Source organism: Melospiza melodia, chromosome 28 (assembly GCF_035770615.1).
Source record: "Melospiza melodia melodia isolate bMelMel2 chromosome 28, bMelMel2.pri, whole genome shotgun sequence".
In the NCBI taxonomy this organism is placed as follows: Eukaryota; Metazoa; Chordata; class Aves; order Passeriformes; family Passerellidae; genus Melospiza; species Melospiza melodia.
This window is the reverse complement of record NC_086221.1, coordinates 6,448,934-6,517,869: the sequence shown is the minus strand read 5'-3', so window position 1 is coordinate 6,517,869 and position 68,936 is coordinate 6,448,934. Positions and strand designations below refer to the sequence as shown.

Here is a 68,936-nt window from a genome sequence, read left to right as displayed (position 1 = left end):
TAGAGGTCGGGGGCGCATCCGTGGGCTCGCAGCACCTGGAAGTTCCTCAGCTCCGTCTCCCTGTCCACCAGCAGCTCGGTTTTCCTGCCGTACACCCGCACCAGCAGCGCGTCCCCCATGCCCTCGTCCGTGTAGCAGGCCACCAGCTTGTTGGTGATGCCGTCGGTGAAGAGCTGCGTGGGGACAGACACAGCCAGGGGGTGACACCTGGGTGAGGCTGGGAATAGGGCAACCCCCATGTCTGCTTCCCTCCCACGAGGTGGGAAAACCTCGTGGAAACGGCAAAAAATGAGGAAAAGGAGCGAGGCAGAACAGCCAAGAAAGCTCCTGGGGGAGCGAGGTGAGTTTGGGAGGGCTGAGGCTCAGGGTTCTGCTGGTAGAAGGTGAAAATTATCTTATTTTTTCGCCTGGAATGGCTCGGGAACACCTCTGCATGCAGAAGGGGTGGTTTGGGTAAAAATTCTGTCATTTTTCACCTAGAACAGCTCAGGGATATCTCAGGAACAGCTCTGCATGCAGAAGGGGTGGTTTGGGTGGAAATCCTGTTATTTTTCACCTGGGAGCTCAGGAATACCTCTGCATGCAGAAGGGGTGGTTTAGGTGGAAATCCTGTTATTTTTCACCTGGAACAGCTCAGGAACAGCCCAGGAAGAGCTCTGCAGGCAGAGGTGACAGTTTGGGTAAAAATCCTGTTATTTTTCACCTGGAACAGCTCAGGAACACCTCTGCAGGCAGAACGGGTGGTTTGGGTGGAAATCCTGCTAATTTGGGTGGAAATCCTGCTAATCCACCTAGAACAGCTCAAGGATATCTCAGGAACAGCTCTGCAGGCAGAAGGGGTGGTTTGGATGAAAATCTTACTAATTTCACCTAGAACAGCTCAGGAACAGGTCTGCATGGAGAGGTGGTGGTTGGGGTGAAAATCCTGCTAATTTCACTTAGAACAGCTCAGGAACAGGTCTGCAGGCAGAGGTGGTGGTTTGGGTGAAAATCCTGTTATTTTTCACCTGGAACAGCTCAGGGATATCTCAGGAACAGCTCAGGCCAGATGTGCCACCAGCACGCTTGGCACGGGAGCAGCCCCGGGGGGGGAGGAGAAAAATCAGCGTCAATTGGCACGAAATTAAAAAAAAAAAAAAAAACACCTAATAAATAAATAAACCACCCAACGTGGCTGAAAACAAGGCCGGGGCAAACACCACCCCCCGTGCCCTCCTCCGACCCTCCCCGCGGGCCGGGGCGCTGATAGGCGGGGATGTCGCTGCTGGGGACATCTCGTGTCACCGCGCTGATGGCTCCTCGCAGATGGAAAGGGAGTTTTGTTCTCCCCGAGCTGCGCCTTGGCCGCCTGCCCGCGCACATGCCGGGGCTGCTGCCGCTCCGAGCCGGGCTCCGAGCCCCATCCCGCCGGGATTTTGGGCACCTCCGGGGCACCCGAGGGGGATTTAGGGACCTGTCACCCTACAGAAAACCCCTGCTCCGTTTTCTCCATGCCGGTTTTGGGGCGCTGCGGCTCCCCCTGGGCAGGATTCCTTCATCCCGCTGGGATTTTGGGCATCTCTGAGGCACTGAGGGGATTTTAGGACCTGTCACTCCATGGGAAATCACCCCCATTGTTCCCCATGCCAGCTCCATGCTGGGCACTCCAGGGTGCTGCAGCTCCCCCTGGGAATGATTCCCTCGTCCCACTGGGATTTTGGGCACTCCCAGGGCACTGAGGGGGTTTGGGGCTGTGTCACCCCACAAGAAACCCCTGTTTTATTGTCCTTGTGCCAGTTTTGGGGTGCTGCGGCTCTGCCTGGGCAGAATTCCTTCATCCTGCCAAGATTTTGGGAACCTTTGGGGCACCGAGGGGACTTAGGGACGTGTCACCCCATAGGAAATCACCCCCATGTCAGCTCCAAGCTGGGAACTCCGGGGTGCTCCAGGTCCCCATGGGAACGATTCCCTGATCCCGCTGGGATTTTGGGCACTTCCAGGGCACTGAGGGGGTTTGGGGATGTTTCACCCCACAGGAATTCCCTGTCCCATTGTCCCTGTGCCAGCTCCAGAGATTCCCCTGGGAATGATTCCCTCGTCCCACTGGGATTTTGGGCACTTCCAGGGCACTGAGGGGATTTAGGGCTCTGTCACCCCACACGAAATCCCTGTCCCATTGTCCCTGTGCCAGCTCCCCCTGGGAATGATTCCCTCATCCTGCTGGGACTTTGGGCACTTACAGGGCACTGAGGGGCTTTAGGGCTTTGTCACCCCACAGGAATTCCCTGCCCCACTGCCCCCCACACCGTGGGATGTTCAGCTCCAAGCTGAGCACTCTGTGCCTCCCCTAGAAATGATTCCCTCATCCCACTGGGATTTCAGCACCTCTGGGGCACTGAGAGGATTATTTGGGCTCTGTCACCCCACAAGAAACCCCTGTCCCATTGCCCCCCAAAGTCCCAGCTCCAAACTGGGCACTCTGGGGTGCTGTGGCTCCCCATGGGAACGATTCCCTCACTCCTGTGGGATGGAGGAGCTGGAGCAGGAGGGGGTTTAGGGCTCCTGCTCCGGCAGCCGTGCAGCTCAGGGATGGGACGGATAATTTTAGACATCCCACTCAGCAACCCACGCTCCCCTATAGGGTTCCTATATATAGGGCTCCCCAGCAGCCTCCCAGGGGAGACTCCAGGCACTGGAATGAGAACCCTCCAAGCCAGACAGGGCTGACACCCCCATTCCACAGCTGGATTTGGGGTGAGCAGGGCGAGGTCGCTGCCCCATCCTCAGGGTTGCTGCCCCTCAGCTGCAGCAGAGCCTTCTCAAGCTGCTTTTCCCCGAGCTGATAATCTGGGTTCACCCTGGGGCTCAGCTCTTTCCTCCTCTTGTCCTGCCAGGCCCCAGAGGTTGGCAATTCAGGCAGCAGAGGTGTCACATCCTGTCCGTGCGGGTGTCACCACGGGCCACGTGTGGGTCAGCCGCAGGTGAGCGGCTCCACACGGAGTGAAATCCTCGGCGCTGCTTTGTTTTGCTGCCCCACAGCCCGGGCAGCCCTTTCCAGCAGGTTTAATGGGATTATTGAGCCTTATCCCCCCTGCATTCCAGGCCACAGACTCTGGAGATGCCACGTGGCTCTGGGCGACCTGCAGGGACTCGCTGGGTTTGGGGGTGGCTCCCAAGGGTGGCAGTGGCTGTCTGGGTGCTGTTCCCTGTGGATCCAGGCTGCAGCCACCCCAAATCCTTCCCTCCTGCAGCCGGGTGGCAGCAGGGACAGAGGGGAGGAGCGACACTCCGTGAACTTTGCAGGGATTAAATGCAAAGCGAGTGCCGTGCCAAAGCGCTGGGGTGAGGCAGCAAAATCCGACTGCTGGTGCTGCACCTGCCGGGAGAATCCCTCAGCATTCCCAAAACATCCCCGTGCTGCTCCCTCAGCTCCCCCAGCCCGGGCTGGCCACCAGCAGGGCAGCTTGTGGCCAAATCTGGGCTAAAAACATCCAACCCTGCAGGGCAACCTCGCACAGCTTTGGCTCCGCGGTGCTGCCGCTGTTATCTCTGGTTAAGGGATGGATGGATGGATGGATGGATGGATGGATGGATGGATGGATGGATGGATGGATGGATGGATGGATGGATGGATGGATGGGGGACGGACGGAGGGAGGGATGGAGGGATGGATGGATGGATGGATGGATGGAATTCATGGATGGATGGATGGATGGATGGACGGATGGATGAGGGACGGACGGAGGGATGGATGGATGGATGGATGGATGGATGGATGGGGGATGGACGGAGGGAGGGATGGAGGGATGGATGGATGGATGGATGGATGGATGGATGGATGGATGGATGGATGGATGGATGAGGGACGGACGGAGGGATGGATGGATGGATGGATGGATGGATGGACGGATGGATGAGGGACGGACGGAGGGATGGATGGATGGATGGATGGATGGATGGAATCCATGGAAGGAGAGATGGATGGATTGTGGATAGATGGATGATGGATAGAATCCATGGATGGATGGATGGAATCCATAAATGGATGAAGGGATGGATGGATGGATGGATGGATGGATGGATGGATGGATGGATGGATGGATGGATGGATGGATGGATGGATGGAATCCATGGATGGAGAGATGGATGGATTGTGGATAGATGGATGATGGATAGAATCCATGGATGGATGGACGGACAGAGGAGTTTGTGCTTCCCTGGCAGCGTGGGGCCTGACTCAGCCTCACGGACACTCCTCAGGGATGAGGAGCAGGAGCTCTGGGAAGCGAGCACAGCCAGGAGCTCACAGCAGGGCAGCCCGAGCTCCCAGATCCTTCCTGAGCCCCGGGAGATTTTCCCGAGCCACCGGCACAGCCTGGTACAGCCCTGAGAGGAGCTGGGAACGGGGCAGCGCTCCAGGGCACCGGGAATGGGATCGCTAATGGGAACCAGCTGAGGCCCCCGGCCCGCTCCATCCCATCCCGAGTGAGGGGAAACGCGGGAGGAGGGAAACGCAACGGGAGGGTTTTCCTTCAACTCCTGAGTGTTTTTCTTTCTTCTTTTTAAATTAAAAACACTCCCGCACACCCGAGCTGGTGTGGAACACTGAGCCCTGCGGAGCCTGGGTACCGCAGCGCCGGGGTCCCTCCACAACCACGGAGCTCTGCGAGCAGAGCGAGACATTTCCTGCCCCGGCAAACTCCAACTCCCAGCTTCCTGCCCGCTGCCATCTGCCCTTTCAGACGGCTTTTCCTGCAGCTTCTTGGATTTCATTACACTTGGCTATTAATACATTTTTAATGACGGGAAGCGTGCGCCTTCCGAGGGGACGCTGCCTCACGTGCAGAGGTTTAAGGGCACGCAGTGCCAGCCCCTGCACGCTCCGGTGCCCAGCGCCAGGGCACAGCCGAGGGCACCGGCGCCGCCAGCCTGTGTCACCCCAGCGATTCCCACGCCAGCACAGCCCTGGCAGCCCCGCAGAGCCGAGCCCTGTCCCGGACTGGTGTCCAGCTCCCACCCGAAGCGGGGCTCAGCCCACGCAGCCCGGGAAATGTGGGAACCAACAAATATCCCAAACAAGAGCGGCTCCCGGGAGCGGCCTGGGGACGCTTATGTAGCCACAGCCACCGCTCGGTGACAACCCAGGGGGTCCCTAAACCTCGTGGGGGGGGGTGCGATGGGGGTGCCATGCCTTTGCACAGCTGATGAACCCCCGGTTATTCTCTGGGTGCAGAGGGGAGACTCAGGGGTGGGGGTGCCGGGTGTCACATCCTCTGGGGCAGGTCCTACAGCCCCCCATGGTGAACCCCACAGCACCCAAGAGAAAACCTCTTGGGTGAGCCAACATTCCCCCTCGAACAGATCCGGGAGCCCCCCGGGTTAAACCCCACAGTGTCCCTGCAGCCCCCAGGCTGAGCTGCACAACCCTGCTAGGACAGACCCCATAGCGCCCAGGCTGAGCTGCACAACCCTGCTAGGACAGACCCCACAGCGCCCAGGCTGAGCCCCACAGCCCCCCTAGGACAGACCCCACAGCGCCCAGGCTGAGCCCCACAACCCCCTTAACACAGACCCCATAGCGCCCAGGCTGAGCCCCACAGCCCCCCTAGGACAGACCCCATAGCGCCCAGGCTGAGCCCCACAGCCCCCCTAGGACAGACCCCACAGCGCCCAGGCTGAGCCCCACAACTCCCCTAGGACAGACCCCACAGCACCCAGGCTGAGCCCCACAGCCCCCCTAGGACAGACCCTATAGCGCCCAGGCTGAGCCCCACAGCCCCCCTAGGACAGACCCTATAGCGCCCAGGCTGAGCCCCACAGCCCCCCTAGGACAGACCCCATAGCGCCCAGGCTGAGCCCCACAGCCCCCCTAGGACAGACCCCATAGCGCCCAGGCTGAGCCCCTCAGCCCCCCTGGAGCTGCCCGCACTCCCCTTTGGGATGAGCACCGCGCTCAGACAGACCCTATAACCCCACAGCCGCCCCCCAGCCGGGCTCCGCAGCCCCACCGAGCGATCCCCGGTGAAAGCGGCCGCCGGTTCTCGGTGTGCCGGCTCTGGCTCCCCGCCGTACCTTGGTCTTCACCGTGGCCGGGTCCCAGGCGGGTCTGAGGCGCCGCACGATCCGCAGCGCCCCGGGCAGCACGTCCCCCTCGTCCACCGCAATGGCGAGGTGTGGCACGGCGGGGGTCGCGCCGCCGCCCCCCCGCTCCGGCCGCGGGCAGTCGGGGCAGCGGGCGGGCGGTGCGGCCATGGCCAGCTCCGCGCTGCCGGAGCCGCGGCCCATGTGCCGGGGGCTGCGCGGGGCCGGCGGCCGTGGGGAGGAGCCGCCGCCGGTGGGAAGCCATGAGTCACCGGCCCGCCTCCCGCCCGCCTCCCCGGCAGCGCCCGCACCGCCACCGGCACCGGGGGATCCGCATCCTACCGGCAGCGGGGGATCCGCATCCTACCGGCACCGGGGGATCCGCATCCTACCGGCACCGGGGGCAGAGATCCGCATCCTACCGGCACCGGGGGATCCGCATCCTACCGGCACCGGTACCGGGGGCAGGGACCTGCATCCTACCGGCACCGGGGGCGGGGATCCGCATCCTACCGGCACCGGCATCCCGGACAGGGGATCCGCATCCTACCGGCACCGGGGACAGGGGATCCGCATCCTACCGGTACCGGGGGCAGGGACCCGCATTCTACAGGCACCGGGGACAGGGGATCCGCATCCTACCGGGACCGCGGGCGGAGACTCGCATCCGGCCGGGACCGGCATCCCTGGCAGGGCGGGACCCGGGCGCCGCACCCGCACCCGATCCGCACCGGCATTAGCGGACCCGCACAGGGACCCGCGCCCCGCCCTCACCGGTATCAGCGGACCGGCATCCCACCCGCACCGCGACCCCAGCGCCCGACCGGGACCGCATCCCGGGCAGAGGATCCGCACCGGGATGGGCCATCACATCCACGGCGTCTTGGGAGCCCCGCCCGGCCGGTACCGGAATCGGGAGCAGGACCCGCCCGGCCGGTACCGGAACCAGGAGCAGGCCCCAGCTGTGCCGCAGCTGCTGTCGGTGCCTCCCCCACCCATTCCCGGAGCCTCTCAGCCACCCCCGGCAGCCGCCCCGCACCGAGACCCCCCTTCCGCACCTGCTGCCGGTGCCTCCCCCATCCATTCCCAAAGCCGCCCCAGAGGATCCGCACCGGCACCGCCACACCCCAATGCACCCCATCCATCAGCTGAACCCCTCCGCCATCCCGGGGGGCTCCGCGCTGCCTCCCCTCCCTCCTTTGGGGTGACAAAGGATGAGGAGCCACGCACGGGATGCGCTCCAGCCCCCAGGCTCCGCTCGGGATAACCTCTCCCATTGCACCCTCCTCTCGCTGCTTTCCGTAGGGATTCACAGCTGGAACGGGAAGAGGTTTTGGGGGTGAGGACAGAGCGGGATTTTCCCGCTGGCAGAGCCCCCGCAGCTGCCGGACGCGGCTTCGTTATGGGAGGAAATAAGAGCGGCCCCGCAGAGTGCCCCCCTCCAGCTGGCCGTGCCTGGAACCAGCCCAGCTCACCCTGGAGACCTGGAGAAAAAAAAAAAAAATTAAGGGAGCTGAGGGACAAAAACCCCGCCGGGCATTTTCCCGTGTTGCCATAAATAGCGCCAGCCCTGCCAGTGTTAATGGGACGGGCATAATTAATGCCGCGCTCTGCCGGGCTGAGCTCGGCCTAATTGCTCGGCCGGAACGATCTAATCCGGGCCAGCGGAGCCCCGCAGGCAGGGCCGCAGCATCCAGCGGGAAATGACCCCCGGAGCAGCGATTAGAGGTGTTAATAACCCGCTTTAAGGGGCCCGGCAGCGGCTTGGGCGGATTTTAACTCTCACCGCTTGAAACGAGTGCGCGGAGTTGGAACAGAACCGGCTCAGCCAAAACCATCCCGGTTTAGGCCGGGCTGGGCCTTTTCCAGCTGAGGGATGTGGCAGAAGCCGTGGCGGGGGCTGAGGGCACCTTTTGTACCCACTCGAGTCTTCTCCAGACTGTGGAGAGCCGGGCAGAGGAGGTTGGGATATTTCCAGGTGGGATTTTCAGGTTGGGATGTTTCCAGGTGGGTTTTTCCAGGTTGGGATATTTCCAGGTGGGTTTTTCAGGTTAGGGATATTTCCAGGTGGGTTTTTCCAGGTTGGGATATTTCCAGGTGGGATTTTCAGGTTGGGATATTTCCAGGTGGGTTTTTCAGGTTAGGGATATTTCCAGGTCGGTTTTTTAGGCTGGGATATTTCCAGGTGGGTTTTTCAGGTTAGGGATGTTTCCAGGTGGATTTTTCCAGGTTGGGATATTTCCAGGTGGGTTTTTTAGGCTGGGATATTTCCAGGTGGATTTTTCCAGGTTAGGGATATTTCCAGGTGGGATTTTCAGGTTAGGGATGTTTCCAGGTGGGTTTTTTTCAGGTTGGGATATTTCCAGGTGGGTTTTTCCAGGTTGGGATATTTCCAGGTTGGGATATTTCCAGGTGGGTTTTTCCAGGTTGGGATATTTCCAGGTGGGTTTTTCCAGGTTGGGATGTTTCCAGGTGGGTTTTCCAGGTTAGGGATGTTTCCAGGTGGGTTTTTCAGGTTAGGGATATTTCCAGGTGGGTTTTTCAGGTTAGGGATATTTCCAGGTGGGTTTTTCAGGTTAGGGATATTTCCAAGCGGGATTTCCCTCCTGTAGGAAGGGGGAGACTCTCGCCAAAGCATCACAGAAGGATGTGATGCCCTGACCTCAGCAGATTCCCTCTTTTCTGATGGTTCCATCCCTCCCTGCCGCTGTTTCCCGGCTCCTGGGCGGCTCAGGAAAAGCTGGATGAGAGCAGAAATTCATCCCTTCCCTCCACCCCACGGCCCCAAAGAGCCAATGCCACCATCCCGGCGCTGGAGATGACAGAAGAAAAAAAAATCACATCCCACCCAAAGGAACCAGAATTTTCCCATCCCCGGAGCCCTGAACCAGAATTTTCCCATCCCCGGAGCTCCTGGGTTGTGCATCCCAGCACGGAGAGGCTGCAGAGAAGGACAAACATCCGCCCCAGGCTCATCCTCTCGCTCTGGAGCTACCAGAGGATGAGGATCTGGGCTGGGAGGGGTGGATGAAGGGCTGGGAGCTTAGGGGGAGGTGCTGGAAGGGTCACTCAGCAGCCACGGGATCCCCTTCCCAAATATCCCTGAGGCTGAGAGGGGATTTGGCAGCTCTGGGAATTTGGCAGCGCTGGAATTGGCAGCTCTGGGAATTTATTGGTGCTGGAATTGTCAGGCCTGGGAATTTATTGGTGCTGGGAATTGTCAGCTCTGGGGTTCCTCAGCACTGAAGTTGTCAGCTCTGGGGTTCACAAGTGCTGGAATTGCCAGCTCTGGGCATTTATCGGTGCTGGGAATTGTCAGCTCTGCGGTTCCTCAGCACCAGGAATTCCTCAGCTCTGCAGCTCCGAGGGCGAGGAGCTCCTGCCACCTCCATGGTGAGATCCTGATTCACTCCAGGAGCAGCTTTCCCACTCCCAGCCCCCTGAACTGGTCAAACTGGAGGCCAGCCCGTGTTCCCCTGGCACGGGGATCTGGAACTGGGAATGTCCCCCCAGCTGGGAGAGGGCCTTGTCCCTCCCTCCAGGCCAGCTGGCACAGGGGGCACCTCCAGGGGCATCTCCACACCCAGGGCAGAGAAAAACCTCTGATTTTTCATGAAAACAGACCCTGGGATGGGAGCCACCATCCTGCGTCACACAGACCCGCAGGAAGTGTCCCCTCTTTGGAGGGTAGCTGTGGCACAGCTCTGTCCCTGTCCCCAGGGGGACGCCAGAGCTCCTGTCACCATCCCAGCTGCAGGAGGAGCTTTGCAGAGCCCTCGGTTTGGCCACAGGAGCTGGGGAGGGCGTTGCACCCTTATGGGGTGGCAGGGGCACAAATGAAGAGGTGGCGCAGGGACATTTGTGGCCCAGTTCCCTAAATATAAATATCCGACCCCCCCCGTCTCGGCAAGACCAGCCCTTCTCTCATCCTCCTGGTGCTTTAAATTGTTTAATATCAAACTCACGAAGAAGGGCAGGGCTGACACCGGCTAAAACCATCCTTGAACACCGATTATGACCCCCGATTTAGGAACAACAAACAGTCCCAGAGGTCCCTCAGCCGCACCAGCAGCAAATCCCCGCGCTGTGCGCTGCTCCTGCCGTCGAACATCGCCCTAAAAGCGCCCGGAGGATCCGGCTGGGATTCACAGCCCCGCTCCAGGCTCGGCTCCCGGGAACGCCGCGGGGCTTTGGGAGCGGGAACAGCGAGGTTTGGAGAGGAGGTGGCAGAGCTGGCAGGGAGCTGATGTTCTTTCACTGCTCCCCGCATCCTCCAGGCCGGTTCTGCGCCCCCAGCCCGGCCCCCCGGCCCTCAGCGGGCGGTGGCGAAGCCGATGCGGTTGTGGCGCCGGTCGAATTTGGTGTAGTAGTGACCGATGAAGGTGGCGCCCAAAATCCAGAGGGGACCGGCCGGAGGGGGGATGTCCAGCCCGGAGAAAGCCACCACGCAGACGTCCTCACCGTACTGGGATTGCTGCAGGAAGGAGACCCGCGGGGTGATGGAGGGGACAGCGGGACAGTCCCAGTGTCACCCCACAGTGCTCCTTCCTTGGGGATCACGGAATATCCTAACGAGGATCGTCGGGGCCGGTTCCTTCCCCTGCACATCCAGCCCCCAAAATCCCACCCTGTGCCTGGGGGTGACCTCCCTGTGCTCCTCTGGGTTTGGCAAAGCCCCCCAGAAGTGCTGGGATTGCTGCAGGGCTGATGGAGGGGACAGGGGGACAGTCCCAGTGTCACCCCCTGCCCGGCCACGGTGCTCCTTGTTTGGGGATCATGGAATATCCTGAATGAGGATCATCAGGACCAGCTCCTTCACTGCACAGCCAGCCCCAAAAATCCCCAAAAAATCCCACCCTGTGCCTGGGGGTGACCTCCCTGCGGTGCTTTGGGCCACCCAGAAGTGCTGGGATTGCTGCAGGGGTGATGGAGGGGACAGGGGGACAGTCCCAGTGTCACCCCCTGCCCGGCCACGGTGCTCCTTGCTCGGGGGACCATGGAATTTTCTGAACGCCGGGAAAACGTGGATTTGCCCACTGTGAACCCCTTCCCGCTGTTCCAGCATGAAAAACCTTTCCTGATATCCAAATCCCACCAAAACCCATCCCTGGCTGACCCCAAATCCCCCCCAGACCACCCAAGGACGCAGGGACAGCTCACCCTGGCTCGGGTGGGTGCCTCCACCCCACAGGAGGGTTTAGGAGCAGCGTTTTGGGGCTGGTTTTGGACACTCACCCGCAGCACGTAGGCCGGGCCGCTGAGGCCGTAGACCTTCCCTCCCAGGTGGAAGGAGATGTTGGGCAGCTGAGGCACCTGCTCGCAGTCCACCACGTACTGCCGGGGAGGGGACAGCGCTGGGACGGGGCCGGGCGGCCACGGGGACACGGGGAGGGGGTGGCTGTCACTCACCTCTCCTTCGGCCACCTCGGTGGCCCCGATGGCTTTCATGAGCACGGACACGGGGCCGGCAGGGCCGGTGATGTAGGAGGCTCCGGTGTCCACGGCCACCGAGCAGCCTTCCCTGCAGAACAGGATCTCAGCTCCCACAGACACCCTGGAGAGGGAGGGGTGGCGCTGAGTGTCCCCAGGGTGCTCCTGGGAATGTCACATCCATCCCAAATGTCCCCTGGTGACACCCAGGGTGCTCCCAGGAATGTCACATCCCACCCAAATGTCGCCTGGTGACACCAAGGATGTTCCTGGGAATGTCACTTCCATCCCAAATCTCCTGTGGTGACACCAAGGGTGCTCCCAGGAATGTCACACGCATCCCAAATGTCCCATGGTGACACTAAGGGTGCTCCCAGGAGTGACATGTCCATCCCAAATCTCCTGTGGTGACACCAAGGGTGTTCCTGGAAGTGTCACATCCCACCCAAATGTCCCATGGTGACACCAAGGGTACTCCCAGGAGTGTCACTTCCACTCCAAATGTCCCCTGGTGTCACCAAGAGTGCTCCCAGGAGTGTCATTTGATCCCAAGTGTGCCCTGGTGTCACCAAGGGTATTCCTGGAAGTGTCACTTCCATCCCAAATCTCCTGTGGTGACACCAGGGGTGCTCCCAGGAGTGTCACATCCAACCCAAGCATCCCTGGTGACACCCTCGGTGCTGCTGGGAGTGTCACACTCATCCCGAGTGTTCCCTGGTGCCACCAGGAATGTCACATCCCACCCAAATGTCCCATGGTGACACCAAGGGTGCTCCCAGGAGTGACATGTCCATCCCAAATCTCCCGTGGTGACACCAAGGGTGTTCCTGGAAGTGTCACTTCCATCCCAAATGTCCCCTGGTGACACCAAGGGTGCTCCCAGGAGTGACATGTCCATCCTGAGTGCTCCCTGGTGACACCAGGAATGTCACTTCCATCCCAAATATCCCATGGTGACACCAAGGATGTTCCTGGAAGTGTCACATCCCACCCAAATGTCCCATGGTGACACCAAGGGTGCTCCGAGGAGTGACATGTCCATCCCGAGTGTTCCCTGGTGCCACCAGGAATGTCACATCCCCACCAGGCTCGTGCTGCTCCCAGCTTTTCCAAGGTGGGATCTGAGCTCCGTCATTTGCAGGGCTGATTTTTTGGGGGATTTTTGGGTTTTTTTTGGTTTTTTTTTCTTTGATTAAACAAAGCGGGATTGTTCCAGCTCCTCCCGCAGGACTGACACGGCTTAAACTCTTCCAACTGCAGCTCCCGGTGGAATCTCAGCCCACGGTGCCACCCCCTCTGCATTCCCAGCTGCTCCTGGCTCCTGGAGCAGCCCACCCCCCTCCTCTCCAGAAAAACGGGGAGGGAAAACATCCCTGAAACCCCCGAAATCCCGCCCTGAACCTGCCAGTGCTGGGCTAATACCGAGTTCGGTGATCCCAAAGGCCTTTCCCATCTCAGATGCCGGGATTTGGGGTACCCGGGCCGTGCCGGGCTCTCCCCGCCCTCACCCCTTCATGCGGATCTGCCAGAAGCCGCTCCTGCTGACGTTCAGGTAGTGGAAGTCGCCGGTGTAATAGGCTGGGTCGCTGCCTCCCAGGATGATTTCCCCGCCGGGCTTCAGGGGAGCGTTCCTGTGCCAAACACAGCGGGAGGGATTCCCCTTTTTCCCAAAAATCTCATCCCAGCGTGGAGCAATTCCCCTTTTCCCCAAAAATCTCATCCCAGCGTGGAGCAATTCCCCTTTTCCCAAAAATCTCATCCCAGCGTGGAGCAATTCCCCTTTTCCCAAAAATCCCAGCCCAGAGGGAGCGATTCCCCTTCCCCCCCAAAATCCCACCCAGGCAGGGATCGATTCCCCTTTCCCCAGAAATCTCATCCCAGCAGGAACAATTCCCCTTTTCCCAAAAATCCCACTTCTGGCAAGGAGTGATTCCCTTTTTCCCAAAAATCCCAACCTGGAGAGAGCAATTCCCCTTTCCCTATAAATCTCATCCCGTCAGGAGCAATTCCCCTTTCTCCCAAAATCCCAGCCTGGAGACAGCGATTCCCCTTTTCCCAAAAAATCCCGGTTTTGGCAAGAAGCCATTCCCCTTTCCCCAAAAATCCCAGCTCTGTCACAGAGAAATTCCCCATTCCCCAAAAATTCCAGCCCAGAGCGAATGATTCCCCTTTTCCCAAAAATCCCACCCGGGCAGGAATTGATTCCCCTTTCCCCAAAAACCCCACAGCCCCGAGGCTCTGCTGGCCCTGTCGGCAGCTGGGACAGTGAGGTGACACGGGCTCCAGCTGGGCGTGGTGGCCCCTGAGGTTGGGCAGAACCCAGGCAGGACATCCTGGAGCTGGCAGAGGGACCAGGGGACACCGGGGGACACCGAGGGACACCGAGGGACAGGGGGGGCTGGCAGTGGGTGGCCTGGAGGGCGCTCGTGCTTTGGGTCTTCTTACTTGGAAGCGCTGCAAAGAGAGGGATGCTCCATGAGGCACCCGTGTCCCCAGGGAGCCCAGGGGACACAGGTGACACCCAGAGACCCGGGGGATCCTCCATTCCATCCCTCCCCATCTCCTCCAGGATCCTCCATTCCTTCCCTCCCATCTCCTCCAGGATCCTCCATCTCCTTCCCACCCTCCCATTCCATCTCCCCCAGGGATCCTCCATTCCATCCCACTCCATTTCCTCCAGAATCCTCCATTCAATCCCTCCCCATCTCCTTCTGGATCCTCCTTTCCTTCCCATCCCAGCTTGTCCAGGAATCCTCCATTCCATCCCACCCCATCTCCTCCAGGAATCCTCCATTCCATCCCACTCCAGCTTCTCCAGGATCCTCCATTCCATCCCACCCCATCTTCTGCAGGATCCTCCATTCCTTCTCACCCTCCCACTCCATCTCCTTCATGATGCTCAATCTCCCTCCATCCCCATTTTTTCCAGGATCCTCTATGCCATCCCATCCCGTCCCATCCCATCCCACCCCATCTCCTCCAGGATCCTCCATCCCATCCCACCCCATCTCCTCCAGGATCCTCCATCCCATCCCACCCCATCTTCTCCAGGATCCTCCATTCCATCCCACTCCAGCTTCTCCAGGATCCTCCATTCCATCCCACCCCATCTTCTCCAGGATCCTCCATTCCATCCCACTCCAGCTTCTCCAGGATCCTCCATTCCATCCCACTCCAGCTTCTCCAGGATCCTCCATTCCATCCCACCCCATCTTCTCCAGGATCCTCCATTCCATCCCACCCCATCTCCTCCAGGAATCCTCCATTCCATCCCACTCCAGCTTCTCCAGGATCCTCCATTCCATCCCACCCCATCTTCTCCAGGATCCTCCATTCCTTCTCACCCTCCCACTCCATCTCCTTCATGATGCTCAATCTCCCTCCATCCCCATTTTTTCCAGGATCCTCTATGCCATCCCATCCCATCCCATCCCATCCCATCCCATCCCATCCCACCCCATCTCCTCCAGGACCCTCCATCCCATCCCTCCCCATCTCCTCCAGGTCCCTCCACCCCTTCCCTTCCTCCTACTCCATCCCCATCCCCATTCCCATCCCTCCAACCCACCAACCCATCCTGTGACCCCCCAACCCCAACCCCCTTTTGGGGGTGCCCCTCAGCCCCACCGGCTGTAGTAGACGGAGAACACGTCCTCCTGCAGGATCTGCTGTGCCAGGATGCGGTCGAAGACGGGCGTGATGCCATCGATGGCCTGGCTGGGGTAGCCCATGCCCAGCACGCCGTCGAACCTGGCGAAGATGAAGGGGAAGGCGGGCAGCGCCGTGGCCTCGGCGAACACCTGGATGATCGGGATGTCCGACACCTGCGGGAGGGCACGGGGGGGAATTTGTGGGGTGATGGGAGGGGTGATACCTCAAAAAACCCCGTGTGTGTCCTGGGTGAGCCAGCGGCTCTGGGTGTGTGGATTTTGGGGGATTCTGTGATTTCCAGGTGTGTGGGTTTTGGGGATTCTGTGATTTCCAGGTGTGTGGGTTTTGGGGATTCTGTGGGATCCAGTGTGTGGATTTTGGGGGATTCTGTGATTTCCAGGTGTGTGGATTTTGGAGGATTCTGTGATTTCCGGGTGTGTGGATTTTGGGGGATTCTGTGATTTCCGGGTGTGTGGGTTTTGGGGATTCTGTGGGATCCAGTGTGTGGATTTTGGGGGTTTTAGGTTTGTGGAATTCAGCGATTCTATGGGTTGTTCCAGATGTGTGAAGTTTGGGGATTCTGTGGATTCCAGGTGTGTGGAATTTGGGGATTCTGTGGGTTCCAATGTATGGATTTGGGGGCTCTGTGGATCCCAGGTGTGTGGATTTGGGGGCTCAGTGGATCCCAGGTGTGTGGATTTTGGGGTTTCTATGGATCCCAGGTGTGTGGATTTGGGGGCTCAGTGGGTTTTGGGGATTCTACAGATTTTAGCTGTGTGGATTTTGGGGACTTTGTGGATCCCAGTTGTGTGAATTTTGGGGATTCTGTGGGCTCCAGGTGTGTGAATTTTGGGGGTTCTGTGGATCCCAGCTGCGTGGATTTGGGGGTCCTGTGGATCCCAGGTGTGTGAATTCTGGGGGCTCTGTGGCTTCCAGGGCTCACCATGACGATGTCCTGGCTGAGGACGCCTTTGACGCTGCCGGTGCCGTAGCGGATGGCGAAGCCGGTGCCGTTGGCGATGTAGGTGCGCGACTTGGACGAGTCGTAGCGGCTGTGGGACACTGGGGACAGGGAGAAGGGACATCCCAGAGGGGCACAGAGCACCTCTGTCCCCCCAAAACCCCCTGGGGGAGGTGGATAATGGTCCACCCCACCTCACTGCCAGGACACCAAGAGAGAGACCCCTCATGTTAAAATCTCATCAGAAACGAGACCCCATAACCCGCTCTGAGCAGCACTGGGGGTCACTGAGGTTTTGGGGGGACACTGAGGTTTTGGGGGGGGGGTCAGTGAGATTCTGGGGGGTCACCCCCAGCCCCGGCAATGCCCCCCCTTACTCACCACAGGCGCTGTAGAGTGGGGAGCACTTGTAGGATGGCACCCACAGGTTGGCCGAGCCCGTGTCAAAAACCACCTTGAAGGTCTGCGCGGGGGTCCCGATGCTGATCTCGCCGAAATATTGGGTCTGGGGGGGACAGGGAGCACCCCATGGCTCACACCGAGCCCAGCTGGGCTGCTGGGGGACATCACGGTGACATCGGGCAGGGCCACACTCACATCCAGGTAGTTGGTGAGCGGGGTGGGAGCTGTCCCGTTGCGGGGACCGTCCCCTGCTCCGCGCGTGGCCCGGCGCAGCTCCGGGAACACGTCCCGCACCTTCACGCCCATCTCCTGCAGCGTCTGGCGGATGGAGGGCATCCTCCGCAGGGCGATCCTGGGGGGCAGCATCGGGGGGATATCGGGGGCAGAGCTGGGGGGGCACCGGGAGATCGCCCTCAATCCCCCCGGCAGCTTCCAGCTCCACATGGCAGCAGCTCCCCACAGTTGCCACCACAGGTTGGGGACCCCCAGGTGGGTTGGGGACCCCCAGGTGGGTTGGGGACACCCCCTGTCCCCTCTCCCGGCCCCAAACTCGGTTATTTGGGATTCAGAGTGCTCCTAAATGGTTTAAGTTACGAAAGACCTTCACCCCCATCTCCCGCAGCCTCAGGGCGATCCTGGGGGCAGCACAGAGCTGGGGGGAACCGGGGATCCCCCCAACCCCCCCGGCAGCTTCCAGCGGCATTCCCGGCCTCGGGAGCTCCAGCCTGGTGGCTCTAGATGGCAGCAGCTCCCCACTGCTCCCACCGCGAGGTGGGGACCCCCAGCTGGGTTGGGGACCCCCAGGTGCGTTGGGGACACCCACAGACCCCGAGCCCGGCCCCAAACTCCGTCATTTGGGATTCAGAGCGCTCCTAAATTGAGTTAGGAAAGACCCCCGCGCTCGTGGAGTCCCACCGGTGCTCGAGGAAGAGGAGTGAGGAAGGGCAGAAGAGGAGGAGGAGGAGGAGGATGAGGATGAAGCAGCAAAGCCCCTCACCCTCCTGAGCAGAGCCCGGCAATGAAAGCGGGGACAGCCCCGGGAGGGTCCCACCAGCTGCGGGTACCTCTGCAAAGCCTGCGCTGGCGAGGGGACAAAGGTGGCGCCCCAGGCGACGGCCAGGAGCAGCAGGCAGCGCCGCAGCCTCCTGCTGGGTGGCACCGCCATCGTGTCCCCGCTGTCCCCTCCCCGCCGCCGCCTCCGTCCCGTCCCTTTCCCGGAGGGGAGGAAGAAGCTTTTATAGCCCGGGATCCTCCATCCCTGCGGGATCCTCCTCCCCTGGCAGGGGCAGGGCTGGGAATGGCAGGGAGGGCACCGGGAATGGCATGGATGGCACTGGGCAGGCTGGGAATGGCATGGAGGGCACTGGGCAGACCAGGAATGGCATGGATGGCACTGGGCAGACTGGGAATGCCATGGAGAGCACTGGGAATGGCATGGATCGAACTGGGCAAACTGGGAATGGCATGGATAATGCCCATCAGGCTGGGAATGGCATGGATGGCACTGGGCAGACCAGGAATGGCATGGATGGCACTGGGAAAACTGGGAATGCCATGGATAATACCCATCAGTCTGGGAACGCCATGGATGGCACTGGGCAGGCTGGGAATGGCATGGATCAAACTGGGCAGGGTGGGAATGGCATGGATGGCACTGGGCAGGGTGGTAATGGCATGGATAATGCCCGTCTGACTGGGAATGGCATGGATCAAACTGGGCAAACTGGGAATGGCATGGACAATGCCCATCTGACTGGGAATGGCATGGATAGAACTGGGCAAACTGGGAATGCCATGGATGGCACTGGGCAGACTGGGAATGGCCATGGATCAAACTGGGCAAACTGGGAATGGCATGGACAATGCCCATCAGACTGGGGATGGCATGGACAGCACTGGGCAGGCTGGGAATGCCATGGAGAACACCGGGCGGGTGGCTGGGGCAGTGCCCATGGAGGGTGGCAGGGCCAGGATGCCCCCTGTGCCCGGCAGGAACGTGCCAAGGGGAGCTGTGGGTATTTCAGAGCTGGATCCCACATCCCACGGGGTTCATTGCTCCCGAATTCCTCCACTCCCCAGCACTGCACCTGAAGGGCACAAATCCCTGTTGGTGCCACCTGGGAGAGCTGCTGGGGGTGCTGGGTGGTGGCACAGCTCTGGGTGACGTCCTGGCCAAGGAGATGTCCCCAAACTCCATTTGCAGGTGGGATTTTCCCCAAGGGAATGGGGATGGCAAAGGACACTCAGCCCTGGTGGCCATGGAGACACCGAGTGAGGACCCCCCAGCCCCCTCAGCCCTTTTGGGGGATGCTCTGGGGGACCCCCCAAGGCCCAGCTCTGTTAAACCAGACCTGGAGCTCAGAGCAGAGAATGGCCAAACCCACCCCAGCTGCTCCTTACGGGGTCAGATCCTGGTGTTTGAGATGGGAGACACTGCTCAGGAGCTTCCAGCTGCACCCCTGAGCCCCCCCTTGAGGCTGCTGTGCCCCCCTGGCAGTGCCCAGCCCAGGGTGGGGGGTGCTGCATCATCCCTGCAGCTCCCAGGGTCTCCCAGCCTCGGGAATCTCGGTGGGAAATGACACCAAAGGCGATAAAAATGTTCGTCGGTGAACCCTGAGGACCCCAAATCCTCTGGGATCCCACAGATGTGGCTGGTCTGGATCAGAAGGGGCTGGAAATTCAGATCCCCATAATTTGGGACCCCTTTTCCTTTTGAAACCCCAAATCCTCTGGGATCCCACAGGTGTGGCCATGCCCAGAATACCCCAAATCCTCAAGGATCCCACAGATGTGGCTGTTGTGGATCAGAAGGGGCTGGAAATTCCGATCCCCATAATTTGGGACCCGTTTTCCTTTTGAAGCCCCAAATCCTCAGGGATCCCACAGACATCTCTGCCCTGGATCAGAAGGGGGCCACATTCCCCCCCACCCCAGCCCAGACCCACAATCACCTTCCTGTTTATGGGGTTTGTTCTTAGAAGAACCCCGAGGACAAATTTTCCCCCCAGCCCAACCCCACAACCACCCTCCTGTTTATGGGATTTACTCAGAGCCCTGCTGCCACCCCAATCCAAGGCGCACCCCACAAACTCCAAACAACATTCCCCCAAAAACTGGACATTTACTGCCTCATTCCCGGCGGGATTTTGGCTGCCAGGGCTCTGCTGACCCCGGCAGCCCCCAGGGCTCAGCCCCACGGGGCTCTGCCCCCATCCCTGACGTCTTTTCCCACGCAGGACCCGTGTCCCTGCGTCACTGCCCGGAGCCTCGTGGCCGGGCAGGTTGTGGGGAGGGAGCGGGGTCAGGAGCTGAGAGGGGCTGGCAGGGAGCCCACGGCTGTAAATCCCTGCCCGGGCATCCCACGGGCTCTGCCAAGCTCCGTTCCCCACAGGAAAAGCCTCGGGTGCAGCAGGGCTTCAAAGAAAATGGGGTCCCCGTTTGTGGGGAGCTGAATTCCCAGCCCCTTCTGATGCGGGGCAGCCACATCTGTGGGATCCCTGAGGATTTGGGGCTTCGAAAGGAAAAGGGGTTCCCAATAATGGGGATCTGAATTTCCAACCCCTTCTGATCCAGGGCAGCCACATCTGATCCCGGAGGATTTTGGGGTATTGTGGGCATGGCCACATCTATGGGAACCTTGAGAATTTGGGGTTTCAAAAGGAAAACAGGTCCCCATTGGTGGGGATCAGAATTTCCAGCCCCTTCTGATCCAGGCCAGCCACATCTGTGGGATCCCTGCGGATTTGGGGCTTCAAAATCCCTGAGGATTTGGGGCTTCAAAAGGAAAAGGGGTTCCCAATAATGGGGATCTGAATTTCCAACCCCTTCTGATCCACAACAGCCGCATCTGTGGGATCCCTGAGGATTTGGGGGTATTCTGGGTGTGACCACATCTATGGGAACCTTGAGAATTTGGGGTTTCAAAAGGAAAACGGGTCCCCATTGGTGGGGATCAGAATTTCCAGCCCCTTCTGATGCAGGCCAGCCACATCTGTGGGATCCCTGAGGATTTGGGGTATTGTGGGCATGGCCACATCTGTGGGATCCCTGCGGATTTGGGGCTTCAAAATCCCTGAGGATTTGGGGCCTCAAAAGGAAAAGGGGTTCCCAATAATGGGGATCTGAATTTCCAACCCCTTCTGATCCACAACAGCCACATCTGTGGGATCCTTGAGGATTTTGGGGTATTCTGGGCATGGCCACATCTGTGGGATCCCTGAGGATTTTGGGGTATTCTGGGCATGGCCACATCTGTGGGATCCCTGCGGATTTGGGGCTTCAAAATCCCTGAGGATTTGGGGATTCAAAAGGAAAAGGGGTTCCCAATAATGGGGATCTGAATTTCCAACCCCTTCTGATCCACAACAGCCACATCTGTGGGATCCCAGAGGATTTGGGGTTTCAAAAGGAAAAGGGGTTCTCAATAATGGGGATCTGAATTTCCAACCCCTTCTGATCCACAACAGCCACATCTGTGGGATCCTGAGGATTTTGGGGTATTGTGGGCATGGCTTTGTCCCTCTCCTGTGGGGGATCCAGGGTGGGATGAGCTGGGATGGGGGAACCAGAGGGGCACAACCCTTCCCTGCCACTGGGGTGGCCCCAAAACCCCGTTGGGATGGGAAATAGAGGAAAAATGGGAAAAATGAAGTCCCCAAATCCATCAGAGAGCCAAGGGCTGCTGCTCTGGGGTGGCCACTGGAGTGGCTGTCCCAGCTCCAGGGCTCTTGGGACGTCCCCAGCATGGGACACTTTCCCCCCAAGGAATTTCCCAGTCCCCTCTGCTGTGGTGGAAAAGGCTTAAAAATCCTGGAAAAGTGATTTTGGGGGTGTCAGAAGGACAGGGACACGGAAAGGAAGGGGACAGGGACATCAGGCAGCTCTGGGACAGTGCTGAGCTCCCTCCCAGCCCTTCAGATCCGCAGGGAAGATCCTGAATTCTTCCCATGCAGCCCCAAAACGTCCCTTAGGTGGAATTTTCAAGCACAGGAGGTTCCAGGGCTTCAGGGAAAGGCAAGAATCCCTCACTGGGTCCATGTGGGGAACCTTGCTCCAAAATCCTGGGGTTTTATCCAATTATGGATCCCACCAGGAGCAGCTCCTCTGGAAATAGCAGGAAATTTTCCAGTTATTTTCCTGCCTGTTTTTCAGGGAGAATGGAAGGAAAACATTTCCCAGAGAGGAACAATCGCCTTCCCCACGGAAAAATTCCTTCTTCTCTCCTGCCAGGCTGTGTGGGTGCTTTCCTTAAAATAAAATCCAAATTTTTTCAACTCTTTCCACTCCAAACAAAATCATTGGGAAGTTTGGCCAAACAGCTTTGATTTCCTGAGGGATTTTTTGCAGCAGCAGCACAGAAAAAAGGAGGTGAATTTCTGCTCTTTCCTCGTATTTTCCACACTTTCCTAACCCAGGATTTTGCTGCTGGTGAAAGCACAGGAGGCTCGTGAGGATCCTCATTCCGGGTGGCCAAAAAGCTCCAGGGTAAAAACAACTTTTGGGAAGGGCTTAGGGGAGGCTCTGGATGGCACCAGCACCGGGGGAATTCGGGGATTGACGTCAGGGCAAACCCGGAGCTGGTGCTTGAAACCAAAACCCTGCCAGAGAGAGGATTTACAGAGCCGGAGGGGGGGAAAACATTCCTGGGAAAATCCTTCCGGAGAGGAGCTCTGGGGAGGGAGCTCCCAGCCCTTCCCAGCCTGGAAAAGCTGTGGGGGACGGGACACCCCCAAAATGGCGTCAGGGTTTGGGGGACACAGGCACGGTGGGGATGGGTTTGTGGGTTGGAGAGATGGGGATGAGGTGGGAGGAAGGGAAGGGAAGGGGTGGAGGATCCTGGAGGAGATGGGGAGGGATGGAAGGAAGGGAAGATCCTGGAGAAGCTGGACTGGGAGGGTGGGAAGGGATGGAGGATCCTGGAGGAGATAGGGAGGGATGGAATGGAGAATCCTGGAGAAAATGGGGTGGAAGGAATGGAGGATCCTGGAGGAGATGGTGTGGAAGGAATGGAGGATCCTGGAGGAGATGGGGTGGAAGGAATGGAGGATCCTGGAGGAGATAGGGAGGGAAGGAATGGAGGATCCTGGAGGAGATGGGGAGGGATGGAATGGAGGATCCTGGAGGAGAAGGGGTGGAAGGAATGGAGGATCCTGGAGGAGATAGGGAGGGATTAGAATCCCAGATGAGATAGGGAGGGATGGAATGGAGGATCCTGGAGAAGATGGGGAAGGATGGAATGGAGAAAGTGTCTGGGTGGTGTTTGGAGGAACCTGGGGTAAGGGAAGGTGTCCCATGGCAGGGAATGGGATGGGATGGGATGGGATGGGGATGGGATGGGATGGGATGGGATGGGATGGGATGGGATTGGGATGGGATGGGATGGGTGTGAAGATCCCTAAAACCCCAAATCATTCCATGATTCTGGGATCCCTCAATGCCACCCAGGCACAGCCAGGTGACAACGGGCACAGCCGGGTGACAACGGGCACAGCCAGTTGACAACAGACACAGAGCCACCAGCTCCCATTGCGCTCCAGAGGAAACAGGTTCAGCTCAAACCTGTTAATTAATTCCCGCTCGTTAAGGAGGAGCAGCTGTGATGAGATTGCTTTTGAGTTTAATTAAACTCCAGCTTCACCAGCGCTCCTGGAGCCTGGCTGGGCTGCACGTCAGCCCTGCAGAGGCCGAGGATCCAACCTGCTCTCCTGGGGACAGGAACCTCAGCAGCCAGGTGGAAAAAATCCTTAAAGTCACCTGGGGTGACACTGGGGAAGCTCCTGCCATGGGGAGGGCCCTGGGCCACCCCCAGTGCTGGCCAAAGGAATGTCCCCATGCCACCTCCAGCCATGGGGATGTTCCTGTGCCATCCTCAACCATGAAAATGTGTTTGTGTCACCTCCAGCCATGGGAATGTCCCTGTGCCATCCTCAACCATGAGAATGTCCCTGTGCCATCCTCAGCCATGGGAATGTCCCTGTGCCACCTCCAGCCATGGGGATGTCCCTGTGCCATCTCCAGCCATGGGAATGTCCCTGTGCCATCTCCAGCCATGGGGGATGTCCCTGTGCCATCTCCAGCCATGGCCACGATGCCTCCTGGTGACATCGGGAGGTGCCAGTGCTGGGACAAGCCCTGAGCCAAAGGAAAGGAGCCGAGTCCGAGCTCACATTCAGATATTTTTTTATTAAATTAAATCTTTCACAGAAAATAATTAAATAACTGCAGGAATTCCAGATTCCAGCCTGGTATAGCCCCTTGGAGCCCGGAGCCTGGCTCAGGAGCCCCGTGGGACAGTGAGGGGACACTGTCCCTGCTGGGGGGGTGGCTCTGGCCAGCACTGAGGGTCCTGGGGACAAAGGAGTCCCCAGCTCTTGGGCACAGCCAGACCTGGGGCTCTCCCACCCTGTCCCATCGCAGCCACTCAGCCCAGAACTGCTCAGGTCACACCATGGAGCCGCTGTCCCCCATCTTCTGCAGGAGCTGCAACAGGGACAGAGCAGGGGTTAGCGGGAAAATCCGCCCGGTCAGCTCTGGGGACACCGCGGGTGACATTTCCTGTGCAATGCCATCCGTGGGGACAGATCCCAGCCGGAGACTGCCCACCATGAGGGGCACAGGGGGATGGATCCCAGCTGGGCATTGCCCACCCTGAGGGGTCCCCAGCCCCCTCTCACCTGGCTCAGCAGAGGGATGTTTGCCAGCGAGCCCAAAAACCCGAAAGCCACTGGGAAGAAGGTCCTGTGTGGACACAAAAGATTCTGCTGAGCTCTGGGGAGCATCCCCCAGCCCAGGCTCTATCCCGATGATCCCTTCCCGAGGATTGCCCCACCAAGGATCCCATCCAGGGATTTCATCCCAAGGATCCCATCCCAGGGATCCCATGCCCAGGATCTCATCCCAGTGATCTCATCCCCCAGGATCCCAGGGATCCCCATGCCCAGGATCCCATCCCAAGGGATCATCCCAGGGATCCCATCCCAAGGATCTCATCCTGAGGATCCCATCCCAGTGATCTCACCCCCAGGATCCCATCCCAAGGATCTCATCCCAGGGATCCCATGCTCAGGATGCCATGCCCAGGATCCCATCCCAGGGATCCCCATCCCACAGTGATCCCATCCCAGGGATTTCATCCAAAGATCTCATCCTGAGGATCCCATCATGAGGATCCATCCCTAGGATCCCATCCCAGGATCTCATGCCCAGGACCCCAGAGATCCCATTCCAAGGATCCCATCCCAGGGATCCCATTTTGATGATCCCATGACCAGGATCCCAATGCCCAGGATCCCATGCCCAGGATCCCATGCCCAGGGATCCCATTTTGATGATCCCATGCCCAAGATCCCGTCCCAAGGATCTCATCCCAGGGATCCCATGCCCAGGATCCCATGCCCAGGATCCTATCCCGCACCTGAAGAGGGAGATGAAGCCGTAGGCCTCCAGCAGCATGCCCAGGATCGGCCACCGCATGAGGACCACGACGAGCCCCCCGAAGAAGAAGCTGGTGCCCTTCAGCTTGGGCCGCTGGAGAGAAGAAGGTGAAGGTCCCTCCGGAAGCCGATGATGAAGACCAAGCCAGAGAGGAAGAGGAGCTGGGAGGAGGGAGGGGAGAGGGTCAGGGGCCGCTCCTTGATCCCGCTGTGGGGACCACCAGGCCGGCCCTACTCACGTTCCCAAAAGCCAGGAGCACCGAGTCGAAGTACAGGAGGATCCCAAAAAGGAGGAAGAAGAGGCCGAAGCCAACCAGGCCCACTCCGATCCCTGTGGAAAACGGGCGAGCAGAGGCAAAGGCTCCACACCTGGGATCCCGCCACATCCCTGTCCTGCTCCTTCCCAAAAATACCCTTTGGGCTTTTCTCCCAAATCTCAGGACCAGCCTTGACACCCAGGCCAGGCCTGGAGAAGGCCGTTGGTGCTCCAGAAACCCCCAAGGGCATCGGATAAATCAGGAACCACAAAGGAAAACTCCACGGGAAATCCCTGCCCAGCCTTTCCCCTTTCTCCTTTCCCCTTTCCCTTTCCCTTTCCCTTTTCCCCTTTCCCTTTCCCCTTTCCCCTTTTCCTTTCCCCTTTCCCCTTTCCTTTCCCCTTTTCCCCTTCTTCCTTCCCCCTTTCCCCTTTCCCCCTCTTTCCCCTTTCCCCCTTTCCTTTCCCCTTTCCCCTTTCCCCCTTTTCCCCTTTCCCCTTTCCCCTTTCCTCTTTCCCCTTTCCCTTTCCCTTTCCCTTTCCCTTTCCCTTTCCCTTTCCCTTTCCCTTTCCCTTTCCCTTTCCCTTCCCCCTTTCTCCCCTTTCCCTTTCCCTTTTCCCTTTCCCCTTTCCCTCCAGGAAAAGCTGGAGATGATCCCTGCATGATCCTGGAGAATCTCCCCAGCCCATCCCCTTTTCCATCTCACCCCTCCCTGCCCCCAACCACCCCATCCAGGGGGGATCCCCAGCCAGGACTGGGATGTGCCCAAGGTCCCCACGGAGCTCCCGGATCCCCAATTCCAGCCGGGACAGGAATTCCAGCCGGGACACGACCACCCCGTGCCTGCTTACGCTGGAAGTCGCTCAGGGCCACCATGTTGGCGGTGACGGGGCTGGGCGAGGCCCGGGCGAGGGTGGCCCCGCTTGCAGGGTGACCCTTGGAAAAGCCCTTTAGTCCCCACGTCATCCTGGGAATCATTAACGGCCCGGGAACGCCCCCACGGTGCCACCTCCGGCGGGGGACACGGTGGCTCCAAGGGGACATGGTGTCTCCAGAAGGGACACGGTGGTTCCAGTGGGACATGGTGACTCCAAGGGGACATGGTGGCTCCAGAAGGGACACGGTGGTTCCAGTGGTGGCTCCTGGGGGACATGGTGGCTCCAGGGGTCATGGTAGCTCCAGGGGGGACAAGGTGACTCCAAGGGGGCATGGTGGCTCCAGAAGGACGTGGTGGCTTGAGGGGGACATGGTGGCTCCAGAAGGGACACGGTGGCTCCAGGGGTCATGGTGGCTCCAGTGGGGACAAGGTGGTTCGAGGGGGACATGGTGGCTCCAGAGGGGACACGGTGGCTCCAGGGGTCATGGTGGCTCCAGTGGGGACATGGTGACCCCAGAAGGGACACGGTGGTTCCAGTGGTGGCTCCTGGGGGACATGGTGGCTCCAGGGGTCATGGTAGCTCCAGGGAGGACAAGGTGACTCCAAGGGGACATGGTGGCTCCAGAAGGGACACTGTGGTTCCAGAGGGGACACGGTGGCTCCAAGGGGACATGGTGTCTCCAGAAGGGACACGGTGGTTCCAGTGGTGGCTCCTGGGGAACACAGTGGCTCCAGGGGTCATGGTGGCTTCAGGGGGACATAGTGGCTCCAGGGGGGACACGGTGGCTCCAGGGGGGACACAGTGGCTACAGAGAGACATGGTAGCTCCAAGGGGGTGGCCACAGGTGGACATGGTGACTCCAGGAGGACATGGTGGCTTGAGGGGGACATGGTGGCTTCAGGGGTCATGGTGGCTCCAGTGGGGACAAGGTGGTTCGAGGGGGACATGGTGGCTCCAGAGGGGACACGGTGGCTCCAGGGGTCAGGGTGGCTCCAGTGGGGACAAGGTGGCTCACGGGGGACAAGGTGGCTCCAAGGGGGATGCGGTGGCCCCAGGTGGACATGGTGATTCCAGACAGACACGGTGGCTCCAAGGGGACATGGCGGCTCCAGGGCTCAGGGTGGCTCCAAGGGGACATGGTGGCTCCAGGGGGGACAAGGTGGATCCAGGGAGACATGGTGGCTTCGTGTCACAGTTTTGGAGACAGCACCTCCACAGGCACCAAACCCAACCCCAGTGGGAAAGCAAATCCCAAAAAACAGCGAGAGGGAGGAGCAGCTGCCTCTGGAGCCCCAGCACCCCCTGCTTCTCCACCCCAACACTAAAATCCACATCCGAGCCCACCCCAGGGAAAAAAAGACAGGAGAATGTCGTTGTTTCATAGATATTTTTATTTCTCTACCACTAGGAAAATATCCCAGAAAACCAAAGCCCTCCCATCCCACCCTCTCCGAATGCATAAATAAATTTATTTATTTCTTTATTTCCTCCCGATGCGAATCCTTTCCGGGCTAACAAGTCACTGCTTTATGAAGTGTTTATGAAAAATAATAACCAAAATAAAATTAATTGATTAAGGTTTGGTTTCCTTTTTTTTTATTATTGTTTTTTTTTTAAATAAAATAAAAAATAAAATCGCGGCCGGGTCGTACTTTGGGGACAGCAGCTGGTGGCTTTGGGAAGGGTGGGGTGGGAGCTTTGGGTCCTGGAGATGGGAATTGCTGCCCCACAGCCACCTCAGGATGTCCCCAAGGTGTCCCCAGAATAAGCGGGGGGTCTGCCCCAGTGACCCGAGAGGGGACACAGGGAAATAAACTCATCCTCTCTTCAAACTTACAGTCTCTGTATATTTTATTTTAAATAAATTTGCTTTTAATAAAAGCAGAAAAAATAGATATATTTTTAAATAGGTTTTTTCCTTTTTTTTTTTTCTTCTTCTTTTTTTTGGTTTTTTTTTTTTTGTGTTTTGTTTTTTTTTTTTTTTTTTTTTGTATTTCCTTCCCCCTCTGATAAATTGGTAAAGAATCTTTTTTTTCTTTTTTTTTTTTTTTTTTTTTTTTTGTTGGCGGGGCTGGCGCCAACAAATCCTGCGGAGAAGAGAGCGCTCGGCACGAGCTTTTTCCCGGGAAAAGAAGAGGAAAAACCAAATATAGATATATATTATAAATGTAGAATTTCCATCAAACATATATTAAGGCATGTAAATAGCAAAATAAAGGGCCAGCTTTATGAGCTAAAGGGGCTGAGGGAGGCTCAGATGGGAGTTTAGGGCTCCAGGGATCCTACAAGTATTGCTAAGTTGGGATTGGGATGCGGGGAAGGTCCTGGGGGTTTGGGACGGGGCCAGGAGGGGTGGATTGGGATTTGGGGTTGGAGATTTGGGATTTGAGATCCAGCTCCTGGCCCCTGCCATGCTCACATCCTTCCAGGGATTCTGCTTCTTTCCCACTCTCCGGGATGATAAAGAAAAGGGGGAATTTGCTACAGGAAATCTGAACCGCTGGAAGGGGCTGGAGAGCTGTGGGAAGGGATTTTTGGAGGGTGACAGCGGGTCCCCAGGTGACACCTCTGTCCCCAAACCCCTCCTCAGCACCGTCCCCACCCTCCAGAGGGGTCCCTGCCGACCCCACAGCTCCGTTATCCCACCTGGCACCCCAATTCCCTGCTCTGCCCCCCGGGCACCTCCGTGTCCCCTCAGTGCCACCTCCATCTGTCCTGTCCCCTCTTCCTCCAGCTGAGGTGACACAGACGGGCTCCAAAATCAGGGTCACAGCTCAGGGAGGGGAAACGGCACCCGAAGAGCTGAGGGGGAGCAGCCAGGTCCGCTGGGAGGTGGCAGCACCATCCATGGTGGGGACAGGCGGGTCCCCACCCCAAGAGCCCCTTCACAGACCTTGGGGGGCTGTCCCAGGAGTCCTGTGCTCGCCATGGGGCTGGTGGCCACTGTCACAGCTGTCCAGGTGTATCTTGGTGGCCACTGTCACAGCTGTGTTCCTGTGGCCACTGTCACAGCTGTGTCCCTGTGGCCACTGTCACAGCTGTGTTCCTGTGGCCACTGTCACAGTTGTCTGGGTGTCTGGTGGCCACTGTCACAGCTGTCTGGGTGTGCCCCAGTGGCCACTATCCGGGCTGTCCCTGTGGCCACTGTCACAGCTGTGTCCCTGTGGCTGCTGTCACAGCTGTCCAGGTGTATCCTGGTGGCCACTCTCACAGCTGTCCAGGCGTGTCCCTGTGGCCACTGTCACAGCTGTCCGGGTGTATCCTGGTGGCCGCTGTCACAGCTGGGTCCCTGTGGCCACTGTCACAGCTGGGTCCCTGTGGCTGCTGTCACAGCTGTGTCCCTGTGGCTGCTGTCACAGCTGTGCAGAGGTGTCCCTGTGTCCACTGACAGCCCTGGTGGCTCCTTGGGGACAATCCCAGCCCCCTGCCCATCTCTTGGGACGTGCCTCCCGTCGGTGCCACCTCTGCCACCTCTCCCGCTGCTGTCGCCGCCGGAGGGAGGGAAGGGGGTCCGGGAGAACCGAGGGCGGTGGCGAGAGCTTCGGTGTCACCTCAGGAGGGGACTAAAACGTGGCCCCGTGGAACTTGGCGGCGCCAGCAGCAGCCAGGGCTTGAGCTGGGGGTGGGACAGGACAGAGGGGCTGAGCTGGGGGGGCTCCACCCCACGCCCACCCCCCACGGGAAACACGGCCGGGATTTGGCTCCGAGGATCCAGGGGAGGTTGGGACCCCCCGCTTTTCATGCCGGGTCCCCCCTTTCCCCCCTTTGGCTTTGGGGGGGGCGGTACACGGTCCATGGAGGAGGCGGGGCTGACGTGGCAGCGAGGGGATGGAGGGGATGACGTCAGAGAGAAGAGGTGCTTACGTCACAGGCTCACACCCGCATGAGGTGGCTGCCGTCGGCCCGGGGCGGCTCGGACGACAGCGGGTTGGTCGGTGGAGTCGGGGAGGCTGGGGAGGTGGGAGGGCTGGGGGTGGCGCACTGAGCTGGAAACGAGAAACGGAGAGAGGGGTGAAGGACGCGGGAGAGCGGAGGGGACAGAGGAGGGGACAGAGGAGGGGACAGCGGAGGGGACAGCGGAGGGGACAGAGCGGAGGGGACAGCATGGAGGGGACAGCGGAGGGGGACAGCAGAGGGGACAGCATGGAGGGGACAGCATGGAGGGGACAGCGGTGGGGACAGAGCGGAGGGGACAGTGGAGGGGGAACAGAGCAAAAGGAACAGCAGAAGGGACAGCAGAGGGGACAGCAGAGGGGACAGCAAGGAGGGGACAGTGAGGAGGGGACAGAGCAAAGGGGACAGAGTGGAGGGGACAGAGGAGGGGACAGAGGAGGGGACAGCACGGAGGGGACAGTGAGGAGGGGACAGAGCAAAGGGGACAGAGTGGAGGGGACAGAGGAGGGGACAGCGGAGGGGACAGCACGGAGGTGACAGCAGAGGGTACAGCGCAGAAGGGACAGAGTGGAGGGGACAGCGCAGAGGGCAGGGAGGAAAGAGAAGGGAAAGGGGCGAAAGCAAGCGCAGGTTGGGCAGAGTCACAGCTGGCAGGACAGACAGACACAGCTGGGCAGGATAGAGCCACAGCTGGCAGGAAAAGCAGCCGTGGCTGAGCAGGACAAGCAGCCACAGCTGGGAAGGGCAAACAGCCATGGCTGAGCAAGGCAGAGTCACAGCTGGCAGGAACAGCAGCCACAGCTGGCAGGAAGGACAGAGAGTGACAGCTGGGCACAGCACGCACACGTGAGCTCCCGGCAGGGCTCCTCATGGACAAGGCACGGTATGGCACTGTGGGCACCCGGGCACGGTGTGGCACTGCAGTCAGCCAGGTACAGGATGTCACCATGCTCACCTGGGCACAGCGTGCCACCACAATCCCCCCCCAGCATGAAGCACCACATGCACGGCCACAAGGTGCCAGCCTGTGCCACCACAATCCCTCTGCAACGGGGTGACACCACGATTCCCCGAGCTTGGGGTGCCACCACAATTCCCTGCGTGGGGTGCCACCGCGCCTCGCTCAGCCACCTCATGCCATCTCATGCCACCTCATGCCACCCCAGGCAGGCACTCCCATTCTCATGCTGGAAGCTGTGCCCAGCTGGAAAGAGCTGCTCCACCCCAGGCGGGCAGCCCCAGGTGTGGCAGGCAGGTCTGGGAGCTGTTGGCATCACCCGTCCCCCTGTCCTGCCCTCACCCCCTGCCCTCCTGGCACCTCGCTGTGCCAGGATCTGCAGGCTCTGACCCTCCAGGCCCCCGCTCCTCACCCGAGAGCATCCGGCCGCGGCGCGAGGCCTCGGCAGCCAGGGCGCAGGAGATCTCGATCCTCTTCTCCTGCTCCTGCAGCTGCACCTCGGGGTCCTGCGGGGCGTCCACCTCCCCCTCGCCCAGGGGGATGACGTTCTGCAGGCTGGGGACGGCACCTGGGGTCAGCACCCCCCGGCAGGACCCCCGGGATGGGGTGGGAGAGGGGTGGGATGGGATGGGATCCATGGGGTGGGGTGGGATGGGATGGGATGGGATGGGATCCATGGGGTGGGGTGGGATGGGATGGGATGGGATGGGATGGGATGGGATGGGATGGGATGGGATGGGATGGGATCCATGGATGGGATCCATGGGGTGGGATGGGATGGGATGGATGGGATGGGATCCATGGGGTGGGATGGGATGGGATGGGATGGACAGAGAGGGGGTGGTAGGGTTGCCCTGGGATGGGTAGGGAAGGGGTGGGAGGTGGCTGTGTGGTCTTGGAATGAGATGGGATGGAGATGGGTGGTCAGTTCTGCTCAGGGAAGGGGTGGAGATGAATGGTCAGTGCCCCTCAGGGTGCCCAGGGAAGGGAATGCAGGTGGGGTGGCCCAGTTCTGCTCAGGATGGATGGGGAGGGGGTGCAGGTGGGTGGTCAGTGCCCCCTCAGGATGACCCCTGGCATGGCTGGCATGGGCACTGCAGCCTCACCTGGATTTGGCAATGAGAGTCTTGATCCTTTCCACCTTCTTCTGCTTCTCCTTCATCTCCTCAGGGCTCAGGGGCGATTCTGGCTCCAGCTCCACGTAGCGCTCGGGGGATCAGGACTTTGTCTGGCGTGGACAGCTGGGGACAGAGGGACGAGCTCTGTGGTGCCCCCGTGCCGGACCCCTGGGGACTCCAGCCCCCCACTGCTGACCCCCAAATCCTGCCCTGGACCCTGCTCCAGGCCGTCGGGGACACTCGGGGACACGCCGTGCTCACCCTCCTTGTTGATGTCCACCTCGTAGTGCTGCGGCTCCAGCTCCATCTTCCTCAGCCGGGCGATCTCCTCCTGCGGCGTCTCGTACAACCTTGCCGGGCTCGTCGGAGCGCAGCGCGGCCTCCAGGTCCGAGATGTCCACCCTCGTGGATGCTGCGGTGCCGCCGCACCTGCGACAGACGGACAGACGGGACGGCGTCCCGCTCAGCGTCCCCACGCGGTGGCGCCTTGTCGCCTGTGCCACCCCGCGGCGTCCCCGCGGGCTCAGGGACTCACCACCTTGTAGGACGAGGGGGGTTTTGGTGCCGGGGGTGTCGGGCTGGGCGCCGGGGAGCTGCTGTGGGCTGGGGAGCTGCAGGCTGCGCCGCTTCTCCTTCATGGAGCCGCTCTGGTGGCGCTTCATGCGGTCGATCTGCTCCTCCACGCTCATCTTCACCTTGGTCTCGGTGGCGAACACGGCGCTCTTGGGTCTCTCCTGGGGACGAGTGCAACGTCATGGTCACACACATGGTCACACACATCCTCCCAGTGCCACCCCACTCTGCCGTGAGCCGCCGGGATGTCTGTGACTCCCGGGATGTCACCCCGAGGATGTCACCCCGAGGACGTCACTCTCGGGATGTCACTCCCTATCGGAACTCAACACATCCCTCTGGGTGTCCAGAGTTACCGAGGACCCCAGACCCGGGCACACAGCCCAGAGCACCCGGGGATTTGATTTTGACCCCTGGAGCGAGTTGCCAGCTTTGTATGAGGACATGAAAGCCACACAGGTTTGAACAGTACATAATAAAACGATCACAGGGTGAAAATGTAGATTTTAGGATTTTTGGTATGGGGCTTATGGGGCCAAGATGGAGGAATCTGGGTGTGTCCAGCCTTTCTTCTTCTTCTTCTTGTTCTCCATTTTCTGCAGTGCTGTTGGCACTTTGGGATTGGTTTAGAGTAGAAGTGCACTATCTAACATGGGTGATAGGTATTAGGAATTAAGAAAGAAATTTTCTTTCTGCCCAGCCGAGGTCTGCTCAGCAGGGCAGCCACAGGCACTCTGCCTTTTTATACTACAAACTCCGTATAACACATTTACACTTAATTCCCAGTACCCATCACCAATGTTAGACAGTGAGCTTCTATTGTAAATATAACACATTTATAATTACTTTCCAATACCCATCAGCTATGTTAGACAGTAAGCCTCTATTCTAAATATAACAAATGTACAATTACTTTCTAATACCCATCACCTGTGTTAGACAGTGCACTTCTACTCTAAACCAATCCCAAAGTGCCAACAGCACTGCAGAAAATGGAGAACAAGAAGAAGAAGAAGAAAGGCTGGACACACCCAAGTTCCTCTATCTTGTCCCCTGAACCCCCATACCAAAAACGCTAAAATCGACATTTTCACCCTGTGATTATTTTATTATTACCATTCAAACCTGTGTGGCTTTCAGGTCCTCATACAAAGCTGGTAACTTGCTCCCGGGATCAAAACCAAATCCCCAGGTGCTCTGGGCTGTGTGCCAGGGTCTCTGAGCCCCCTGACGGGATCCTGGGCAACTCTGGATGCGCAGAGTTCTGACAGTGGCTGGTGACACCTGGAGCCACCCTCCTGTCCCCAGGTTCCAGCATGGCCCCCCTCAGTGCCCCCAGCCCATCCGTACCCGAGAGCCGAGCCCGTTGGCCAGCCCGTTCCTCCTGGGCACCGCCTCCTCCTCCGCCGGAGATTTGGTCCTGGGGGGGACGATTCCCACTGTGGGGACACCACGAGACCGGGATGAGCCCTTGGGGAGCTGGGCGGGGTCCCAGTGCCATCCCCAGTGCCACCCCCGGGTGTCCCCATGCCGTACCCTTGTTGAGTGCCGCCTGTTTGTCACCGTCGTGCTCCGGGCGGGTCTGAGGGAGCCCCTCGGGCGCGGGGCCGGGGGGGCTGGGCCGGGGGGGCTCCTTCTTGCTCTGCTCCAGGCCTGGTTTGGGCTGTGCAGGGGGGAAAAGGTCCCCAGTGAGAGCCGGGCCTGCCTGGGGACATCCACTGCTCTTGGGGTGACAGATCAGGGACACACGGACAGGGGACACCCGCTGCTCTTGGGGTGACAGATCAGGGACACACAGGGGGACACCCACTGCTCTTGGGGTGACAGATCAGGGACACACAGGGGGACACCCACTGCTCTTGGGGTGACAGACAAGGGACACACAGGAGACACCTGCTGCTCTTGGGGTGACAGACAAGGGACACACAGGAGACACCTGCTGCTCTTGGGGTGACAGACCAGGGACACAAAGGTGACACCCGCTGCTCTTGGGGTGACAGACAGGGGACACACGGACAGGGGATACCTGCTGCTCTTGGGGTGATAGGGGACACAAAGGTAACACCTGCTGCTCTTGGGGTGACAGATCAAGGACACACAGGGGACACCCTCTTCTCTTGGGGTGACAGATCAGGGACACACGGACAGGGGACACCTGCTGCTCTTGGGGCGACAGATCAGGGACACACGGACAGGGGACACCCACTGCTCTTGGGGTGACAGACAGGGGACACACGGACAGGGGACACCCGCTGCTCTTGGGGTGACAGGGGACACACGGACAGGGGATACCTGCTGCTCTAGGGGTGACAAACAAAGGACACACAGACAGGGGACACCCACTGCTCTTGGGGTGACAGACCAGGGACACAAAGGTGACACCCGCTGCTCTTGGGGTGACAGACAGGGGACACACGGACAGGGGATGCCCACTGCCGTTGGGGTGACAGACAGACAGGGGACACCTGCTGCTCTTGGGGTGACAGATCAGGGACACACGGACAGCTTTGTCACTCCAGCTGCTCTTGGGGTGACAGCCAGACCATGGTCACGCTCCATGGACAGACAGTGGCCATGTGGGACCAGAGCACCCCAAAATCCAGTAAGGGCTGGGCACACACTGCTGTCCCCACAATGAGGGACAGGGTGACAATCCCTCCACAGCCTCTCCAGGAGCTGGGGACAGGGACATCGTGGCTCTGTGCTGGGCCCCCACTGCACCCCGTGCCCATGGGGTCACACAGGGCCAGCAGCGGGACATTTCTGGGGTCCTTCCCCTCTTGCATCCCATGAGAACTGCTGGGGTGACAGAGGGGTGGCACACCAGGGCCAGCGGCCCAGTGTGTCCCCCTAAATTCACCCTGACACCCCGGGATGACACAGCCACCACTGTGCTGGCACTGTGCCCCTTCCCAGCTCGGCACAGCCACTGCTGTTCCACGGCCACACAGCCCCACCCCTGGCCACGAGGACACTCGTGTCACCTGCGTCCCCACACACAGCCGAGGTGTCACCGGGAATTCCCAAATCCAGCTCTGCCCTGGAGCTGGGGCTCAGAGTGACACGGAAGGACAGTGACAGAGGCAGAGCAAAGCAGAGGGGACAACCAGGGACAACCAGGGACAACCAGGGACAACTTCTCCATGAAGAGGAGGACAAGGAGGAGGAGGAGGAGGGGACAATCCCTGTCCTGAGTGCACACAGGGTGTGGAGACCCTGGGGACACCAGGGGTGTGGCACGGCAGGACTCAGAGTTGTCCCTGCGCCAAGTGCCACCTCCACGCTGTCCCTGTGCCAAGTGCCACCTCCACTGTGCCAAGTGCCACCTCCACACTGTCCCTGTGGATTCGGGGTGGGCAGCTCCAGCTCCTGCCTCACCCCAGCGCCTTCCATGCCATGAGGAGGAGGAGGAGGAGGAAGAGGAGGGGACAATCCCTGTCCTGAGCGCGTACAGGGCATGGTGACCTGCTGGGGACACCAGGGGTGTGGCAGGGCAGGACACAGAGCGCCAAGTGCCACCTCCACGCTGTCCCTGTGGATTCGGGGTGGGCAGCTCCAGCTCCTGTCCCACCCCAGCGCCTTCCATGCCCCGAGGAGGAGGAGGAGGAGGAGGAGGAGGAGGAGGAGGAGGGGACAATCCCTGTCCCTGGTGACCTGCTGGGGACACCAGGGGTGTGGCAGGGCAGGACACAGAGCGCCAAGTGCCACCTCCACGCTGTCCCTGTGGATTCGGGGTGGGCAGCTCCAGCTCCTGCCTCACCCCAGCGCCTTCCATGCCCCGAGGAGGAGGAGGAGGAGGAGGAGGAAGGGGAGGCAGGGTTCGGTACCTGTCCCCGCTTGGCCTCTCCTTGGTGCCAGGAGGGCGAGGCGGGGTAGGGCCAGAGGCGGCTCTCGCTGGGGAGCGGAGGAACGGCCGGAGGAGCCTCCAGGGGCACGTAGGACTTGGGGAGGGGAGGTCGAGGCGGGCCCGGCTCCTGGGGCGGGCAGAGCGCGAGGCGTGAGAGCGGAGAAGGAACAGAGAGTTAGAAAAGAGAGAGAAACACACAGGAGCGTCCTGGAGGAAGGGATGGAGGAGAGGGAGTGACTCCAGAGGGTCCCTCTCGGCGCGCCACATCCTGCTGCTTGTCCCCTGTCACACACATCCTTTGGGAAAAATCCTTTCTTTAAGATTTCTCCCCCTGAGAAGCCGAGAGGCCTCAGGAACAAAATGCCAACGATGGTTATCTGCTGCTGTGGGATGCAACAGGTGCATCTGGGAATGGCTCATGTGGTTGTTTCTAATTAATGGCCAATCACAGTCAGCTTTGTTATCATTCTTTCTTATTCTATTCTTAGCTAGGCTTGTGATGAAATCCTTTCTTCTATTCTTTTAGTACAGTTTTAATATAATATATATCATAAATGTAACAATATTTATCACAATAATATAATATACATAATAATATAATAATATGTATCATAATATAATATATCAATATATAATAATATATATCATAAAATAATAAATCAAACCTTCTGAAATACGGAGTCAGCTCCTCGTCTCTTCCCTCATCCTAAGACCCCTGTGCCCACTGTCACACACAGACCCCAAAGTCACCAGGTGACACCAGGACCCGTCCGTGCCACCAAACCGGTGTCCCCAGGCAGAGCCACGAGGGGAGGCAGCTCCGTGGTGACAAAGAGGGGATCTCTTTGTCATCCCCCCCGGTGACAAAGAGGGGACACCCGGGGTCACTGACCTCACCAGGGCCGCCATTTCCCCCTGGTGACAAAGAGGGGACACCCGGGGTCACTGACCTCGCCAGGGCCGGGCTTGGTGGGCGATCCCTGGGAGCCGGAGATGAGGGAGAAGGGGCTCAGGGGGCTGGTGAGGCTGGCAGAGCTCAGCGGGCTGGCAGGGCTGTTGGAGCTGTACGTGCCCGAGGGGCCCAGGGCCGCTGCGGAGGAACGAGATAATTAAAGATAATTATAAGATAATAATTAAGGTTTTCACCCCGCTGAGCAGGAGCCCATCGGGGACACCCCCTGCACGGCCAGCCCCCCTCACCTCGGTGCTTGGCCGTGTCGGTGCCTCGGGAGGGGTTGTTCTTCCTCAGCCCCTCCATCACGTCCTGGATCCGCCAGATCTCCCTCTGGATCTGCCGGTTGAGCATCTCGTTCTGGATGGGGGAGAGGCAGAGCTCAGAGGGGTCCCAGGGCACCGGTGCCAACCCCAAACTGGGCAGAATCCGGCCCCAAACCCAACCACAGGAGCTGACTGGGGCCACATCCAGGGTTTTGTCCTGCTGGAGTCCCTGCATCTGCTCCCCAGAGCCCAGCAGGGCTGCGGTGCCTGTGGGGACTCTGGGCTGTCCCCCTCGATGGCACCCAGGTGGCCAAAGCTGGATGTGAGGGCTGGGCATGGAGAACCCGCGGGTGGGGGGACAGGGGGATTTCATCTCCTTGGGGACCCCAGGGGTGGCAGGGCACATGGGTGTCCAGGGACAGGGGACACACACACCTGGATGTCCAGGTTAAAGATGACAGGGGACACACATCCCTGGATGTCCAGGTTAAAGGGTGGCAGGTGACACACACACCTGGATGTCCAAGTTAAAGGTGACAGGGGGACAAACATCCTAGATGTCCAGGTTAGGAGTGACAGGGGACACACACACCTGGATGTCCAGGTTCAGGCGTGACAGGGGGACAAACATCCTGGATGTCCAGGTTAGGAGTGACAGGGGGACACACACACCTGGATGTCCAGGTTAAAGGGTGACAGGGATACACACACACCTGGATGTCCAGGTTAGGAGTGACAGTTGACACACAGACCTGGATGTCCAGGTTAAGGGTGACAGGGGGACACACACACCTGGATGTCCAGGTTTAGGGGTGACACACACACGTGTATGTCCAGGTTAGGAGTGACAGGGGACACACACACCTGGATGTCAGGTTAAGGGTGGCAGGGGACACACACACCTGGATGTCCAGGTTACGGGTGACAGGTGACCCTCTCACCTGGATGTCCAGGTTTAGGGGTGACACACACACCTGGATGTCCAGGTTCAGGCGTGACAGGGGGACAAACATCCTGGATGTCCAGGTTAGGAGTGACAGGGGGACACACACACCTGGATGTCCAGGTTTACGGGTGGCATGGGGACATAAACACCTGGATGTCCAGATTAAGGGTGACAGGTGACCCTCTCACCTGGATGCCCAGGTTTAGGAGTCACAGGTGACCCTCTCACCTGGATACCCAGGTTAAGGGTGACAGGTGACTCTCACCTGGATGTCCAGGTTTAGGGGTGACACACACACCTGGATGTCCAGGTTATGGGTGGAAGGGGACCCTCTCACCTGGATGTCAGGTTAAGGGTGGCAGGGAACACACACACACCTGGATGTCCAGGTTCAGGCGTGACAGGGACACACACACCTGAGTGTCCAGGTTAAAGGTGACAGGTGACACACAGACCTGGATGTCCAGGTTCAGGCGTGACAGGGGGACACACACACCTGGATGTCCAGGTTTAGGGGTGACACACACACATGTATGTCCAGGTTAGGAGTGACAGGGGACACACACACCTGGATGTCAGGTTAAGGGTGGCAGGGGACACACACACACCTGGATGTCCAGGTTCAGGCGTGACAGGGGGACACACACACCTGAGTGTCCAGGTTAAAGGTGACAGGTGACACACAGACCTGGATGTCCAGGTTCAGGCGTGACAGGGGGACACACACACCTGAGTGTCCAGGTTAAAGGTGACAGGTGACCCTCTCACCTGGATGTCCAGGTTGAGCTGCTCCCAGAGGTCGTCGTGCAGGGTGGACACCTCGCTCTCCAGGCTCTCGTACTCGGCCGTGCTGTTTGCCAGGGCCTGAGGGGACAGTGGGGGGACCAGGGGGGTCTTTGTCACCCAGCACAGCCCCCCGAGCTGGGGAGGGGGTGGCAGCAGAGGGGACAAGCCCTGAGGTGCCTGGGGCAGGGCAGAGACAGAACCAGGAGCTGAGGTGGCACCTGGAGGGTGACAAATTCGCTTTGTCCCCAGGCAGCCAAGGGGAATTCCCTGCTGTTTCCCAACCAGGAAGGGACAGAAGGGACAAAAGGGACCTGAATCCGTTACCGTGCTGGCCTGGGACAGCTCCACCCTGATGTTGATGAGCTGGTTCTGCAGCGATTCCTTCTTGTGCAGCAGCTTCTCCGGGTAGGCGGGCTGGCTCCCGAACATCTCCAGCTCCTGGTGGGTCCCCATCAGGGCACTCTCCAGGCTCTCCTGTGGGGACAGACGGAGCCACGAGGTCCTGGCTGCTCAATGACACACCCCCAGCTCAGAAATGTCCCCAAGCTGTGGCTGCCACATCCCTGGAAGGATCCAAAGCCAGGTTGGAGAACTTGGGATAGCGGTTCAAGGGTGGAATGAGAGGTTTTTAACGTCCCTTCAAGCCAGGGGTGGCAGGGGACCTGCTCACCCGGATCAGGGGTGGCAGGGGACATTCTGAGCTGGTTCAGGGGTGGCAGGGGACACACACACCTGGATGTCCACGTTAAGGAGTGACAGGTGACACTCCCACCTGGATGTCCAGGTTCAGGGTGACAGAGGACACACCTGGATGTCCAGGTTAAAGGTGACAGGGGACACACACACCTGAGTGTCCAGATTAAGGGTGACAGGTGACACACACACCTGGACGTCCAGGTTCACCCCAAGCCCTCCCATGGTGCCATCACTTCCTCACCACTCAGATGCCACCACCAGGTCCCCACGTGGCCACCTGAGGTGCCACCACCAGGTACCTTCTCAGCGCGGAGCTGCTGCACCAGCCTCTCCTGCTCCCGCAGCACCTTGTTCTGCTCGCAGAGCTTCCCCAGCAGCTTCTGCGCCGGCAGGGGGGAAGAGAAAGGGGGGAGAGCATGAGAATCCCACCGGGATGCAGCCAGGACTGATGGGATTTATGGGATTTATGGCCTTGGGGGGGCTTCCAAACTCCTGCTGTCATTGCAGGGATTTTGGGGTGACATGGGCACAAACTGGGAGATGGGAAAAGGCTGAAAATCAGGAAGATTTATCCCTGAGGGGCACAAAGTGACAGGAATACGAGGACAGGGGACACACAGAGGGGACAGGACTGGCTCTTACATCGGTGTCCTGCTCGCTGATCTTGTAGGGGTGCAGGGCGTCCCTGTAGGGCTCCGGGAACGGCGTCACCTGCAAGCAGAGCGTGGCATGAGCGTGGCTCTCCATGGGATGCCCAGGGAAGGGGAGGCAGCCCCCAGCCCCCTCTGCCCTCCCTGCGAGCCGGGAAAAGGAGGCCGGAGCCGAGCCCCGGAGCCACGGATGCTCCCCATCAACGGGGGACCACCGGGATGAAGCCACAGCCTCTCCCCTGCCCATTCCCAGCGGGAACGACGCAGGGAAAAAAGCTCCGCGCAAAGGAGTTCGAGGAGCTGCCTCGTGAATCATTAACCAGCAGCACCATTCCGGCGGCGGGGAGAAACAAAAGGCAGCGAGATTGAGCTGTAATTCCACCTCGGCGGGAGTGGGAGCACCGATAAAGCAGCAGCAGGGCCTGTTTACCCCCGCCCCGGCTCCTCCGTGAGTCATTTTCCTTTCCTGGAAATCTCAATTACTAATGGGACCTTCGGCAATTAGCTGCCTCGGGGAGCCGGAGATGAACGGCAGCAGATAGGCAGGAGGGGATGGGTATTGCTAGAAAGCGGAGAGGGCGCTTTGGAGCCGCTGAAAGCTCCGGGAGGATGCAAATGGATCCGGATCTGGGAAATGCCCGAGGGGATGGAGGCAGAGCCGGCCGGATCGGGATGAGGCGGCCTCGGGGCAGGGAGCCCGGCCAGGCGGAGCAGCATCCCCGGATTCACCCCGCAGCACATCCCTGCTGGCAGCAGATGCAAACCGGAGCCGTTTTGTTGGAAAATCCCATCCGGGAAGCGCCCAGGGCAGCACAACCCGGGCTGGGTGGCACCGGGGGGGCTCAAGCCATGTGTCACTGCCGGGATGTCCCAGCGCTGGGGACAGAAAGAACCTCCGCTAGGGGAGAAAGGCCGTTCATTGTCCCTGACTCAGGAATTATTCCGTGTGTTTAAGAGCTGCCTTCCTGTCACCCCACAACTGCTCCTTGAGAAATAAGGATGAACCAAGCCCTGCGTGTCCGGGGGCGGCTCTGTCCGACAGTCCCTGGGGTGGCTCTGTCCCCAAGGGTCCCCGGGACAGCTCCAAGAGTCCCCGGGTCTGGTTCTGTCCCCAAGAGTCCCCGGGGTTGACTCTGTCCCCAAGAGTCCTCCAGGGTGGCTCTGAGAGTCCCCGGGGCTGGGTCTGTCCCCAAAGGTCCCTGGGGTGGCTCTGTCCCCAAGGGTCCCCCGAGGCACCTCTGTCCCCAAAAGTCCCCTGGGACAGCTCCGTCTGAGAGTCCCTGGGACAGCTCCGTCCTCAAGAGTCCACGGGGCATCTCCGTCCCCAAGGGTCCCCAGGAGCATCTCTGTCCTCAAAAGTCCCCTGGGACAGCTCCGACAGTGCCCGGGGCTGGATGTGTCCCCAAGGGTCCCCGAGGGCATCTCCATGCCCACCTCGCGCTGCCCAGCACGAGGATTTGCCAGCTTGGGATGGCTCATGGATGGATCAGCAAAGCCTGGGATGGAGCAGCGAGGGCGAGAGCGGGATGTGCCGGACGCCGCGGCCGCTGCGCGAGTGGCGATGGCAGGAGGTGACCCCGGGTGGCAGGAGGTGAGCCCGGGTGGCAGGAGGTGACCCCGGGTGGCCGCCAGGCACGAGCCATGCGGGGCCCGGTGGCCGGAGCCTTACTTGCATGTAGAGCTGGGCCCTAGGGGAGGAGGTCTCCACCATCCTGTTCACCATAGTGATGAGGGTCTCGCTCTCGCTCATCTGCGGCACACAGGGAAGGAAAGGGCACAGGTCAGCGGGGACACGCGCCCGTGCCAGCGGTCACCGCTCCAGGAGCCGTCAGGATGCAAAGTGCCACCTCCTGAGGTGGCACAGGGGCTCCAGCTGTGGCCTTGCGCTGCTGTTGTTCCTTTTAGTGCACTTTTTTTGGGGGGAAAACACGGATAAAACTCAGAGCGGACGGCACAGACGGACATGAGCTCGGACAGGGACGGCAGCGGCGTGGCCCGGCACACAGACGGACACACGGACAGGTCCTGGCACTGCCCCATGGCTCTGTGCCCACACACGGCCCTGCTGGGTGCTGGGGAGGTGACAGACAGCTGGGGTTGGGGACAGCACTGTCCCCTTTCCCAGGTGGCACTGGGAATGGCATGGTCTGTGGGGTTGGGGACATCAGTGCCCCCTTTTCCAGGTGGCACTGGGAATGGCACATCCCCGCTGCCAGGCACAGTCTGTGGGGTTGGGGACATCAGCGTCCCCTTTTCCAGGTGGCACTGGGAATGGCATGGTCTGTGGGGTTGGGGACATCAGTGTCCCCTTTCCCAGGTGGCACTGGGAATGGCATGGTCTGTGGGGTTGGGGACATCAGTGTCCCCTTTCCCAGGTGGCACCGGGAATGGCACATCCCTGCTGTCTGTGCCACCCCACTGTCCCCACTCCACAGCTCCCTGGGTGCCAGGTGACAAAGCCACTCAAGCCACCAGCACCGGAGCTCATCCCAGAGCCCCAAGCCCCGAGCAGGGAAGCCCTGGGACGGCTGAAACCCCAAAGGTGACAACACTTTGTCACCAAACCCTGCTGGGGCGTGGGCGAGGAAGGAGAGCGCAAACAGAGCAGGAGGACGTTTGAAGAGAGGCCCTGACAGCGTCACTCCGAATTAACCTCTCCAGAGCCCGCGGCGAGAGCAGGAGGAGGAGATGCCAAACCTTTTTAGGGAGCGTTTTAAGGAGCCCTGCAGAGGCTGCGAGGCAGCACGGGGAGCTTTTATTGCAGCGGGAGCTCCTGGCCCCGCTCCAAGGTGGACGCGGATGGCGGCCATGGGGAGATTTGCGGCCAAATGGGATCGTGCAGGGAGCGGCTCCCTCCGTGCCAGCCTGGCTGCAGCTCCTGTGCCCGGCTGAGGCTTCAGGCGCTGCCTGGATGCGTCACTGGATCCCCCTCCCCGTGCTCCTGGCATGGAGTCGGTGCAGATTTCCTCCAAAAATCGCTGGTAAAAATCAGAGTTTTTCTCCAAAAGCACCATGCAAAATCATGGCTTTCGTTACAGGGTTTTCCTCCAAAAACCCCACTCAAAATCAGGGTTTTTCTCCAAAAACCACTGGCAAAATTAAGGTTTTCTTCCATAAACCACAGGCTAAATTAAGGTTTCCTCCAAAAACCACCATTACTGGCAAATCCAGGATTTTCCTCCATAGCCCTCTGTCAAAATCAGGGTTTTCCTCCAAAACCCCTGGCAAAATCACAGTTTTCCTCTAAGATTCTGCTCCAAAAACTCCATTCGAAATCAAAGTTTTTCCTCCAGGATTTTCTTCCAAAAACCGCATTCAAAATCATGGTTTTCCTTCCAGGGTTTTCCTCAATAAAACTCTAGCAAAACAAGGGTTTTCCTCTAGGAATTGCTGGCAAAATCAGGGTTTTCCTCCAAGATTTTCCTCCAAAAACCCCATTCAAAATCAGGGTTGCCCTCCAAAAACCCTGGCAAAACCAAGATTTTCCACCAAAAACCTCTCCAGAACCACCTGAGCACTGCTGGCTTTTGGTGCCCACCTTCACCAAACCTTTCACCCCTGAGGGGCCACCACATCACCACGACCACGTCCCCACTGGCCACCTGCCACCCCTTGGGCAAAGGGTGCCAACCTTGGGGACACCATGGCCACGCTGGCACCACGCAGGTGCCCAGCACCAACCTGGGGCGTTCCAGAGCTGCTGCACCCCCTGAGCTCCAGGAGAACCCCCAGAAATGCTGGAATGTGCCCCAAAACTCCCCCCAGAAAACCACACGGAGTTTTGGGGGGCCGATTTCCCTGCAGAGCGATGAGCGGCCCTACGGATGCAGAGGATGGAAGAAGCCAAACTAATAAAAAAATAATTTAAAAAAGAGACAACTGGTGCTGCTGGGATGCTGCTGGGATGCCAGTGAGGATGGATGGCAGCAGGGGAACAGGGACACAGGGCACACAGGAGAGGGGACGAGAAGCAGCCGGTGAGGTGAGGCTGGCAGCCAGCTCCGCCTACCTGCTGGTCCAAATATTCTAGGTTTCTTTGCAACTGAAGGTCTAAAAGTTCATCCTACCAGGAGCCAGCAGGCAAGAAACGAGCAGCAAAACACATAAAAGAAGAAGCAAAGCGGTTAGGGGGGAGCCTATGGAATGGCCCCCGGGCCTGGAATGCTGCTGGGAATGTGCCCTGCAGACTCTTGGGCATTTTATTTCTTATTTATTTTGTTATTCCTAGGGAGACCCTGCCTCTGGCTGCGGGGATGGATGGGCGGCATGGGCAGGCTGTGGTGAAATTCAGGCTTCTCCCTCCTCTGGCGGTCCCATCCCAGGGTTTTGGGATCTGTGGGGACCTCCTGGCGTCACCCTCCAGCTCCGGGAGGGGACAAGAGGCAGGAGAACAAAGCAGCTGTGGCCAGATGTGAGGAAGCAGAGCGGGAGAGGTTTGGACGCAGCCAGGGAGCACCCAAGGGTGTCCCACTGCTACAGAGGGACCTTCCTTTGGGAATGGCCGGGAGGGAGTGGAGACACCAATGGAAGGCCCAGCTCTGCCCCTGCAGTGCACTGGTTCCTCCTTGGCCACCGGAGTGAGGACCCCCCAAACTGCCCCACGTCCCCGGGGTGGGGTCTGTGTCCCCTGTCACAGTGTCACCCCCAGGGGACAGCAGGTACATACCATTTTGTCGTGGATGGTGGGGGACGCCGGGAAGTGGTAGGGGTACATCCCGGCCGGGACGGGCCGCCTGTCACCCAGGTAATCATACTGTGGAGAGAGGGGAGCCCAGCCCAAAATCAGGGACACGGGACACGAGGAGAAAGCGCAGGAGAGGAACTGGGGCAGCGCTCCCTGCCTGGGAGCACATCTTGGGCTCCCAAAAGTTTTCCTCCAAAAACTACTGGCAAATCTGGGATTTTCCTCCAAAACCTCATGGCAAAATCAGGGTTTTCCCCAAAAACCCCCTGGCAAAATCAGGGTTTTCCTCCAAGGTTTGCCTCCAAAAACCACTGACAAAATCACGGTTTTCCTCTAAAAGCTCCACATAATTTCGTCTAAGAACACCATATCCCATCGATCCCATCCAATCCCTTCCCACGGATCCCATCCCATCCCATGGATCCCATCCCCATGGATCCCATCCCATGGGTCCCATCCCATCCTATGGATCCCATCTCATCCCATCCCATGGATCCCATCCCATGGATCCCATCCCATGAATCCCATCCCACAGATTCCATCCCATGGATCCCATTCCATCCCATGGATCCCATCCCATCCCATGGATCCCATCCCATCCCATCCCATCCCATCCCATCCCATCCCATCCCATCCCATGGATCCCAGCCCATGGGTCCCATCCCATCCTATGGATCCCTTCTCATCCTATCCCATGGATCCCATCCCATGGATCCCATCCCATCCCACGGATCCCATCCCATCCAACAAACACAACCAGGGAACCTTTCCAGGACACCAACAAAGACCCCAAACCCCTCCTCTACCCCAACCCACAAGCTCGATGTCACTTTGCAGCCAGGCTGTGCGCACAGAGGGGACACAACCGCGACACAGCCACACCCCTGCCCCACCTCCCCACCCCACCCCACCCCACAGGCACCCACCTTGGGCGAGCTGATGGACCTGCGCATCACGAACGTGGCGGGGTCGGCGTAAATCTCGTCCCCGCGGGGCGGCAGCCGCTCGAAGCGGGCGCTGGGCGAGCGCATGGGCGAGTAAACCCTGGCGCGGCCGTAGGAGCCCTGGCTGGGCGAGCGCGGCACCGAGCGCGAGCGCGGCTGCAGCGACATCCTCCGCAGCGAGCCCGACGCCGCGTCCACCTCGTCCAGGTAGCTGGGCGGCCTGGAGGGCGCCGGCAGCCACAGCGGGACATCCTGGCGGCCGAAGGCGGCGTGGAAGGGAGCCCCGTTGCGGAAGGAGTGGCGTTTGTCCTCCAGCGCCCACGGCGGGCTGACGCGGTCGAAGGCGGGCATGGAGCAGATGCTGTCGGGGCGCACGCCCGGCGGGTAGTACTGGTACTCCTCGGGGTACTGCGCTGAGTAGGGTGAGTAGTAATCGGGCACCCGGCGGGACATGGGGTAAAACCTGGTGGGGCTGGAGAGGGGGACAGAGAGGTGAGAGCCAGGCTAGGGGTGGGCAGCGCCCAAGGTGGGCAAGGACAGCCTGAGAGGAGGTGGAATGCTGGATGGGTGGCATTTGTCCTGCCAGGGGTCCCATGCTCATGGAATTCCTTCTGTCAGGGGCGCTGTGGGAGCTTCCCCTCATGGAATTCCTCCTGCCATGGGCTCTGTGGGAGCTCCCCCTCATGGAATTTCTCCTGCTAGGGGCTCCATGGGAGCCTTCCCTCATGGAACTCCTCTGGCCAGGGGTTCTGTGGGAGCTTCCCCTTATGGAATTCCTCCTTTCTGGGGTCTCATGGCGGCCTCCTCTCCTCAATCCCTCCTGCAGGGACACTGAGGTGGTTCCCTCATCCCAGAGGTCCTCTGGTGGTTTCCTGTCCTTGTATCCCTTCTCCAAAGAACCCTGTGGTGGCTTCTCCATCCTGGCCTCCCTCCTCCCAGGGACGCCCCTTTACAACCCACCCCTTTTTGAGATGTCCCACATCCAGCTTCAAGCTGGCACGGGGAGAGAAAGAAAAAAGGAGAGAAAGAAAAAACGAGAGAAAAACGAGATTTTTCTGACCACCACGAGGCCACCAACCAGTCGGAAAGGGGCAGAACATTCCCAGAGGGACCAACCCCGGATCAAAGGAGCACCCTGGCGCACCCTCACCTGCGCAGCTCCTCGGGGGCCGCGGTGGCGCGGCGCGAGTTCACCCACTGCTGCAGCTGCGTCATGGAGCTCTTGCGCTGGGCCACCTTCTCGGGGTGGGACCTGGGGGCGACGCCGCGGCGCTGGGCCCCGCTGTCACCGTCACCCGCCGGGGGGAAGGCGGTGCTGCCGGGCCGGCTGGGCGAGGGGTACGGCCACCCGTTGGGCTGAGCCGGCCGCTCGGCGCTCGCCGGCCCCCGCGGCCCCTCGGGGTAGGGACTGCCCGGCTCCGAGGGCGGCTCCTGCCCAACCAGGCCGTTGGCTTTGGCCAGAGGATCCTTCTTGGCGTCCGGCCGCTCCGACGGCTTCCGCTCCATCTTCTCGGAGCCGCGGCCGTCGCCCTCCCCGCGGGTCTTGGTGTCGGGCTCGGCCTTGGGGTGCTCGCGGTGGGCGGCGTTGCAGTGGTGGTGGTGGTGGTGTTTGCTGGGGGGGATGTTCTCCGAGTCTGGCTTCTCGTGCCTGGGGGAGCCGAGACACCACAGAGGGGTCACCAAGGCCTGGCAGTGCCCCTGGGGTGGCCGGTGATGCTCTGTCCCTCCCTGAGCCATGCAGGGTCACAGCTCCCACAGTTCCCTTCTCCAGAGTGTCCCTCACACCGTCAAATGTCCCCAGGCATGGAGGGCACCGTGTCACCAGGAGGGCTGGGCAGTGTGGTGGCACTGACATCTGGGTCAAGGGGTGGCCTGCAATGCTCTGTCCCTCCCTGAGCCTTGCAGGGTCACCGCTCTCCCAGCTCCATTCTCCAGAGTGTCCCTCACACCCCCAAATGTCCCTAGGCATGGAGGGCAGTGTGTCACCAGGAGGGCCGGGCAGCGTGGTGGCACTGACCTCTGGGTCTGCTCTGTCCCTCCCTGAGCTCTGTGGAGTCACAGCTCCCACAGTTCCCATCTCCAGAGTGTCCCTTACACCCCAAAACGTCCCCAGGCATGGAGGGCACCATATCCCCAGGAGATCTGGACAGTGCTGTGGCACTGGGCAAGGATAGCACCCCAGGAGGTGTGGGCAGTGTGGCAGCACTGGGCAAGGACAGCACCCCAGGAGGTGTGGGCAGTGTGGCAGCACTGGGCAAGGACGGCACCGTGTCCCCAGGAGATCTGGGCAGTGCTGCGGGCACTGGGCAAGGACAGCACCCCAGGAGAGCCAGGCAGCATGGTGGCACTGGGCAAGGACAGCACCGTGTCCCCAGGAGATTTGGACAGTGCGGTGGCACTGGACAAGGACAGCACCGTGTCCCCAGGAGATTTGGACAGTGTGGTGGCACTGGGCAAGGATGGCACCGTGTCCCCATGAGCTCTGGGCACTGCTCTGGCACTGACCTCTGGCTCGGCGGGATCTGCACGCGGGCGGCCTCGCCCATGGCCTGGATCCAGGACTCCTGCTCCTCCGTGTTCTCGGCGCTGAAGAAGTAGGTGCGGATGCCGGCGTGCTCGGCCTGGGGAGGAGACAGGGACTGCCCGTTACCCGCCGGCAGCTCCTGCACCCAGCACACCGTCACCTGTGGGGCACAGAACGGGGAGGGGGACACAGACAGGGGGTGAGAGCTCTGCTTCCAGCCTGGCACCCCATCCCGTGCTCCAGCAGCGCTGCCTCCCCTCTGTGTGCGGGGGGAAAGCTCTGCAGGCCCCTCACAGAGGGGTTTTATCCCACTTGGAGTCACTCACAAGGATTTTTTTTGGGATGCCCCCAAGAGGAGCAGCACCCCAATATTGGGGCGGCAAACCAGGGGCTGCCAGCAGTGCTCCTTCCCCTCTGGGTGCAGGGGGAAAGCCCTGCAGGCCCCTCATGGTGGGGTTTTATCCCCCTTGGAGTTACTCACAGGGATTATTTGGGATCAGCCCCCACTCTCCAAGAGGAACAGCGCCCCAATATTGAGGTGGCAAAGGGGCTCAGCTGGAGTCACTCACAGGAATTTTTTGGGATCAACCCCCGCCCCCCAAAAGAAGCAGCACCCCAATATTGGGTGGCAAAGGGTCCCAGCAAGAGCAGCAGCACCGGAGGAGCATCGTCCATGCAGGGTGAGGGGGAAGGTGGTTTCTCAGCCCAGGAAATATTTGTGGGAGGAAAAGGCTCAGTTTCAATCCAAGGTGTTGGTGCTCGTTCTCCGCCCAGAACGTGCTGGAAGGAGCCTTTATTTGAGAGCCTTTCTGAAGCTTCCACCTTCCCCCTGTGGAAAGGGGTGGGGGAAAGCGAGGAGGAGGAAAAGGGAGGAAGAAGAAAAGGGAGGAAGCGGAGTTCTCCTCCTGAAAGGATTTCAAGGGTTCAATCTCTTAAAAACAAAACAAAACAAAAGAACTAAAACAAATTAAGAAAAATTAAGTGTGATTAAACCCCTCCCTTGAGTTTCCATCCTCCCCAGAGCATGCAGCCACCGTGCCCAGCTGGGGTCACCTCCTGAGCCCTCCCCATGCAGTTCTGGAAGCTCTGCAGGCACAGCGAGAGGGGAAATCGAAGGGATCCATCCCTGGGATTAGCGGGAGCGGGGAGCAGAGCGAGCCCGGGGTCCCTCAGCCTCTGCATGCACCACAAACACGACAAGGTGGAACACTCTACCTAGGTGCTGGTGGCTGGGTGCTGGCGTGGTGGTGGCACCAAGAAACCCCTCCTGTCCTGGCATCCTCACCCGCCGAGGGAGGAGGAGGAGGAGGAGGAAACACAGACACGGGGTCAGTGGGAGTGGGGTGGGAGCCCCTCTGCCCTTCCCTGGGCAAAACTGTTCTCCCAAACCCTGGAACTGCAGAGCTTGGGGCGTGGGCCGCAGCTTTGAGAGGTTTTCCCTCATCAGTGCCAGGGAACAGGGATTTCACAGAATCGTGGAATTACTGAGGCTGGAAAATCCCTGTGGGATCATCGAGTCCAGGCTGTGCCCGATCCCCACCCTGAGCACTCAGTGCCACCTCCAGGGATGGGCGCTCCAAACCCCCCTGGGCAGCCCCTTCCAGCCCTTTCCATGAGGAAATTCCTGCTCATGTCCAACCTGAGCCTCCCCAGCCCAGCCTGAGGCCGTTCCCTCTCCTCCTGTCCTGTTCCCTGGGATAAGATCCCAAATCCCCCCCGGCTGTGCCCTCCTGGCAGGAGTTGTGCAGAGCCAGAAATTCCCCCTGAGCCTCCTTTGCTCCAGGCTGAGCCCCTGCCCAGCTCCCTCAGGACTCTCCAAACCCTTCCCCAGCTCCCTCAGGACTCTGCAAACCCTTCCCAGTTCCCTCAGGACTCTCCAAATCCTTTCCAGATTTCTACAAACCCTTTCAAGTTCCCTCAGGATTCTCCAAACCCTTCCCTGGACACCCCCACGTCACAGAAGGTGACACCAGTGTGGGCATGGGCACAGGGCAGACCCCATGCCATCCCTCCCCTCTAAACCCTGCTCAGCTGAGCCTAAATTCAGGTTTAAGGTGGGGGCAGCTCCACAAATCCCTCCCTTAGACTGGGAAAACCTCGGGAATGTCCTGTGGGGAGCCCAGCCCTGGTTCTGGACACGGGGAGGGCACACTGGGGTCAACAAGAGAGTGTGACAGTGACCTGTGACCATGAGCAGCTGGGCTAGGGACAGCGCCTGGTGATGCCAAAGGTGCCCAAAAAGCGCCAGGGAAGCTCAGACCCTGCCAGGGATGGATGTGGGGGAGCAGCAGCCGCTGTCACCTCTCCCTGCTCCCCTCTCCACTGGTGGCAGCTCCCTCCTTGTTGGGGACACTGCCAGGCAGGTGGCTCAAACAGGGCTGGAATTGGGGACAGCTCCGAGCTCAGCTCCGGGAGCAGCCGCCGTGGAGAGGGGAAAGCAGGGCAGGGAGAGGGGTGGGAGCAGCCAGCAGGGCCCTGCAGAGGGGTGGTGGCCTTGGGGACACTGCTGTGCCCCAGAGCCAACCCACGGCCGCGCGCTCCATGCCCCGTCACCAAGAAAGCCACCAGAGCAGCAGGGACCCTGCCAGCATCACCAGTGCCACCGCGGTGCCACGCCAGTGCCACATTGTCCCCTGCAAGCCTCGCTGTCCCCTGCCAGCCCCCAACTGACCTTGAACGTGTGCTTCCTGCTGATGTTGTCCGAGGGCTGCACGGCGGCCACGCGGAAGCTGAGCAGGGGGATGCTGCCCAGGATGTTCTCCTCCTTCTCATCTGGGGAGGGGGCAAATCCTGGGGTTACCCCCACGGAGAGACCCCCCAGCACAGCCCCCTCCCCACGCCCCGGCTCCGTCCCACCTGTGGGATCGGCTCCCTGCCTGTTGCTGCTCCCGCAGCCGTGCCAGGCTCACAAACAACCTCCTCAATTATTGATGCGAGCCCGGGAGCTGCCAGGGAGGCGGGGAAAGCTCGGGATTAACCCCTGGGCGCGGCAAACACCGGGAAAAACAGGGTGGAGCACGGAAAGAGCCGGGGGACTTTGTGCTGGTGGCCCTGGGGGTGGCAACGAGCTCTGGGGGTGGCCGTACCTTTGTAGTAGAAGAGGCAGCGATCCACCAGCACGAACCAGCGCTTGTTCCACTGCTTCACCCCCGAGCTGGCCTAAGGGACAGGGGTGGTCAGAGGGTTTTGGGGGTTCCTGGGGGTCTGGGGGGCCGGGAGGGGTGGCACAGGGGGGTACCTGCTTGTAGAGCCACCCGCTCTTGGTGACAGCGGCGTTGGGGTTCCTCTTCATGGAGTTGGAGCGCTTCCCGAAGGCGATGCCCTTGCGGGACGGGCGCGGGGCCTGTGCGGGGTGACAGGAGATGCTCAGCGCCCGGGCTGGGCTCCCTGAGCACCCATCCCAGCTGGTGACAGCCGTGTCACACCGCCCCAGCACTCACCCGGCCTCCGGGGCGCTCCGGGGGCACCTCGGCCACCATGGCGTGGTTGGGGGGCTCGCTGGGGACGGTGGCCGGCCGCTTGCTGCCCGCCTTGCTGGACATGTCCGAGCCGTGTCTGTGGCACGGGAGAGGGGACTCAGCGGGGAATCTGTGCTCCTGCGCCTTTGCTGGGGGTGTTCCCACGGTGTTCCCAGCCCTCCCTGGTTCCCCCAGTGCTCCCAATCCTCCCTGGCTCCCCCAGCCCAGCCCTTCTGGGCCCAGCATTCCCAGCCCAGCCCTCCCTGGCTCCCCCAGCCCAGCCCAGCCCAGTCCAGCCCAGCCCAGCCCTCCCTGGCTCCCCCAGTGTTCCCAGCCCTCCCTGGCTCCCCCAGCCCAGCCCAGTCCAGCCCAGCCCAGCCCTCCCTTGTTCCCCCAGTGCTCCCAACCTTCCCTGGTTCCCCCAGTGCTCCCAACCTTCCCTGGCTTCCCCAGTGTTCCCAACTTTCCCTGGTTCCCCCAGCCCAGCCCAGCCATCCCTGGCTCTCCCAGTGTTCCCAACCTTCCCTGGCTCCCCAATATTCCCAGCCAAGCCCAAACCTCCTGGTTCCCCCAGTGTTCCCAACCTTCCCTGGTTCCCCCGGTGTTCCCAGCCCTCCCTGGCTCCCCCAGCCCAGCCCAGTCCAGCCCAGCCCAGCCCTCCCTGGCTCTCCCAGTGTTCCCAACCTTCCCTGGCTCCTCCAGTGCTCCCAACCTTCCCTGGCTCCTCCAGTGTTCCCAATCTTCCCTGGCTTCTCCAGTGTTCCCAACCTTCCCTGGCTCCTCCAGTGTTCCCAAACTTCCCTGGCTCCCCCAGCCCAGTCCAGCCCTCCCTGGTTCCCCCAGCGTTCCCAATTTTCCCCGGCTCCCCAATATTCCCAGCCAAGCCCAAACCTCCTGGTTCCCCCAGTGTTCCCAACCTTCCCTGGTTCCCCCAGCCCAGCCCAGCCCAGCCCAGCCCAGCCCTCCCTGGCTCTCCCAGTGTTCCCAACCTTCCCTGGCTCTCCCAGTGTTCCCAACCTTCCCTGGCTCCTCCAGTGTTCCCAGCCCTCCCCGGCTCCCCCAGCCCAAGGGGATTGGGAGCAGACCCACTTTGGCAAGTCAAGCCTTGAGGGGTCCTCGGGGAGCTGTCCCGTCACTGGGTGCAGGAAGGTGTTCCGCCTTTCATTGTGGCTGTGGGGACAGCAGTGGGTGGGTGTTAGGAGTCCCCATGTCCCCCACGAAGTCCCTGTGTCACTCACAGAGTCCCTTTGGTGCCACTTCTGCTGATCTGTTGGTCCCATGCCAACACCAGGGTTGGCATTGGGGTTGGCATCCCCTGTCCTGCCACCCCGCTAATCCCTTAGGATTAGATTCAGGATCCTTCACACCATCATGGAATGGTTTGGGTTGGAAAGGCCTCCAAGATCATCATGGAATCATTTCAGTTGGAAAGCCCACCAAGATCACCGAGCCCAGCCATTAGCCCAGCACCAAACGTGTCCCCAAGTGCCACATCCACTGCATGGGACACTGCCAGGGGTGGCAAACGGAACCTGAGCCCCCCTGGCTGTCCCCTCCTGCCAGGGAGAGCCAGAGGGTCCCCCCTGAGCCTCCTTTTCTCCAGGCTGAGCCCCTTCCCCAGCTCTGTTCCCTTCCCTGGGCACTCAAAGGTTTCATCCAAGTGCCCAAATCAGGGCAGTGGTGGCCTCACTGCCCCTCCTGCTGCTGTCACCACTGTCACCACTGGCCACACTCACAACTCGCTGCAGCAGCAGCCGTGGCCCACCCAGGGCTGTGCCTGCAGTGATGTCCCCAATGTCACCTCCTCCCCTGGCTGCTCTCGGAGCCATTTCCAAAGCGCCTCAAGGCTTTGAGTGGGGTCACTGGGCATGGGGGCTGGGCCCCAAACAGCACCCCAGGATCCCTCTGACCCCAAACACCACCCCAGGATCCCTCAGACCCCAAACAGCACCCCAGGATCCCTCAGATCCCAAACTCCACCCCAGAGCCCCTCAGACCCCAAACACCATCCCAGACCCCAAACACCATCCCAGGACTCCTCAGACCCCAAACACCACCCCAGGACTCCTCAGACCCCAAACTCCAGCCCAGGATTCCCCACACAAGCTGTTCTGCCTCCCTGGCACTGGTTGCAGCTGAAGGGATCGCTGGCAGTGCCAGCAGCGGTGCCACAGGGCTGTGCCAGGCTCAGCTGGCACCTTGTGCCACGTCCCTGCCCCATCCCACTGCCAGGCACACCAGACCCCCCCTCCCATGCCACTTCCTGCAGTGCCCAGGGGGAAAGGATGAGGTTCAGGGATTTCACACCAGATCCCATCCCCTCCTTCCCACACCCGCTGGGCACCAGGACACGGAGCCACCCTGTGCCAGCAGCCCCAGCACGCCACCAACCCCTCCTGCCAGTCGGCAAAATGGGGGAAGTTTGAGCAAAAAAACGCCGCTGCCAAGACCATGCCGTGCCATGCCATGCCATGCCATGCCATGCCATGCTCGCCCGCGCTCAGCACGGCCCAGGCAGTTCTGCCCCAGGGCTGGAGCTGCTCCCGGCGCGGTTCTGCCCCCGGAGGGGTTCAAACGCCGGGAACTGGGGCAGTGCCATCCCCGCAGTGACGCTGCCACAAGGGGAGGGCGCAGTGCTGAGAGAGCAGCACCCCGAAAACGCCGGGCACGGGAAGTGGGCGCTGCCAGCACCCACCACCCCCATTCTCGGTGTCCCCCCATCCCTGCAGGTCCCTGAACCCCACACTGGGTGTCCCCCCATCCCCGCAGGTCCCTGAACCCCACGCTGGGTGTCCCCCCATTCCTGCCCACCACACTGGGTGTCCCCCCATCCCCGCAGGTCTCTGAACCCCATGCTGGGTGTCCCCCCATTCCTGCCCACCACGCTGGGTGTCCCCCCATCCCTGCAGGTCCCTGAACCCCACACTGGGTGTCCCCCCATTCCTGCCCACCACTCTGAACCCCACACTGGGTGTCCCCCCATCCCTGCAGGTCCCTGAACCCCACGCTGGGTGTCCCCCCATCCCCGCAGGTCCCCGAACTCTCCCTGCGGGCAGGACACCCCCATTTCTCAGCCCCCTCGGCTCCTGTGGCACCCACCGCGCTGCCTCCCCCCTCCCCAGAGCTCCGCTGGCCCCCAGCCCCCGGGAGGAGCCGAAAGCGGCGCAAAGCAGCGCCCGGGGCTGCCCCCGCTCCCGAGCCTCGGCAGTGCCCATCGCCTCCCAGCACTGCAATGCAGCAGCCGCTGCCCCGATCCGCTGCCCGGCCCGGGGGTCCCGCCCCGCCGCTCCCCCTCCGGTCCCCCCGGACCCCCCCCAGCCCCCTGCGGGCTCCTACCTCACCCTCCGGTCCGCCCGGAACTTCAGCATGGTCCCGGGGGCCCGCCCGGCTCAGCGCCCGCTCCCGGCTGCGGGCATGGCCCCGCTGCCACCGCCGCGCTGCCCGGGGACAGCGGGGACACCGGGGCGGCCCCGAGGGGCACGGGGAGCGGGCGGGGGGCGAGGGCAGTGCCCGTGCTGCGCCAGTCGTGCCAGCCGCCCCGCGCCGGTGGCATCGGCGGTGGCGGAGCTCCGGGAGGGCTCCGGGAGGCTCCGGTGGCTCCGGTAGCGGCGGGGCCGGGCGGCCCCGGTGTGCGGCAGGCGGCGGGGAAGGCGACAGCGGGGACAAACAGCGTCCCCGCAGAGGAGAGGCGAAGGGCAGCGCGGCACCGCCGCCTCCCCCAGCCCAGGTGCGGAGCCGGGGAGATGCTGGAGGCAGGGGAAGGGCGGCGCGGGCAGCTCGGGGGGTTCAGGGGGGCTCGGAGGGGCTGGTGAGGGGCTCTGGGCCCCCCCCAGCCCGGCAGGGCAGCGGGAAGGGCGGGTGTCACAGCGAGCTGAGCTGAGCGCTGTCGCTGCCCTGGATTCGGTGGCTGCGTCCCTTCCCCCTGCTTGTGTCCCCAAAGCATCCTCGCGTGTCCCCAAAACATCCCCGCGTGTCCCCAAAGCATCCCCGGGTGTGACACCCTCCTGCTCCTTCCCCAGGGGACGCCGGCAGGAAATCCCGGGGGCCAGGATGGGGACAAGCACCGAACCGGGGGGGGACAGAGCCCGCAGGGCATCAGCACCCCAAAAATAACTCGGGGAGCCCTTGGGAGCGGGTTTGGGGTGAGCCACGCTCTGCCTGGAGTTTGGGAGAGAACGCAAAGCCCTCAGGGCGGGCGGGAAGATCCTCGGGCAGGAGGGAGGGAAGGGATGGGGCTGACACGGCCGGGAAAGCTCCAAAGAAGGAAGCGCAGCGCGGGGAGGGCGCTGGGATCCCTCCTGCCATGGCCCGGCTCCCGAAAATCCCGGGAGCGCCGTGGGGCACCGCCCAGCACCGCGTCCCCCTCCCAAAAATACCAATGGTGCCCCTTTGGGGTGAGCTCAGTGCCAGCCACCGGCCCAGGGGTGGCACCAGAGGTCCCAGCCCAGCCCAGAGTGTGCCAACGCTGCGGCACCGGCGGAACTGAACACGAACTAAACTGAACACAACTGAAATGAACACAAACTAAACTGAACACAACTGAAATGAACACAAACTAAACTGAACACAAACTGAACTGGACACAAACTGAACTGAACACAAACTGAACTGGACACAAACTGAACTAAACACAAACTGAACTAAACACAAACTGAACTGAGCACAAACTGAACTGGACACAAACTGAACTGGACACAAACTGAACTGGACACAAACTGAACTAAACACAAACTAAACTGAGCACAAACTGATCAAAACACAAACTAAACTAAACACAAACTGAACTAAAAACAAACTGAACCAAATCCAGACCGAGCTAAATCCAAACTGAACCAAATCCAAACCAAAAAAATCCAGACTGAAACAAATCCAAACCTAAACCAGATCCAGACCAAACCAGTTCCAAACAACCAAATCCAAACCTAAGCCAAATCCAAACTTAAACCAAAACCCAACTTAAATCAAATCCAAACCCAAACCAGATCCCAACAGAACCAAATCCAAACCTAAAACAAATCCAAACAGAACCAAATCCAAACCGAAACCAAATCCAAACTAAAACAAACCCAAACCAAACCTGAAACAAATCCAAACTAAACAAAATCCAGACTAAACCAAACCCAAACCAAACCCAAATTCGAACCAAATCCAAACCCGAACCGAATCAAGCCAAACCAAATCCAGACCGAACCGAACCCAAACCCAAACCAAACCCAAACTGATCCAAATCCAAACTGAACAAAATCCTTATCCAAACCAAATCCAAACTCAGCCAAACCCAAACCCAAATCCACGTTTTTAACGCACCGGGCACACGGGGTGTGACGCCTCCCTGGCCAAACTGCCACCACACTGCCCTGTGGGCAGCACCAGCCTCATGCCAGGCTCTGAACCAGTGCCAACACCCCAGTGCTGTCTGTCCCCCTGTCCCCATGTCCCCAGCACAGCGACTCATCCATTCCTCCATCACCACCAGCCGAGGATCGGGGACAAGGTCCCCCAACGGCTGCGGGCGTGTGCCAGCCCTCCTTGGTGACAACGCCAGGGCTCACCCGGTGGCACTGCCACCACGGCGGGATGGCACCTGCCAGGGGACACTTCTGGGGACAGCAATCTGGGGACAGGAGCAGGGAGGGAGCCACGGGAGGCTCCGTGTTGGGGTGTCACCCTTTGCCACCCCAGTTTGGTGTCACTGGTGCTGTGCCAGGCTCGGGGGCTTTGAGCTGGGTTCAGGCCAGGCTTGCCAGCCTGGAGCTGGCACCGTGGCTCTGTCACCATCTGGGCTCTGTCACTGTCAGAGGTGTCTGGGGATGGGCAGGGACATGGCAGAGCCACAGCTCATCCACCCCACAACGGGGCTCACACGGCCCCCAGCCAAACACAAACACACCCCACACGATTCCTTCTTCCTTTCCTTTCCTTTCCTTTCCTTCCTTTCCTTTCCTTTCCTTTCCTTTCCTTTCCTTTCCTTTCCTTTCCTTTCCTTTCCTTTCCTTTCCTTTCCTTTCCTTTCCTTTCCTTTCCTTTCCTTTCCTTTCCTTTCCTTCCCTTCCTTCCCTTCCCTTCCCTTCCCTTCCCTTCCCTTCCCTTCCCTTCCCTTCCCTTCCCTTCCCTTCCCTTCCCTTCCCTTCCCTTCCCTTCCCTTCCCTTCCCTTCCCTTCCCTCCTTTTTCTTTTCTGATTTTCCCTTTTTCCCCATATTCTCCTTCCCTTTTTTTCCCTTTTCCCCCTTTTTCATTTTTTCTCTTTTTCTCTTCTCTTCCCTTCCTCCCTCTCTCGTTTTTCCAACCCCTTTTTCACCTCTCCTCCTGCTGCAGCCCTTGGGAATCCCATTTTCTGTTCTCCCCGGGAACTGCAGCGCTCAGCACCCAGGGGAGGGCACTCGGGGTCACCCTGTCACCCACGGTCCCCGCGAGGGACAATCCACCCTTGGGAGGGCAAGGACAAACTGCTGAGCCCCGCTTTGCACAGGAGCCCAGGGTGGGGAAAATGGATTACAAGGCATAAAAAAAGTAAAGGGCAAAAAATCAGGGAAAATACAGATTGCAAGGCACAAAAAAAATAAGGGAAAAACTGATTGTAAGGCACAAAATCCCAGGGATTCTCTGCACTCTGTGTCCATCCTCCATGGACCACAGGGATTAAAAAATATAAATGGGATTAAATTTTCCATCTCCAAACAGGCCCATCCCAGCTCCTTGCCCTGGCCAGCAGGACCATCCCAGGGCCACCCAGACTCCAAACACCATTCCAGGGTCACTCCAGCCCAGAAGCCAGGACCCCAACACCAGCCCAGGGCCAACTAGACCCAAAAACCATCTCACAACCACCCAGACCCCCAAAACCATCCCATGGCCACCTAGGCCTCAAACACCATCCCAGGGCCACCCAGACCCCAAACACCAGGGCTTCCTAGACCCCAACACCACTCCAGGATGTCCCAGACCCCAAAAATCATCTCAGGGCTACCTAGACCCCAAAAACCATCCCAGGACCACCTAGACCCCAGAAGCCAGGGCTACCTGGACTCCAACACCAGCCCAGGATGTCCAAGACCCCAAAAACGATTGAAGGACCTCCCAGGCCCCAAAAACCATTCCAGGACCTCCCAGACCCCAAATAGCATCTCAAGGCCACCCAGGGCCACTTAGATCCCAAAAAACCATTCCAGGCCCACTCAGACCCCAAACACCACTCCAAGGCCACCTAGACCTCAAAAATCATCCCAGGGCCAGCTAGACCCCAAACACCACCCCAAGGCCACCTAGAACCTCAAACATCATCCCAGGGCCACCTAGACCCCAAACACCACCCCAAGGCCACCCAGACCTCAAAAATCATCCCAGGGCCACCCTCTCCTGCAAGACACGGTGGCCACCAGCTCCCCCTCATTCCATGATTCCCATGGGAGCGGCCAGGGAGGGGAGACGGGAGCTGGATGCCCTGGGCTGCGGTGCCAGCCTACGGTGCCAGCCTTGCCAAGCCGGGCAAGGAAGTGGCCGGGCCATGGTGCCAGCCTTGCCAAGCTGGGCAAGGAAGTGGCTGGGCCATGGTGCCAGCCTTGCCAAGCCGGGCAAGGAAGCGCCCGGGCTGCCGTGCCAGCCTTGCCAAGCCGGGCAAAGTCCTCGGGAGCGGCGGCCGCGGCTCCCGCGCGCCCACGGCCCTGTGTGACATCGGCGGCGTCACTTGGGGACATCCCAGGGTTGGGGGGACAGCAGGAGAAGCTCCCGGGGGTGGATGGAGGGCCGGGAGCGGGGGAAGGCCGGGGATTTCCAGAGAACAAAGCGGCTGCTGGCGGCCAGCGCGGCGGGGAGGGCGAGTCCCCGCTGCCGCGCCAGCTGGGGTCGGGGAGAAGCACAAAAAGCACAAGAAAAGCACCGGGAGTTTGTGTTTTATCTCCCTGGAAACCCCGGCTCCGGCCCAGGCACGGCCCACGGGGCTGCCGGCCAAAAACGCCGCTGCCGCTGCTGGGGTTGGAGCAGGGGTGGCAGCAGCGTCCTGATCCCATAGGGGACATCTGGGGAGGGTGACAGCTCTGGGTCAGGGCAGAGCGGGTGACAGTCTGCGCTCTGGCGGCTCTGATGTCACTCCATTGTCCCCTGGTGGGGACAGAGCCGCAGTTCCTTGTGCATGGGTTCAGTGGGATCGCAGAGCCACCATTCCCACTTTGGAGCCACCATTGCCACTTTGGAGCCACCATTCCCACCCAGAGCCACCATTGCCACCCAGAGCCACCATTCCCAGCAGGAACCACGATTCCCACTCGGAGCCACCATTCCCACATGGAGCCACCATTCTCCCCCAAAGCCACCATTCCCAGCCAGTGCCACCATCTCCACCCAGTGACACCATTCCTACTCGGAGCCATCACTCCTACCTGAAGCCACCATTCCCACCTCTAGCCACCATTCCCACATGGAGCCATCATTCCCAGCAGGAGCCACCATCCCCACCCAGTGCCACCATTCCTGCTAGGAGCCATCACTCCTACCTGGAGCCACCATTCCAAGCAGGAGCCACCATTCCCATGTGGAGCCACCATTCCCATGTGGAGCCACCATTCCGAGCAGGAGCCACCATCCCCACCCAGTGCCACCATTCCTGCTAGGAGCCATCACTCCTACCTGGAGCCACCATCCCCACCCAGTGCCACCATTCCCACCACAACCTCGGAGCCACCACCTGGACTCACCCCTGGAGGGCTGGAACTCTCCCTAAGCTCTTTAGGACCAGGAATTCCTGTCCCGAGCAATTCCTGTCCCTGGCAGGAGCGTGGCCCCAACCCCTCCCCGGCCGGGTCAGCTCAGGGGATTTACGGCAGCGCCGCTGGGAAAATCCTGCTGGGACAAATCCTCCATAATCCCACCCAGGTGCCGACGGGGCCGTGCCCGGCGTGCCGCTCCTGCCACCTCTGCTTGTCACCACCCTCGGGCCACCCGCTGCTCGCGGTGCCACCGACCGCAGACAATGGCCCGCGAGTGCCATGGCCTGGCTCTGTGTGCGACAGCACACAGAGTGACACCTCCAGGATCCGTGTGACACCTCCAGGGTCCGTGTGACACCTCCAGGGCTCAGTGACAAGGGTGTACACACGCACACACAGACACACACGCGCTCACACTCACCGGTGCCACCGCGCGTCCCCTCCGCCTGTCTCGCCGAGCCCGCGGCTCTCCCGCAGCCGGCCGGGGCGGATGATTCCCCTGATTTCCCTTCCAAGCCCATGGAGACCGTCATCGGTATCAATCATTAACAGCGGCCGCAGCTGCCGCCAGCTTAACCCCCTCGGCGCCGGGCGGAGCGCCGGGAGCCATCCCTTGCTCTCCTCGAACGGCACCGTGACACGGCAAAGTCACCGCAGCAAAAAGGGTTTCCAAGGGGCTCCGCACCCCCATGAACCCGCAGCTGCTCCGGCTGCGTGTCCCCCATCCCCTGGACACGAGAGCTGGGAGCGGCCCCGCGTGTCCCCAAGGTGCCCAAATTGTCACATCCCGGTGCGAGCTGCTGGAACCGCTGTCCCCACGCTCAGGCTGGTCCTGAGGGGTAGGAGATGATAGCGAGGGGCAGGAGCTGCTCCCCGCACCCCGAGATTGCAGCTCGGCACCGCTGCCCGGACCACAGGACCGCTCCCTGCACCCCAGGACCGCTCCCTGCACCCCGGAACCGCAGCTCGGGGCTTCTCCCCGCACCCCAGGATTGCTCCCTGCACCCCGAGATCGCAGCTCGGGGCTTCTCCCCGCACCCCAGGATTGCTCCCTGCACCCCAAGATCGCAGCTCGGGGCTGTTCCCCGCACCCCGGCACTGCTCCCCGCACCCCGAAATCGCAGCTCGGGGCTGCTCCCCGCACCCCAAGACCGCAGCTCGCGGCTCTCGGCGCTCCCTCTCCCTTTCCCCGCATCTTTTCCAAGGCTCATCAATGAGCTGTAACTTTATCCCTCCGTGTTTACAACCCAGCTGCGCCTCTTGGCTCCCTCAGCCGTGCCGGGGGCCAGCTCGGCTCCCGCTCAGCCGCCACACGGCGCTGTCACGGTGTCACAATGTCCCTGTCCCCCCCGTTCCCGCACGGGACCGTGGGCATCAGCACCTGCATCCCCACGGGCTGGAGGAAGAGGAAGAGGAGGAGGAGCACGGCGCTGTCCCCGAGCCTGAGCCCTGCGGAGCGGACGGACAGATGTCCTTGTCGCCTCCCCCCGCCCCCGCAGCCGCGTTACCCAACCTGCCGAGGGGTTGAATGATTAACCCCGGGCTGCCGAGCCGCCGGCTCCCGGCGCTGGCCCTGCACAGGGCACCTGGGGACCCTGAGCTGCTGTCACCGGGCCCCAGGAGCATCCCTTCGGTTTGTCCCTAAAAACGCACAGAGGGTCCCCACCCTGTCCCAACTCTCTGGAGCACCCCATGCCCTCAGTTTGTCCCCACAAGCACACAGAGGGTACCCACACTGTCCCTCACCCCTGTGCCACGTCCCTGGAGCCCTCAGCTTGTCCCCACAAGCACACAGAGGGTCCCCACCCTGTCCCATGTCCCTGGAGCATCCCATGCCAGGTCCCCTCAGCTTGTCCCTACAGACACACAGAGGGTCTCCACCTTGTCCCTCACCCCTGTCCCAGCTCCCAGCCCTCAGCTTGTCCCCACAAGCACACAGAGGGTCCCCACCCTGTCCCTCACCCCTGTCCCACGTCCCTGGAGCCCTCAATTTGTCCCCACAAACACACAAAGGGTCCCCACACTGTCCCTCATCCTTGTCCCTCATCCCTGTCCCATGTCCCTGGAGCCCTCAGCTTGTCCCCACAAGCACACAGAGGGTCCCCACCCTGTCCCTCACCCTTTTCCTCACCCCTGTCCCTCATCCCTGTCCCTCACCCTTGTCCCACGTCCCACGAGCATCCCATGCTGGGTCCCCTCATTTTGTCCCCATAAACACACAGAGGGTCCCCACCCTGTCCCACATCCCTGTCCCACATCCCTGGAGCCCTCAGCTTGTCCCTACAAACACACAGAGGGTCCCCACCCTGTCCCCTACCCCTGTCCCACATCCCTGGACTCCTCAGTTTGTCCCCACAAACACACAGAGGGTCCCCACCCTGTCCCCCCCAGCCCCGTCCCACGTCCCTGCAGCACTCACAGCACCGGCGCCACTTTCCCGACGCGGCCACCGCGGGAATTCCGCCTTTGTCCAGCCCCAGCTGCTGCTCCAGCCGGGGGCGTGGGGCTGGAATGATCACAAACAGCCTTGGACAAACATCTGCCCGGCACCACCCCCGGGCTGCGGCCGCGGGATGGTTTCAATCACGGTCAAATCCCACAGAACCGCCCGGGGGAGCGAGGCAGGAGCAGCAGCTGATAAGGCCCTGCAGATGCGGGGCTGGGTTTGGCTCCCCGAGTCCGTGAGATGCCGTGGAACGGGCACAGATTTGGGAATTCCCATTCCCCACACCCACCTGGGATATAAAGGCAAAAATTCCGTGTGAACGCCCCAAACTGGGAGAAATTAGGGGGTGCAGGGGGGTGAAGTGATTCCTGAGGGTCTGCAAATCCAGCAGCTGCTATTCCCACTCTGGACCACCAGGACAGGGGTCAAGGTGAGCCCCAGACTGGGCTCCATCAGGCTGTGGAGCCTCTTGATGATTTTTGTATAAATTCCCCAATTTTCCACTCTGGTTCTGCCACTCTCACAAAAACCAACAAAGCCACAAATTCCTTGTGAACGCCCCAAACTGGGAGCGCTCAGGGAGTGCAGGAGGGTGAAATGAAGCATTCCCAGTAGTGATTCTTGAGCTCTGCAGACCCAGCAGCTGCTGTTCCCTCTCTGGCCCACCAGGCTGGGGCACAGGATGGGCTCTATCAGGCTGTGGAGCCTCTTGATGATTTTTGGATAAATTCCCCAATTTTCCACTCTGGATCTCCCACTCTCACAAAAACCAACAAAGCCACAAATTCCTTGCGAACGCCCCAAACTGGAACACTCAGTGGGTGCAGGGGAGTGAAGTGAAGCATCCCTTTGCTTCACAGTGATTCCTGCAAACCCAGCAGCTGCTGTTCCCTCTCTGGCCCACCAGGCTGGGGCACAGGATGGGCTCTATCAGGCTGTGGAGCCTCTTGATGATTTTTGGACAAACTCCCCAATTTTCCATCCACATCTCCCACTCTCAAAAAAACCAACAAACCCACAAATGCAGCACCTCAGGGTCGTGAGACAGTGGCGGCTCCCACGTCGCTGCTGCCACCACAGGATCCCATTTCCCATTGGAAGGATCAGGATCAGGAATTTGGGCAGCGCTGCCGGCTGCTTCATCCCGACCTCCCGCAGTCAAGCCCCGACACATTCGGCGCATTCCTGGCATAGCCGGCACCCGGAGCCCCACACCTGCCGGGAGAGGGAGGCTGGGAAGGTGCCAGCAGCTCCATCCGGGCCGTGCCAGCAGATTTATGGATCCCAGGCACCGTCCCAAGGCCGTGCGTGGCTCTGGTGACGCGGCGAACTTGTCACCGTGGGCAGCTCTGTCACCTCGCCGAGCGTCCCCGTTGCTTTGCTGGTGCGGCACCACGCGTCCCTTGTGTCGGGCTGGGTGTGAATGGGGAAATTCTCCTTTTTTAGATCTGATCCCACACCTTGGCGGGCCTGGGAACAGCCTGTCACCGGCGGTGACACAACCGTGCTGATTGTGCAAGAGCTTTGCACCAAACAGCTCCCAAGGACGGGATCAACGCCGGCTCCGGGCTGGCCACGGTGGCTCTGTGTCCCCAAATCCATCTGTGTCACACCCCACGACCCCAGGAGTGGCCTGGGATCACGGCATGGATGCCAGGAAATGTGTGGAGCAGCCAAAAGTATTCCTGAGTGCCTGGGAAGAGGCACTGTGGAGCCAAGCCTGGCACACAGAGATGGCACAGCAACTCCAGCCCCTCCAAAAACGCCGGCTCCAGGCTGGCCACAGTGGCTCTCCAGCTCCAATTCCACCTGTGGCCACATCCCACGACGCCAGGAGAGGCCTGGGATTGTGTTGTGGGTGCCAGGAAATGTGTGGAGCAGCTAAAAACATTCCTGAGTGCCTGGGGAAAGCCATCGTGGAGCCAAGCCTGGCACCCACGTTTGGCACAGCAGCTCCAGCCCCTCCAAAAAACGCTGGCTCCAGGCTGGCCACGGTGGTTCCTTGTCCCCAAACCCATCTGTGGCACATCCCACGGCCCTGGGAGCAGCCCGGGATCATGGCATGGATGCCAGGAAATGTGTGGAGCAGCCAAAAGCACTCCTGAGTGCCTGGGAAGAGGCACTGTGGAGCCAAGCCTGGCATCCACATTTGGCACAGCAGCTCCAGCCCCTCCAAAAACGCCAGCTCCAGGCTGGCCACAGTGGTTCTCTGTGCCCAAACCCATCTGTGGCACATCCCACAGCCCTGGGATCACAGAATGGGTGCCAGGAAATGTGTGGAGCAGCCAAAAGTATTCCCAAATGCCTGGGAAAAGCCATCGTGGAGCCAAGCCTGGCACACATGGCTGGCATGGCAGCTCCAGACCCTCCAAAAAACAGGCACGTGCCCGCCTCACCAATCTCTTGCACAAAAGAGCCAAAAGTCCCCAAATCGGGTTTATCTGAAGCAAAAAGGTCTAAAAGAACCACTCGGGGTTCCCCGAATCCCAGGCTCAGGATTTGCAGCTTTTCCCAAGGATTTCCTCTGGAAATTCCCTTGGGGGGAATCGCAGCTTTCCCCTCGCTGTCCTCGGATGTGACAGCCCCGATTTAGTGTCACCTCCAGCCCACCACACCCGGGAACGGCTTGGCGGTGAATCACAGCTCATGCCCGGCTTCCCACAGCTCATCCCCGGCTTCCCACAGCTCATCCCCGCCTTCCCAACCGCGTCCTCATCAGCGCCCCAAGCCCGGCGCAGCCCCGGGGGAAAAGCCGGGAATCTGCAGGGGGAAAAACGCCCAGAGCCGAAAAGCAAACCCTGGGAGTGTCCCAGGCGAGGCGGGGATAAGGACACACCTCTGTGTCACCAAATTGTGCCACCAAACCGCCTTGGCTGTGTGGCTTGTCACCCTCGCAGCGCCACCTCCGCAGCGCCACCATGGGCGGGTCGGGCTCTGGTTTGGTCACCCTGGGATGCTCCCAGTTGGGAATCGGGACAAATCCAGCAGCGCCGCTTCCCAGAAATCCCATCAGGTGCCAGGTCCCCCTTCCTTCTCCCTCACAAATAAACACGGGGAGGGGCGGCCCCGAGCCGGGAGGGAGCTGGAAGGACGGGATGGCTGAGCCGGGCTGAGCCGGGCTGGAACCGGGCCAGGCCCGGGCTGGGGAGAGCCCTCAGAGGGGCCTTGGGGGCAGGGGAGCAGCTTGGGATGAGCACCTTGGGATGTCAGGGGATTCCTCCTTGGAGCGCTCGCAGGGTCTCTCCAAAAATGTCACAGGATCCCTCAAAAAATTTCACGGGATCCTTCCAAAAATGTCACAAGATCCCCAGCTTGGAATGCCGAAAGGATCCCCTCCCAAAAGTGCCACAGAATCACTACAAAAATGTCACAGGGTCCCACCCAAAATTTTACAGGATCCCTTCCAAAACTGTCACAGGATGTCCACCTGGGAATGCCCAAAGGATCTCTCCCAAAAGTGCCACAGAATCACTCCAAAAATGTCACAGGATCCCTCCAAAAGTGCCACAGGATCCCTCAAAAAATGTCACAGGATCCCCACCTTGAAATGCCTACAGGATCCCTCCCAGGGTGTCAGAGGATCTCCCCTAAAAGTGCCATAGGATCCCTCCAAAAATGTCACAGGATCCCTTCCAAAACTGTCACAGGATCCCTCCCAAAAGTGCCACAGGATACCACTAAAACTGTCACAGGATCCCACCAAAAATATCACAAGATCCCCAGCTTGGAATGCCCACAGGATCCCTCCCAAAAGTGCCACAGGATCCCTCCAAAAATGTCACAGGATCCCTCCGAAAGTGCCACAGGATCCCTCCCAAAATGTCACAGGATCCCTCCCAAAAGTGCCACAGAATCACTACAAAAATGTCACAGGATCCCTCCCAAAAGTGCCACAGAATCCCTCCAAAAATGTCACAGGTCCCACCCAAAATTTCACAGGATCCCTTCCAAAATGTCACAGGATGTCCACCTGGGAATGCCCAAAGGATCCCTCCCAAAAGTGCCACAGGATCCCTCCAAAAATGTCACAGGGTCCCACCCAAAATTTCACAGGATCCCTTCCAAAATGTCACAGGATCCCTCCGAAAGTGCCACAGGATCCCTCCAAAAATGTCACAGGATCCCCTCTTGGATTGCCCACGGGATTCCCTCTTGGGATGCTCACTGGACACTGGATCCCTCCAAAAATATCACAGGACGCCCACCTTGGAATGCCCACGGCATCCCTCCCAAAAGTGCCACAGAATCACGGCAAAAATGTCACAGGATCCCAAAAGTGCCACAGGATCCCTCCAAAAATGTCACAGGATCCCAAAAGTGCCACAGAATCATGCCAAAAATGTCACAGGATCCCAAAACTGTCACAGGATCCCTCCAAGGGTCCTCACAAGCAGCTGGGACCGAGGAGTGGAGCAGCCCAAGGAGCTGGGATGGGTTTGCTGAGCCCTGGGAAGAGCCCGAGGCCGTCCCACGTCCCCGGAGGGCACAGCTGGGATGGAAGCGGGGGAAGAGCAGCAGGGCTGAGGAGCGAGCTGGGGGAGCACAGGGGGATCCAGGGCAGGGAGAACAGGGGGATCTGGGGGGATCACAGGTGGATCTGGGGGGGATCACAGGTGGATCCAGGGCAGGGATCACAGGGGGATCCAGAGGGGAGCACAGGGGGGATCCAGGGCAGGGAGCACAGGGGGATCTGGGGGGATCACGGGTGGATCTGGGGGGAGCACAGGTGGAACCAGAGGGGACCACAGGTGGATCTGGGGGGGATCACAGGGGGATCTGAGGGGATCACAAGTGGATCCAGAGGAGATCACAGGGGGGATCCAGAGGGGATCACAGGGGGATCCAGAGGGGATCACAGGCGGATCTGGGGGGGGTCACAGGTGGATCCAGAGGAGATCACAGCGGGGATCCAGAGGGGATCACAGGCGGATCTGGGGGGGATCACAGGCGGATCCAGGGCAGGGATCACAGGCGGATCTGGGGGGATCACAGGGGGGGATCCAGAGGGGATCACAGGTGGATCTGGGGGGGATCACAGGTGGATCCAGGGCAGGGATCACAGGGGGGATCCAGAGGGGAGCACAGGTGGATCCAGGGCAGGGATCACAGGAGGATCTGGGGGGATCACAGGTGGATCCAGAGGGGGTCACAGGGGGGATCCAGAGGGGATCACAGGTGGATCTGGGGGGATCACAGGGGGGATCTGGGGAGGATCACAGGCGGATCTGGGGGGGGTCACAGGTGGAACCAGAGGGGAGCACAGGTGGATCTGGGGGGGTCACAGGGGGGATCCAGGGGGGATCACAGGCGGATCTGGGGGGGGTCACAGGTGGATCCAGAGGGGATCACTGGTGGTACCAGAGGAGATCACAGGGGGATCCAGAGTGGATCACAGGTGGATCTGGGGGGGGTCACAGGTG

At 60.3% G+C, this 68,936-nt stretch overlaps 4 protein-coding genes across 5 annotated transcripts in view; all 4 read right to left on the bottom strand.

Moving 5' to 3' along the window:
• ETNK2 (ethanolamine kinase 2) overlaps window positions 1–6,264 on the bottom strand; it is an 18,366-nt gene extending 12,102 nt beyond the window's left edge. For both annotated transcript variants that reach the window (XR_010030787.1, XM_063177852.1), the window contains exons 1-2: window positions 6,052–6,264; window positions 1–173 (exon numbers count right to left, since the gene is read on the bottom strand). The exon at window positions 1–173 is cut by the window's left edge and continues 87 nt beyond it. Coding sequence is in view for 1 of the 2 variants with exons in the window: in XM_063177852.1 (XP_063033922.1) it covers window positions 1–173; window positions 6,052–6,264 (386 nt within the window). In the remaining variant the exon portion in view is untranslated. The remainder of the gene's footprint in view (window positions 174–6,051) is intronic.
• A 4,108-nt stretch (window positions 6,265–10,372) lies between these two features.
• On the bottom strand, window positions 10,373–17,794 carry REN (renin). The gene is made up of 10 exons (XM_063177970.1): window positions 17,569–17,794; window positions 16,700–16,856; window positions 16,484–16,607; window positions 16,085–16,203; window positions 15,118–15,314; window positions 13,936–13,944; window positions 12,999–13,121; window positions 11,470–11,614; window positions 11,296–11,394; window positions 10,373–10,534 (listed from the first exon to the last, which is right to left on the bottom strand). The coding sequence occupies exons 1-10, from the start codon at window positions 17,667–17,669 to the stop codon at window positions 10,373–10,375; spliced, it is 1,236 nt and encodes a 411-aa protein (XP_063034040.1). The 5' UTR covers window positions 17,670–17,794.
• Window positions 17,795–23,666: 5,872 nt separating this feature from the next.
• Window positions 23,667–26,122, bottom strand: GOLT1A (golgi transport 1A). The gene is given in 7 exon segments (XM_063177956.1): window positions 23,667–23,983; window positions 24,178–24,241; window positions 24,918–25,036; window positions 25,038–25,052; window positions 25,054–25,098; window positions 25,176–25,267; window positions 26,045–26,122. Coding segments are annotated over 7 exon segments (399 nt in total). The 5' UTR covers window positions 26,070–26,122; the 3' UTR covers window positions 23,667–23,944.
• Window positions 26,123–29,229: 3,107 nt separating this feature from the next.
• On the bottom strand, window positions 29,230–64,863 carry PLEKHA6 (pleckstrin homology domain containing A6). The gene is given in 30 exon segments (XM_063178211.1): window positions 29,230–29,687; window positions 29,936–30,057; window positions 31,336–31,478; window positions 32,030–32,136; window positions 32,138–32,164; window positions 32,292–32,394; window positions 32,396–32,442; window positions 32,444–32,470; window positions 32,577–32,645; window positions 32,647–32,775; window positions 33,965–34,053; window positions 34,151–34,277; window positions 37,412–37,551; window positions 37,662–37,773; window positions 39,394–39,489; window positions 39,736–39,885; window positions 40,407–40,487; window positions 40,750–40,818; window positions 42,427–42,507; window positions 44,767–44,820; window positions 45,424–45,510; window positions 46,368–46,857; window positions 47,536–48,033; window positions 48,891–49,006; window positions 51,581–51,681; window positions 51,996–52,068; window positions 52,148–52,252; window positions 52,350–52,464; window positions 53,457–53,537; window positions 64,547–64,863. Coding segments are annotated over 29 exon segments (3,543 nt in total). The 5' UTR covers window positions 64,660–64,863; the 3' UTR covers window positions 29,230–29,687; window positions 29,936–29,944.
• Between the last annotated feature and the right edge of the window lie 4,073 nt (window positions 64,864–68,936).

Coding starts and splice junctions, on each gene's coding strand:
- REN (XM_063177970.1), bottom strand. CDS start 17,669: ATGGCGGTGCCACCCAGCAGGAGGCTGCGGCGCTGCCTGCTGCTCCTG. Junction 16,857..17,568: donor CCAGCGCAGGCTTTGCAGAG/GTACCCGCAGCT, acceptor GCTGCCCCCCAG/GATCGCCCTGCGGAGGATGC. Junction 11,395..11,469: donor CCGAGGTGGCCGAAGGAGAG/GTGAGTGACAGC, acceptor CCTCCCCGGCAG/TACGTGGTGGACTGCGAGCA.